Here is a 58,101-nt window from a genome sequence, read left to right on the forward strand (position 1 = left end):
CCAAATACATGAATTTGGGATAGACAAGTACCGTGCCACTTCTTATCTCAATATCTCAAAAATAAGAGAAAACACAAACGACTCAACGTTAAAATGCAACACACACATAAACGAACAATAATAAAACAATGGCCATCTTCCTGACTTGGTACAGGACACTTTTAAAGGGGAATAAAAAATTAATAACATACGTTCTAAATACGTTTTAAACGAATAGGTATACACTTTTAGTTTATCAATCTAGCCTTGTGTTTATTACTGCTTTGTGAGTAGGACACTCTTAACATTTATTGTTATTTTGAAAGTTCATTGAATTAGTTTATGTTAAGTTTTACGTAAGTTTGCTTTGCTGTAGGTTGTGTCGGCCATTACATTTTGAGTTGCTCAGTGTAATGTAACATATAAACGGCGCGTTATACATGTATGTAATCTACAGCTAATTGGTTGCGTTTTAAATGGGCAAGAATTTACAAAACAAAATACGTTTATTTTATATTTTATAGTTAACATTACTTTATCTATGCACACGTGTTTGAAGAAATTATTAACTTGATCCTTCAAATATAAGATTAAAATTTTCTTTGTATGAATGTTAATAATTTTAATTGTCGATGTTCATTTATTGGATATGCCATTGTAATTTTCAATGTTAATTCAAACAGTTAAATATAGGATGCCATTGTAATTGTCAATTTTCATTTAAATATAGGATGCCAAGACCAGCAAATAACCAAGCTGAGCCAGTGCGCAATTTCAGAAGGAGAGGGCCTCAATTGAATGAAAATAAACAACCTCCACAAAGACGTCGACACAATGACCAACATGTTGAAGTTGTACAAGATTTGAACATGCCTAATCCTGTTCAGCCTAACATTGACAATGACATTCAAATTGAAGCACCTCTACCCCAGCCAATAGGTGCGGTTGATGATACTATAGTATTTGATGAACCTAATATGTTGCCAAATATAAATGTAACTGACATTTTCATTAGCCAAACAGTTAAAGAAAAAAATTGACAATTTCAATAGATTGACTTTTCTAAAATGCATAAAAGCAATTTCAGTAGTCAATTTGATAAGCAAAGTTATCTAGGTTTAAATGAAGATGGTAGATTGATTAAACATACAAATCTTTCAAAAAAGAAAACAATCATTAATATTGAGACCTGGACAGACGCTTTTTTAGCTTATTCACAAGTTTTGATTCAGAGACATCCAATGAAAGCCAGTCAACTGTTTGGTTACATAGTTATAATAAGGGATGCAGCAGCTGATAGTACTATTGAAAAGTGGTACATGTATGATCAGCAGTTTAGATTAAGAGTTGAAACAAATCCTACAAAAAAATGGAATATAATTGATTCCCAATTATGGCTTCAAATAATGGCTATTGCTTCAATTAATACGCATGCTTCGCAACAGCCACGCAGTAACACATGCTATGACTTTAATTTCAAAGGAGTTTGTTCTCGTAATAATTGTTGGTTCAGTCATACATGTTTGAAATGCTCTTTGAATCACCCATCCATAAGTTGTAGAAAAAAATAGGTTTAGATAATAACAGCCTTGGGCGATGGGTAATGGTAACAGAACTTTTGAATCAAAAGTTCCAAATGGCAACAGACGTTTTCAGCAAAATTATTGAAATAGTTAAACCCAAAAATAATTGTTATCAACACTTTCCTTCATTTAAATGTCAGATTAAAAGAAATTTCAGTTTGACATATGACAAATTAACAATAAGGGTTCTCGCCCTTTAAAGTTGACATATTGGAAAATATGTTAACGGATTATCCAAATCTTTTTGATGCTTTGTTATTATTAGATGGTTTTAAACAAGGGTTTAAATTTAATTACACGGGCCTTAGATATTCAAAGGAATTTGATAGTTTAAAAGTACCTATTGTAAATGAAAAAAACAAAGGTCCAACAACCATTATTGAGTACCTTGGTTTAATAATTGATTCGCAGAATATGATGATAAAAATTTCCTTTTAACAAAATTACGAAGTTGTTGGAATTAATTGATTACTTTGCAAGTCAAAGGAAGGTTACGCTTAAGCACATGCAATATTTAACTGGTTGCTTAGCATTTGTACAAAAGCCTTGCCATCAGGAAGGGCATTTAGCAGACGTTTCTATAGTTTATTAATTCAAGTAAAAAAGCCACACAATTTTATTAGAGTTTCAAATGGCATGAAAAAAGATTTATTAGTTTGGAAATCTTTTTGACAACATATAATGGGCATACATATATTCAGGATTTTGATTGGGTTAATAGTCCTGATTTTGAATTGTTCACCGATAGCACAGGTGGAAAACAATTAGGCTGTGGAGCCTTTTTGAATGGATCATGTGCATGTTTCAAATGACCAAGCAACTGGGCAAAAGACATTCTCTCGGATATCACTTATTGTGAAATGATTCCTATAGCTTTAGCAATCTTGTAATGGGGGAGAATTTTACGAATAAAAATATTCTTTTCCATTGTAATAATTCTGCCGTAGTGTCAATTCTAAATTCAAAACCATCAAAATCTAAACGAGTAATGTAAATTGTGAGAACAATTGTTTTATGGACATTAAAATATAATTTTCAATTTAAAGCTATATATTGTCGTCAGTAACCAATATAATAGCTGATTCTTTATATCGTGGACAGTTAGAAAAATTCAAAAAGGCGGCCCCAGCAGCAGACGTAGAACCTACACCAGTGCAACAGGAATTTTATGATCTCTTGATTTAGAAGCGTCAAAACTCTTTAATGCGGCTTTTTAAAGTAGCACGAATAATGTTATGAACAGGCTGAAAAGTCTTTCTACAAATTTCTTTTAGAATACAAATTACCAATTATGTGCTCACCTAGTCTGGACTAAATGATGAAATACATAGCGTATTTGTCCAAAAATTATTATGCGTCATCAACTTGCAGTTCTTACATTTCTGGTTTGTCTTTTAAACTAAAAGCCGAAAATTTTGAAGAGATTACACAATCCTTTTCAATTAAAAAAATATTAACTGGGTTTGACAGATTGTATTCACGTCCTGACATCAGACAACCTATAACAGCTGAAATGATGACAAACATGCCTAATGCGATATTGAGATTTCGTTTTTCTAATTATGAAAGCTATTTATTTAGGGCAGCTTTTTCATTAGCATTTGGGGCATTTCTCAGAGTTGGGGAGATTACTATAAGATCTGTCAAGGACATGGGGTATGTTTTGCAAAAAGATGATGTTACAATGGATTTTAACAAAAATGTTATCTATGTTACTATTCGCTTTTCAAAAACAGACCAAAGAGGGTTGACAACTACATTGGCTTTAAAATCAAACAGTTGCCTAATGAGTGCTCTATCAAGTTACAATTCAGCAAGACCAAAACCAAAACGTTCCTTACTTTTGTCATTTGGATGGGAAGGCAATGACTAGATATCAATTTCATTCAATTATTACAAAAACATTACAATATCTTGATTAAGATATTAAGAGATTCAATACCCATTCATTTAGAATAGGTGCAGCAACGCATGCATTTTAAATGGAAAATCTGAAGAAGAAATAAAAAAACATGGGTCCATAGAGGTCCTCTTCATTCAAAAGATACATTCGTATAAATTAATTATAATCTTTAAGCAATGAGAGACATATGGATTATTGGCTCCTCCATTATAAAAAGGGCTTCTGACCAAATTGAAAACAGACCAACTTGAACTAATTTAGGCTTTGACAAAAAGGGATCCCGGGTGCGGGAATTTCTCGCTACATTGAAGACCTGTTGGTGACCTTCTGTTGTTGTTTTTTATTTGGTCGGGTTGTTGTCTCTTTGACACATTCCCCATTTCCATTATCAATTTTATACAACATTAATTGGCTTGTTTTGTCGGGAATGAAATGGTTTAATGTGGACAGAACGATTGATGCCACCTTAATTTGGAGAGGAGTACAATAAATTTTAAGTATTCATTGTAGTGGAAAAGATTTAGTCTATTGTTGTTATGGCGCCTTGTTGTTTCACATGAGAAGTACTTTTCATTATTTAAAATGCACGATGCCGAATACATTAATTATATGGTCGTTTATTGTGTCTCGTCTTCGTTTGAAAGGTGCTTTGAATAATAATAAGATTGAAAATTCTAGACGTCGAATAGATAGAGGAGTAAGATCGTACATCAGTAAAATAGGTTGTAAAACTATTAAACACTTGGATTTTGAAGACAAACATCAAGCCAGATTTGATGCTGATGGTGTTCTTCTTTCTTTTTTGGAAAATGATATTTTCATCTATACAATTCAAACTGCAATTGATCCTTTTATTGATAATTCATCAAGAACTTTGTATCCTGATGAGTTATAATACTGAATTTAATTTGAGACTGCATTCATTGGTTTAATTTACAAATATTGTTAAATTACTTGTTGATTTGTGCAACCAAACATTTGAAAAAAAATGCATTTGATTTATTGTCTAATTTGTTTATTGAATTGATATTTTAATTTAAAATTGAAAATTATTTGTCATTGGCTTTAATTTGTATAAATGTATCTGGCGATGTTAACAAATTTTGTTAACTTTGGCGGAATTTATCGATTTGTGGTGCTGGAAGCCCAGTTGTCACCTCGACAGTACTGGTTGCCCTTTACTGAACCAAGGACAAACATTAATTATATTGTCATTGAATGATTAGTTCCTTGGCCTTTTGTAAACTAGTTGTTGTTATGATTTTGTTGAAAAATTAAAGCCATGAAAAAATTCGCCAATTCTAAAATAGTGTTGTTTTTATTCATGAGTCAAATAATAGAATCTAGAGACACAGGAACTGTTTGAATATCATAAGAATTCACCATTTTGCTATATGTCGGTTTGGTAGTTTGATATCATATACAATAATGAAATTTAATCAATATGAATTAAATTATTTATTGAATTGATAAGACTTGGATTTGTCTCCCTTTTATGTTTTGATTGTTGCAAGCGAAACTAAAACCGGTTCTGTAATACAGTTTTTTCTGTTCATAAGCGATACGCAATTATCTCGTGCATTTATAGGCGGGAAGTTCAATATAAAACCAGTTGTTTCGGTATTATTATTTCATTCTTTAACAAACTGTAGACGAGTGCAAGGACAAAAACCCTCAACACCCTACCCCAATTTAATATTTGTTTGCTGCCGTTATGATTTATAATTACAGATTTTGTTATGCGGTCTTTACCAATCGTCATAGCTTTCAAACATGTTGACATTTGATGGTTGATGATGTCATCTACCAAAGCTGAACATTACAAGCAATGTGTATGGCGGAATTTATCGATTTGTGGTGCTGGAAGCCCAGTTGTAACCTCGTCAGTACTGGTTGCCCTTTACTAAATCAAGGGAAAACATTAACTATATTGTCATTGAATGATTTATTCCTTGGCATTTTGAAAAACTAGTTGTTGTTATGATTTTGTTGAAAAATTAAAGCCATGACAAAATTCGCCAAATCTAAAATAGTGTCGTTTTTATTCATGAGTCAAATAATAGAATCTAGAGACACAGGAACTCTTTGATTGTCATAGGAATTCACCATTTTTCTATATGTCGGTTTGGTAATTTGATAGCATATACAATAAATACTGAAAACATTAACCCGTTACTAAAAGAAAGTTATACATTAAGTAAACACCTTGATTCACAAGGAGTTTATACTTGGTCCACTTTTATAAAAGATTCAACACAAGAAATGAATATTGATATACAAAAAGTAATGTCCTGTCAAAACATGGAACAAATTAACAAATCAAAGACTTTGATTAAGAATATTACAAGTAAATTTACTCGAAAATAAAATAAATAGTTTGAACGATAATAACAAACTTTTTCTTTACAAAAATATTAAAGTCAAACAAGACCAAGAATTTTATCTTAAATATCAAAATTTTGAAACTAGACGTTTATTTACAAAAAAAATGAATTAGTGACCATAATTTCCTCAATGAGAAGGGCAGATATCTTAAAATACCTCGAGACAATAGAACATGCCCAACTTGTAAAACCTTAGAAGATGAAAATCACTTTCTCCTCCACTGTCAAATTAATAACGTTTTACGTATAAAACCTTTTAATAACATGGCAATACATAAGCCTATGTTTTCATATCTATCTGATACACAAAAACTAGTAGTCCTACTAAATCCTTTTAATATAAACCAAGTGAAAAAAAACAGGTTCCTTTATAAAACAGTCTTTAGAGCTGAGGACAGGGGACTCTAAGTTAGTTTTACTTGTATATATGTATAGATATGTGTTATTCAACACATTTATTTTATTGTTGTTATTACTTTTGTTTATGTCACAAGTATACTGTTACTTATATGACAAATGAAGATTATTATTATTAATTTAAAGATTTATTTTTTTAAACAGAGTGAATACAGTAGAACGCTTATACCCATACCTTATAATCTCAAGAAATTAATTTTCAGTACTAGTTAATCAAAATATAACATAACGGACATAGACTTGTCAAATAATAAGTTAGAAACTGTTGACCTGAGCAACAATATTTTGACACGCTGGATTGGTCCCTTAAGAAATGTTAAGAGTTTGAGATACCTAGACCTATCTTCAAATATGTGCTCGAACGTGTCAACATTTTTTTTTAGTCCAGACTTCAACTTGTTGAAAGAGTTGTTATTAAGTAATAATCTACTAGGACTGGCTTTACCATCTGATAGTCATGGAAACACATTCCAACACTTGCAAAGTTTAATGACACTTGATTTATCTCAAAACAGAATATCCAAAATACCTAAACTGATTTTTAAGTCTCAAAGAAAAATGGAATTTCTGGACCTTAGTGACGATTTTATCGAAAACATTGACTTTCAATTATCACATTTTATAAAGCTGTCATACCTAAACTTAAAAAATAACTTTATAACATTTTTCGATACCCATACTATTGTCGAGGTTATTTTTCTAGTTGACAAGGTGAACAATCTGTCTATAAACATGTTGGAGAATAAACTGGTATGCACATGAAATTCCAAAAGTTTAATAGATTGGATAGGAACTACAAGTGTAGATATTGTTGATAAAAATCATTACTTTTGACAATTATTGACAGGAAAACGTGTTCCATGGAAAATATTCCCGAACTCTACAAAAAATTGGAAAAAGATTGTACATCTTATGAAAAGCTTACTTATGGACTAGTTGTAACAATCCTACTTTTTATAATGTTTATGATCATAGGTATATGCTATCGATTTCGATGGAAGCTTAGGTATTTGTATTATATGGTGAAAATAAGATATCGAAGTCAAATACCACAAATTGACAAATATACAAATGAGTATATGTATGACGCCTTCGTGTCTTATGCAGACGAGGATCCATTATTTATTCACACACAGTTACTTCAGACACTTGAAAAAGAAAATAATATTCGCTTATGCTTACATAAGAGAACCTTTTTATCCGGAAATGATATCGCGACTAACATTACTTCCGCTATTCACAATGCAATAGTCGAAAAACTGTTGTCGTTATGACCTACCATTACTTAAAGTCATACTGGTGTATGTTTGAGTAAAATATGGCGCGAATGGAGATTATCTACGAACGCAATAACGAAAATGTACTTTTCCTTGTGGTCTTTGAGCAAATATCTGCTTGTGATTTTCCTTTGCAAGTCTTGGAGGTCGTTCAATCCCAATCGAACATATAATTCCCAAACGACGTGCAAGGGGGGATGTAGTATTTTGGCGGCAACTTGTTACGGCATTAGAATAACATTGTACCGAAACATTTCAAAACATCAAAATATCATTTTGTAACAGAGTAAAAAAGCGTTAGTTCGCCTTCTTTCGGAGGTACAGAAATATATCTCATATCTAAATTCCACGCAAAGACTTACGCGAAAAGAGTAGTAAGTTTATGTTACGTTTTTCAGTGACAGCATTTTGTAAATGATAAATGAATACCAATCATTTGATTTGATTTGTTGTAATTGTGAATTGTGACCATTGGGATTAACCCTATTAGTTTTAGACGCCAATCTGAAGACCATCTTCGATGCAAAAATAACTGTTTTATATATGCTCCTTTTAGTTTGTTTATAAGCTTTTACAGTACTTCAGGCATACTTCATAAAAATACTTTAATATATTTCTTGTTTAATCGTTGCCAATAAAAATCAATAGTGTCGTTCGATATAAAAAGAGTTGTTTGTGAGACCAAATGTAAATTATCACCTGGCGTGTACGAATGTTTTTCTATCCATTGCGTGTATATAATTCGATTGCATTCAATTTACATACAAGAATGAATACATGTTTTATATTAACTGTTCATCGAAAAAAACACTTAGTTTTTCTAAAATAGGAAACATGTCATTATCTTATATTTTCCAAATGCAATAACACTTTTAGCAGATGTTTTGTGGTTATAAATAGGAATGCAATCTAAATTGCTTCTATTATTTGTCATCAAATATGAATCGTTGTACATGTACTACCATGTCATTTGCCTGGGTTTTATTTGCTAAATTGTCTTGGTAAATGATATCACTTATATGCAAGTATTAGATACATCTAGTCGCACATAATAGTCCAATGCGGTGTATCTTATATACTCTCAGATATTAATATCAATGCAAAAGTTTAGTTTTAAATAATTTAGTAGGATCCTGTCAAGGATTTACCATATGTTGTTGATAAGCATGATATATGCAGGAGATTGAATTTCATTTTTTTTTTATAATCACTGAACAGTCCAAACATCTGTAAATAATACAGAGGGCATGATTTGTAGTAAATTATCTGTTGGATCATAATTTTGATGAAGTAGAACCATTTCCTTTTCATTTTTTCTTGACATCCATGGATTGTTCGTGTCGTAAATACGCGCAAGGTAATTAATTTAGTAAGGAAGAATACGTTTTTTTATAGGAAAAACTTATTTTTCTAAAACTACCCCCATAACTAAAAGCATATCTCACTGACCGATACATTTTACGTCCTGCTAATACCTGTGGAGAGCGATCAATAAGAAAATGTTTAATTGGACGCGTTTTCTCTTTTAAAACATTTAATCTCAATTTTGTGAAATTTCGCAGTATCTATATCAATAATATCCATACATGTACCTTCACGAATTGGTTGACAGTTATTGAATAACCGTTTCAAAAATGATATCGGAAATGTTTCTTACGTCGTAACTACAATCCCATTCCCTTTCATGAATGTGACCTACCGATTTAGACTATTTACCGGATTTGTTATCACATAAGCAACACGACGGGTGCCACATGTGGAACAGGATCTGTTTACCCTTCCGAAGCACATGAGATCACCCGTAGTTTTTGATGGGGTTCGTTTTGTTTATTCTTTAGTTTTCTATGTTGTGTCATGTGTAATATTGTTTGTCTTTTTGTCTTTTTCATTTTTAGCCATGGCGTTGTCAGTTTATTTTAGATTTAAGAGTTTGACTGTCCCTTTGGTATCTTTCGTCCCTCTTTTTCAATCTAAAAAAGTTTTCAACAACCAACAATGATAAGAATACCAGAAGAATCAACAAATTATTAACAATATTTTGACAGTCAAATACCATGCAGTGAAACATTTATCTTATCGAACATCTGGGAGGGTTTTGAATATCCACTTTATATACACAAATAAAGTGAAACAAATATTAACGGACACGCGTAATCAGCTTGTTTTTATTTCTCGATTAAATATGATGCAAATTGTACAAATTGACATGTGAAATAAGAAAAATCGATTTGATCATATGTCACTCGGAAGCAGTGACCCAATTAAGTCAAAAAAACACAGCTTCAAACGGACGCTTTACTTGACGCTTTTCCTACGTGTACCATTGTGTTACCTATATTTTGTAGCACTGTTCATATTTTGGTTAAAGTCTTCATGTACCGATGAAAATTAGCTACACAAAGCAAAAGCAAAACCGAAACTTTGAATTATAAGATATGGTACATTACAAACATTTAAAGTATATACGTTTTTGACGTTTAAAGCCACTTTTAAGGTAGATCATCAGTAAATGTTTTTTGAGACAGAATTTTTTTTATAATTTACCAAAATGAAGTTTTTACTATGCTTTTATCAAGAATATAATAAAAAGTTTGGGTCACCGTGCTATTTTTCAAGCTGTGGGTCATTGAAAATTGCCTTAATTTGGTTAGTTTGTTCATGAAAAAACACATTAGTGTGCATAGAAAAAAAACTATGAGACAGATTGTTGAAATAAATTGTGAGAAGATAGGTTTCATAATAAGTTTTAAGAAAATAAAAAGAAAACACGGTGTCACCGAACTTGTTTTATTGCCTTAAGTAAAAATATAAAATTTCCCTATTAGCCCAGCATAAATTTTGTACTAAAAGAGTTATCTTCCCTTAAATGGCTCATTTGATAAAAATGATTTTAGAACCCAAAAAACTGATATTTTTTTAAATCCTTTGAATAATACAATTAATTAACAAGTTTTCTTTATATATAGAAAAACAGTCTAATCATTGAATTGCAAATCTTTCTCCAAATTTGCAGATTTAGGCAAATAACTAGACCGATTTTATCGACATTCGATAGGAAAACTGACAATCCTAGTCAAGTCAGATTGTAGTCGAATGCAACCACATGAACGGGTGTTTCACGATTTTCATTTCGTCCTGTAATGTGTATATGGTATATTTTCAATCGATAACATTTCTGACAATATTTTTTTAGTAAAAAAATCGGTGATAAGACTTATTTGGTTATTCACATCAAGGAACAGAGGGGAAAACAATAGAAAAATCCGTCGTCATATACAAAACACACATTTAAATGTACAAGTCATGAGACTACCCATAGTCCTCTAGATTCGGAGAAGGCAATCGCTAAAGTGACGACGCCCCTAATCGTACGAATGATGTTCAATCAAACCAAAGTTTTTGACGGAAATGCAACGAACTCGAAATTTGGCTATAGTTGGATTATAGTTGCTTACCAAATAATGATGTAACTGTGTAGTTTAGAATTCAATGGAAAAAATATGGACGACTACATGTAGATCTTTTAATTTTGACCTCCATAATTATTCCGGAACAACCTTGATATCACATTTTGACCATTTTGAAAATACATCAATAAAATTGACCAATGTTTTGAAAATACATCAATAAAATTGACCAATGTTTTGAAAATAGAACTGAAAACGTTATCAGTAGTAAAAACACAAGGGTATAAAACTATAAATGACTTACGACGTCCTATCACTTATTATTAATACAAAGTTAAGTAATCATCTTGACTGTTTTTATCCAGAATCACATGAATTAAGGGATACCACAGAAACGGCTTCTTCTGATTCATATTTTGACTTAACAACTGACAATGGGGTGCAGTGGGAAACTAAACTTTAAGAAAAAATAGTTTAGTTTTCTTTTTGCAAACTTCGTGTTTCCGAAAGGTTGACTGCCGACATGGAAGCAAGGAAATTGTGGTTAAGTCAAAGTCTTGGTCGCAATGGTATAATCTGTTTACAAATACCTCTGAGCCAACTTGTGTGATAAAGGATAGTACTATTGGGACTAGTTGCATAACTTTGTATCTTGAACTTTTCTGCAATATTGAGCCTATTAACTATGGATATATATTGACTTCTCTTTCATAATTACGACCCATCGTATAGTGTGAACAAAACACTTTAAATTTTTGAAAGACTAATGCTTTTCTACCTCGGGCATAGATTACCTTAGCTGTTTTTGGCAAAACTTTTAGGAATTTTGGTCCTGAATGCTCTTCAACTTCGTACTTTATTTGGCCTTTTTAACTTTTTTGGATTCGAGCGTCACTGATGAGTCTTTTATAGACTAAACGCGCGTCTGGCGTATACCTAATTTAGTCCTGGTATCTTTGATGATAAAATTGAGAATGGAAAAGGGGAATGTGTCAAAGAGACAACAACCTGACCATAGAAAAAAACAACAGCAGGTCACCAACAGGTCTTCAATGTAGCGAGAAATTTCCGCACCCGGAGGCGTCCTTCAGCTGGCCCCTAAACAAATATATACTAGTTCAGTGATAATGAACGTCATACTAATTTTCAAATTCTACACAAGAAACTAAAATTAAAATAATACAAGACTAACAAAGGCCAGAGGCTCCTGACTTGGGACAGGCGCAAAAATGCGGCGGGGTTAAACATGTTTGTGAGATCTCAACCCTCCCACTATACCTCTAACCAATGTAGAAAAGTAAAGTTTATTTACACTCATGAGTTTTTAAGCTTAACAGGAATGTGCTCCTTACACAACGACTACTTTAAAAAAAGAAAAAAACGACTGAACACTACATAAGATAAGTTTTCTGGTCATCATTACGACTATATTGACTGTGATGGTATGTTTCTGTCTCAACTCACTAACAACATGCTTGTTCCATCTTAAATATTAGAATAGTTGTTTAATCTGTAGTTTTACATTTTGAGTGTGAATTTACATTGCAGAGAATGTAGATGAGGAAAAGCTTCCGGTATAGGCGCACTTGTTCTCGCCTCTATTTGGATTTTATGAAATTCCCTCACATTTATGATACTCTGATGTGTCATCGTAATCGATTTCTGAGATTCGAAAATGAGAGACTATAATGGCTCAATTTGCTATATCTATGTTCAACTAAGTACCTTCTTTGTTTTAATAAGAGTAATTCAGTACGTAGTTCTCTTATGATATAGTTTTTCATCAGTTGAACCATTTCTAGCAGACAGTACTGAAAACTGCAAAAAATATAAGGAACTCAAAACAAGAAGGAAGGAACTATGGCCAATTTAGAGACAATCATACCCGATTTTTCAAATCTCATAAAGCTTTTAATAAGAGAAATCCAGGTAACACATACCAATTTTAGGAATAGTATAAATTTAAAAGGAGCAAGTTATGTGCATATTCTGAGATACTTATTCTACAATCAGGCCTCGAAGGCATAAAACTTTGCTCAGTGCTCGGAGCAAAAAATTCATGCTCGAAACATGAAATCCAGCAATTTGATTGTGATCGTGATGCCTGGGGTTTTATTAATTCGGCATAGATTTTTATATGATAACATATTAATAAATTAAATGTTCGTCTTTCAATAAATAAAAGATCAACATGTGTATAATAAATTAAACACCTACTGTAAATATATAAACAGTATAAACATATAAATGACAACCCGGATGCCATTTTACCTGTCGTAGTAATGTATATAAATGTACATATATCGGAACTGTTAAGTGTCCAAAAATCTCTATAGATCAGTGGAAATGCTGCTAGAATGTTGAATGTTGACGAATAAAATGGTAGTGGTGTTTACATTCTTGTAAACTGATTTACGGATTTAGAAAGAAAACGTGAGTGAATAATATCTGTCTTTAACAAATTGTTAAACATTCTAAAGCGTTGCTAAGGTATTCCCCATAATAATTGTAAGCAACTTTCCTTTTTTCAACTTGTGTGGTTCTTTCAATTCAGTATTTTATTAAATTGGTACCTTTACATGTCCTCAGCATGTTGTAGTTAATAGATTTTGCGTTACCCAACTGAGGATTGTAACTGGGAGAAATTGTCTCTATTTTCAGATGCGAATACAAAATTTCTGATTTTCATCATATTTTTATTGTGTAAACAACAGTTAAATACTGTTAGATCTGTAAAATACGGAAGCAAATATTTGTTCTTTTCTGACCGGGATTCGAACTCATGCAGCTGAGATATCGTGAATCAAATCGCCTTGCACTATTCCCGGTGCGCTAGAGGACTCGACCCCCTATGCTCGACAAAAATTAAGCTTTCAGTCAGCTGAGATATCTATAATAGAGGATCTTACAAATTAATGTAAAATGTAGTCACAGAATTGATATTATATGAACATCTGAACCCGTGACAATTCTACGAGAGATTTTATCCATCGGATCACAAGTGATACAAGTATAAATGATCGGAACACATTCTGTATATATTATTCGCCTAAAATATATATATGAGATGCTGCAAATTACACCTAACAGTGTTAAAATGAGATTTTTATGCTGACAACTTTTCGGCTCTCGACGGGTATCGAACTTCCAACTTTGTTACACTTCAACACAAATGGCTTAGCATATATGTATAAACGTGTCTTATAATTGTCTACATAATAGCTGTATCTTTTTTTCGTATCGTTCTAAAATTCATAAAAGGCGCATTGAATTTGTTGAGGCTTTAAACAACTATTGAATCGATATAATCAAAATATAGATCTGTGATTTTGTTATTCTACATATGAGCTCATTTGAATTACATTAAATTGCATATATTTACACGAAGGACAAGTAATTAAAGAATTATATTTTTCTTTTTGGTATTTCCAAAGGGAACATTTGATATGGGTTTTATCCATTTTTGAATGCATTGGAGATCTTTCATTGTTCCAATGTTTGCTCTTTATCTTAAATGGGTAAATAATATGTATTATTCCTATACATGTAACATCCAGTTATCTTTTAACTGAAGTATGTGTTTTTTGTATATGTATGCTGTTCTTTGTGTACTTGTTAGTTCTGTCTTTTTTTATATACTTTGCTACTTTTTTTTTAAATTTGTATAAAAAGCGCTTACTGTTTGTAGCTGTGCCCATTGGTTTATGTCTGTAATTTTTGGTTCATGTCTGAGCTCATTGGTTTATATGAGATGCAAGTTATGTTTACAATTCAAATTAACAAATCTGATATTGTTGAACATACATTTTTATTCGTCCTTTAATGAATTTCAAGTAATTGTCATAAGATTTGATACTTTTATATATGAAGACTTAAAGACATGATGATTCGTGTTCCAGTGTTTAGGGAAAGGTTTACTATTAAACCATAGCATGCAAGACCTTTCACTGTAAGTATATACTTCCCCTTCAAAATTTGAATGCTTGACATGAGTCGGGTTGAAAATTTCAGCAATCAAAAGTTTTGTATTGAACCATTACCAAAGAGAGGATAAGCTAAAACAAAATATTTGTCTTAAAATTTGTTTTGATTAAAAGAGTAGAGATATGAGCAGTACCAATGATCAAATCTCTTAAAAAATGACAACAAAACGTTAAAAATGTCATGCGTACGCTGCACTTTTCTGGTTTTACCTTCATCAGGACGGTCAATACCAACTATTTCAAAATTGATCATAAATAAGAATCGAAACAGTTGAAGAGTTATTCGACTAATAAAGACCTACCAAAGAAGAACAAAACTAGATTTTCCGTATTTAACGTACGATTTTACCAGATATTAAGTTCCAATGATATCGACAACTGTATTACATGTAGCAACTGATTTGAAAGTATTTGCACACTTCACAACCAGGTTTATCAATGCCGTTTCATGTTTTTATTTTTACGGAAATAAATCATTTCTGTTCAAAATCGAATCAGACAACTGTTTCAGTGGTGAGACACCACACTCGAACAATCGGGTTTATATCATTTTCTGGACAAATTTATGCTATCACAACTGCTCGTGTCGATGCGCAAAATTCATCAATTTCATCCTGTAATATCGAGAAGAGATGATTGACATTCGGTTAATAATAGTTTTTATATCTAAATTTTAAATGTAGATACATCGATTTTATCCGCAAACCAAGATACTTTTGTATTTAAGTGTTAACAGCATGACGAAATGTTTTTTATTTATATTTCAACATATTATCGCGTGCATCGTAAATTATATTTCAATTTGTTATTTGAACGGTAATATAAAAACCTCAAAGCCTGAATTCTTTACGATAAACTTAGCTTAGACTGGTAATATAAGCAGTGTCACCTTACTTGGCATCACTATTATATGCAATTGTCAAATTGTTTATCAACGGAGTTAATCAAAACCTTTGGTTAAGGTTTGAAGCCAATTCAAATGTCAACAATGTGTTGTATGAGAATATTTAATACGCTTTATTATCTCATGCAAACGATCTTTCAAGATTAAACATTCAATCATTTAACTACCAAATTATTACTACTGAATTAATTTAAAATCCTAAGTATGATTAAATATTGAAATATCGGATGCCTTAAGAAACGATCAACAATGTATAAATTCGTAATGCAAAATCAGCATTTGGTCAGTATTTAAAACTGTTCACGATGAAACATTTAAAAGTTCATACGGCTGTCCATCGGGATGACCTCTGAAGACTTCCGATAGTAAATCATAAGTATAAATATATACAAATATTATATTTCGTTGGGTTTTTTGGAGGGTTTTATTTGTTAAATATTTTAATTCGTGGGTCAGGTCTTCACACGATATTCAAGTAAATTGTTTTTTAACAAATAGAACTTTTCAGTTGTAGGAAATTAAATCTGCATTTCATCATCGATTGTTTTAATTTTTGAATATTTCAAAGCTCAACTGTTTTGTTCCAAAAATATTTGTAGTATTACCTATATACAAACGTAAAGATACAAAGTTTGTATCATATTGCAATTTGCATAAACAAATGACTCTTTGTCTTTCTGACGAAAACGATTCTGAGAATATTTTTTTATTAATTTTATCATTCATCAATCAGTGTATTTTTATGTTGTTTTTTTTCCTTTGACAATATCGTTCATGCTTTTTCCTCATTTTGAGGTATTGAATATCTAAGCAGCTATCGTTGATAAAATTTTTCTGATCTTTACATAATCAGGAGGAACAGCAGTTTCTTCTCAACTTCTGGCATCAGTTGTTGTGCAAAAACTCTTTCAAATCATCTAAATCTTCAAAATAGTTGGTAATCTTCTCATAGTTTTAACAAATACTAATTACTAAACGGTCTGACAGTTAAAAAAAAGCAAGGTAAAATGTGATATCGAAATACTTTATACAATTTCTTTCTTATTTCTCTGCAGCGGTACTCCATAAGTACAGCAATGATATCTCCAGACTATAAGTATGTCGTTGCAATTGATCTTGGAACTACGTCGTCAGCATATGCGTACGCCAAAAAAGAGGACATCAATTTAGACAAAAATCAAATAAACGTTTTGTGCAATCAAGCTTGGGGTGTTGGAAAACACAACTATATGAAAATAAAAACTCCCACCAGTATTTTACTAGATGAAAACGGAGAACTGGATTCATTTGGATATAAAGCAGAGTACAACTATGACAAACGTGTAAAAGACGGAGTCAACGATTTTTATTTCTTCAGAAATTTTAAAATGGCTTTATATAAAAATGTAAGTACATAATTAAGGATATTTGTTTGATTGATAAAAATCTGCTTTGTTAAAGGGGCACTCACTAGCTGAGAGATATATAAAAGCTCTAGAGAATGATGTATTTTGTCCATCATTTATTAAAGTAAAATAGTAAAATGATAATTCACTTTCAGTATGGTTAAATGTTGTCAAATTATGTCAAGTACTACTGATGCTGAATTTTGCACTTGCAAGTAGATAATCCGACCTCATTAAATCCTAACTAATGTAAACTTCAATCTAACCCCTCAAGTAGAGATGAATAACGTATGTATTGTGCGTGGTGGTTAAGTTTTATTTAAAGGAAAAAATGTTAACATTTGAAAGGATGATGATGACTGACAACTCATTAAAACAGTCTACTTCAACATTAAGCAGAAAAAAATGAATATAACAGTACAAACCGTCATAAAAACAACGGACAATCTCCTCTACTCCGGTAAAGACCTAGAGATAGTTATGGTCTGGTAATCTCTTATCGATTGATATTTCTGACGTATAAAACATGAGCATACATGGATTCAATTTGGTCTTTCAAAGGTTAATATCAGAAATTGAAACGTGTTCGCTTTTATAAGGGTCGATATGAATAGGTTATTTGAATAAAAGAAAGCAATGGTTTCTCATATTTGGTAATATAATGCTTGATTGAAAAGATCACGTTCTTATATTTTTACTCATCTCACATCATATCAACAGTAAACATAAATATAACATAACTATTACAAAGAGCATAATAACATTTTTGTTATAATATTTGTATTTAGAATCCTACATCGGAAATGGTCATATTTGATGTAAACGATAGGCGAATGATGGTGCAGACTGTATTTTCAAAAGTAATTTCAGCGTTTATGAAAGAATTTATAGAATCAATCACTAACAGTGGCAATACTATAAGCAGTGAAGAAGTCCGGTGGGTGGTCACAGTTCCTTCAATATGGTCAGAAGCTGCAAAACAGATCATGAAAAAATGTGCTCATTTGGTAAACATTGTGTATATCAAACATCTGCTTACCTTTTAATCAACTTGTGCGTATATTGTTTGACTTTTATCAGTATCATGGAGAAAATCTAAAGAAGTTTGAAATTGTAAAATAGTAATGTACCGTCGTAAGACCAACCGATCTGTTTTAAATTTACTGGGTGGTTGTTGTATGTATCATTTTTTCTCAATTTAAAAAAAGAAGATGTGGTATGATTGCCAATAAGACAACTGTACGAGAGACCAAAATGACACAGAAATTAACAACTATAGGTCACCATACACCCTTCAAAAATGCACAAAGCCTATACCGCATAGTCAGCCAAAACAAAAAATGACTCGAAATAACAATGTGACCTAATTCAAAGGAGAAATCTACTGGCCTAATATATGTACACAAAATTAACGAAAAACAAATATGTAACACACAAACAAACGACAACCACTGAATTACAAGCTTCTGGCTTGGAATAAGCACATTCATACATAATGTGGCGGGTTTAAACATGTTAGCGGGATACCAACTCTCCTGTTATCTTGGACAGTGGTATAACAGTACAACATAAGAACGAACAAAAATATCAGTTGAATGACTTGTATTTAATAACTAAATCAATCGGATCCCATTATATTGAAGATTGCGACTTCAACATCTTAAAGAGCTGTTAATCCACATTAAATGTTTCAAAAATACACATTCATCCGAGAGAAAAAATATAAATCACAAACTATGCTAATTGTGTGAAAATAAGATATTCAAATAAACGAATTCAGACGTTCTAATTTTTTTACCTTGCACCAAAATTTCTACCTTGGCTTTAAATTGTCAGTGTTATTCTCAATTAATTACATGGGGAGTCTTCGCTAGGCACAAATGGCCTGTACCAAATGAGGAGTATTGCCGTTTTTATCAACAATTCTCTTTCTATATATGTTTGGGTTTGTTTATGTTGTTCCATTGTTTTCTTTGTATAGTTGATGTGTTTTCTTCGGTTTTGGTTTATGACCCGTATTTGTTTTCGCCTAATCGATTTGTGACTATTGAACAGCTGTATAATGCTGTTGCCTTTACTTATTTCCTTCCTTGAAACCATATATTTTTGGAATCGGTGTATATACAACTATCATATGAGTTTGGAAGTGACATTTTCTGTGCCCAAAGTTGCATATGATCTCTTTCTCTTCAAGCAAAAGTAAAAAAATAAACAGTTCTTAAATATTGCGGAAAAATGTAACCACGCATTGGCGTTATAAAGGATGCATAAGATTTGAATACTGTACTTTATGGTCCTGAAAAACAAATCGTTACCCGGAAGTGTGATTAGATGATCCGCCCAATTTACAGATTTCCTATAAAATAATCCGAACAATACATATAACCGAATCATTACAGTTGTTTTATATTGCAGGCCGGGATTCCAGACAACCAATTGATTATTGCCTTAGAATCAGAGGCTGCATCAATTTACTGTCAATATTTACACAGTAGAGATATTGGTGATACTGCAATAAGCGTTTCAAAAAAAGTAACCCAGTACATGGTCGTTGATCTTGGTGGTAAGTAACAGATTAATATGCATTCATCATGCCTACATTTATAACAATAATAACAAAAAACTTCAAAAAGTCAATTTTCATACTGTTTCAAACGTTTTCGATCTACAATGAGTTTTCGCATCGTCATGTCAGTCAATTTTATATTTTAATAAACTCATCAAAGATACCGGGATATTAAATCTAAGTAACAATAAAAAGCGTCTTTCTAACAACTATTACATTGATTACAAAAAAAAAATCGAAATTAAATTGACCACATTTCAAGATATATAAACTGCAAGTATGAACATGATTGGGACGTTAGAGAACGATTGTCAGACTGAATCACGAGAGAATGAATTTAAATACGCTAGTCAGATTACAAGTACGAGTGAATGAGCTACAACAGATTTGAATGGACTAAAATTCGGTGGTCAGACTAAATTATAATGGCATTAACTTAAGAGCGATGGTCAAACGAATGTACGACGGTTGAATCTTCATAACAAGATATTATAAAGATAACACATACATAAGTTCTGGAATGCACAAAAGGTAACAATATTATAAGCTGAAAAGCTTATTAATTAGAAAGATTGAAACATTTGTCCCGATCATATATTTTAAATAATAAAAAGGAAACAAATGGTATACCGGTGTTATATAGTCATTCTTCCCCCATGCCAGTTTTTCCCCCGGGGAAAGACTGGCATGAGCCAATCTTTCCCCCGGGGAAATTTTGGATCATTGTCATTCTTCCCCCTGCGGAAAGTTGACAATACGTATACATATAGTAACTTTCCCCTCATGCCAATCTTTCCCCCATCATAGATTTCACTATGTTTATATAGAGTCTGGAAATTAAACCGAACAGTGTTAGAATTAGATTTATTTATGAATATACAAATTTGTTGTTCATTTACATTTACACAAATCTGTCTATGAGTCAACAAGTCTATCTTTCTGTTCAACAGTCTTTCTTTGTGTCCCCTAGTCTTTTTACATTTTTAAATGACTGTCTATATGTCCGCATGCAAGGAAAAAACTACTGACTGACCAGAAGTGGTTAAAGTAATTTTATTTATTTGAATGATACCAAGGGTCCACGAAAGAGAATGGATGTGATCAGAATGTGCTTCGTGTGAATAAATATATAACATGTATATAGATATAGGAAGATGTGATATGAGTGTCAATGAGACAACTCTCTATCCAAATAACAATTTATAAAAGTAAACCATAATAGGCCTTCAACACGGAGTCTTGGCTCATACTGAACAACAAGATATAAAGGGTCCCAAATTTACTAGTGTAAAACCATTCAAACGGGAAAACCAAATGTCTAAGTTATATATAAAAAAAAACGAGAAACGAGAAACACGTATAAATTACATAAACAAACGACAAGTACTGTTTATAAGATTTCTGACTTAGGACAGGTGCAAACATTTGCAGCGGGGTTAAACGTTTTAATGGTACAAAATCTTCTCCCTTTTTCTGAAACAATAGTATAACATCACAACATTGAAAAACACATATAAATACATATCAAATGTATATTCACACGATGAAGCTTTGGTAATTATAAGCTGAAAAAAAGTAACTATCATTTAAAAAATCTTATCGTGACGTCGCCGACGTTATATTACAAGGCAGAAAATTTAGCTTATTATGCTACTTACGGGGGGAAAATTGGCCTGATCCTAGTTTTCCCCTTATAACGTTGAGGGGGAAAAGTAGGATCATGCCAATTTTTCCGGGGGGAAATATTGGATCGATCCAGTATTTCCCCCCGGAAATTTTGGCATGGGGGAAGAATGGCTATAGGACACCGGGATGGCTACGATATCATTCCAAGTATCAGTATCGATGTTTGGACAAATATTTAAAATACAAACAGTGCCTTAAGTATCTGGAATACGTTATATGATTTGTCTTAAACGTACATTTTAATCATCTCATGAAATATGACTGAGAGAATTAAGACTTTTACCAATTTGGCGTGCCATTTTACATGTTCTAAAAATCAATTCGATTAACAGCCGTATAAATCTAGAGTGACACGGACATCATTTCTTGATTGTTATAATACATAGGTTTGTCGATAATCGGCACTCTGCATTTATGTGAAGGGAACAAAGTATTAGATATGTCTTACTTTATATAAGGAATATCACAATAGAAATGGACTCGCATGAAATACTGTTTTATTGGCAATTTGTATGGCTCTTTGTTGACTCTAAGAGACGCATAACTTCATTGTTAGGGTTCAGTACAGTTTTATAGTTAGAATAAGCTAGGTTTTTCGAGTTTGGCCATTTTTAGCAATTTGTATGGATAAGGGCTAGTGTTAGGGTACATGTCACTTAAGTATAGTCCTATATGGTTTGCATCCTCTATTGTTAACTTCTTGAATGCATAAATAAAATCTGGTATTACTTATAAATGGCGGAGAACGTCAATGACTTAACAGTATAGCAATACCATTATAAATCAAACCATCACTGTCGGGAACAGTCTTAAAGAATAGACTCAGTGATTACATTCTATTTTGGGAAATGCAATTGACATGTAATAAAGTCCAAATGTGGTTTCAATTTATTTAATTCATTTTAAAAAAAGAAATATACGTAGTAAGGCTTCAAGTGTCGTTGACTGTATTTACATCTGCAAGCATTTTTGAACAGAAGTTCTCACTGCATTGCCTGTTTAGTTCGTGTTATACATAGTTACATACCAATTACTGCAGCACTTCAGCAGTTATACCATGACACCTAACATTGTATATCAAGGTGTAATACTAGTAATTAATGTAGTCAGGCCTAATAAAAGAGGAACACAAATTACCAGAGGGACAGTCAGACTCATTAATCGAAAACTGACAACGCCATGGCTAAAAATGAAAAAAAAAACAGACAAACAAAGGTACATATGACACAACATAGAAACTAAAGAATAAGCAACAAACACCCTACACAAAAATAGGGGTGATCTCAGATGCTCCAGATGGGTAAGTGAATCCTGCTCTACATGTGGCACACGTCGTGTTTCTCATGTTATAGCATATCCGGTAAATAGTCTTATTCAATAGGTCACATTCATGAAAGAGAAGGGGATTTTAGTAACGACGTAAGGAACATATCCGATATCATATGTGGAACAGTTATAGAATAACGATCAACTTTCTCGTGATGTGTTCAGTAAAATTAACGAAAGAATGATTCCAACTTCACCATTTGGACCTAATGGTTTTATAGGTTCCTTGTGTGCAGCAACCCTCTATCAAGAAAATCATGATATAAAATACAAGCACGGGAATATCGTGTCAATCGTATGCAGGTGCGTCTGGAATGTGGCAACCTAGAAATGGGAAGTTCACAATTGGAAAGCTGAAATCATCTCTTTCGATTTAAAGTTTTGTATTCAACCGACCCTCATTGTCGATTTCTAAATGTAAGTCAAGATATGAGACCGACTTAACTGTTTCTGTTGTATCCTTATCTCTAATTCAATTGGACAGATGCGTTCAACATAGTCGTAAAATTTTGAATAATTTAGGGAGATCACATCATCTATATAGAAGAAAGTAAAGTTAATAGGTATTTCTAACTTCTTATCTTTCTTCCTAAGAAGTTCCTGTATGAAGTCAGCTTCATAATAATAAAGAATCAAGAGTGGCACAATTGGTTCCCATTGGAATGTCGACAGTCTGTTTAAAACCATGTCCTCCGAACGGCATAAATATGTTGTTAGTCAAGAAATCAAGCATCTTGATAATGTCAGATTCAGAGAATTGTTTGTTTGAATCAGAGTGATCCTTTCCAAAGTAGGATTTATCCCTCCCTAAGATAAGATACTTCATTTTGCACCGACCGTCAGTAAAATCAATCCCAGAGTAGCATGTCCGCTTCTTGTCCATTCAGAATGATTGATATTTGTAAGACTATTAATATAATGAAGTACTTTGGGTCTTTGTTGTCTAAGCTAACAATTGAATTATCTAAAGACCTTTAACCTCCGGGGCCCTCTTTCTCTGTTTATGGTATATTTTACACAATTTGAATAAGTTAACGAAGGTTTGCCTTTCTATTTTGTTTTGCCAAGAGACCTCAGTAAAAGACAATCGACAGGCATTCAAAGTTTCCTCTGCATGTACACAATTACATATCAGATATAAATCAATATGATTACAATTTTTTTCTCATTAATCCTGCTGATTGCATTAAATTTATTATTAATTGACTCATTTTGCAATAGAGATTCTTTCACGCATTTAACATTATTTCATTTTGGTTCAAATTCATAACATATTGCCGATTCAAGTGTTAGCTTAATCTTAATTTAATTCTTTTTAGGTGGGAAGGTTGATATTGCCGTTAATGAAACATTAGGAAATGGTTTATTGAGAGAAATTCATCGCCCAACAGGTGAAGACTGCGGGGGAAATTTGATTAATCAAAGTTTAGTTCAGGAATTGAGTCAAATCGTTGGTGCTTCCTTTTTAAAAGACATAAAGCGGAGATATCCTAAAGAATGCTTTATCATCCAAAGAGATTTCGAAGCAGCAATGAAATGTGTTGATCCATTTGAAGAAAATAAAATTTCGCTAAGAATACCATATGTTTTTCTTCATATTATACGTGAGGAAATAAATCAAGAACAAATGGAACAAATACTCCACTTAGGACCACATGGTGAAAAAATTACCATCGAAAACGATTGGGTGTACATAAGTTCAAACTTGATTAGAGAACGACTATTTAAGCCAATAACTGAGAAAATATGCAAACTCATCATGAACATACTATTTAAGATAAAAAATCCAAGGCTGACAAAAATTCTTCTAGTCGGAGGATTTGCAGATTCAAAATGTATACAAGAGGCCGTCCGAAAAGGATTTCCAAGTAACAAAGTTATTGTTCCACATGAGGCAGATCTGTGTATTATCAAAGGAGCGGTAATTTTGGGACATTCACCAGACTTAATTCAACACGGTGACAAGCACAACGAAAGGGCTGCACAAACCGCTGTCGTAAAACATCCATCACAAATATAAGAAGTATTTTGTTCTATCAGTATGTGCTTCCACGAAAAATAACCCAAAATACACAGAAAAAGTGTTTAAAAATGACATGACTTGGTATAAACAATAAAACACCAACTAAAATGAAAGACCAGTATTAAACACTGTCGTAGAAAATTCTAAATAGCTAAGTGAATTTTTTTTCTAAAACAATTGGAGAAAAATGTTATGCGTTTTTAATAATAAAATTATTTGCTTAACTTGATTATTTAAAAAACTATTTAAGCAATTGTATCACTGAGGCAATAACATTAATGAAACTTTTTTTTTTTTTTTTTTTTTTTTTTTTTTTTTTTTCCTTAAAACTAAGTTTTATTAACATATTTACATTTGTTAATATATACATCAAATACCGGTACCTTATCCCGGCCTCGTTAACATTAGTATAATACATCTAAAATTATGGTTAATTATGTTAGTACACAAATTTTCTTAAATCCGGCTATAATTCATGTCTTTGCCAGAATGATTTTCTAAACTAGTATCTTTGTTTACAAAGAAGGTAGATAACACGTGCAGTGCATACATGTATATATATGGAATATAAACTAATAAGTGCTTTTTATTCAAGGAAATGTTTCCAAAATATTTGTTTTGAAAGGATTATTGATGTGCCGTTATCTTTTTTTCTGTTGTGAATATTCGATTGATATGCATTTTGCCAAATATGACTACAGTAAAATCGGATACTATTTTATCAATTGAAGGTAATTGTCATTTATGTCAGATTATAGATTGTAACGTTATGACTTGGATAACGTTAAACTTGTGGGGGGTATGAGTGGATAACAACAACAACAAGAGACGAATAATACATAGTACAAGTAATAACCATGAAAACATAACAAATACATATAAAACAACAGCTGACTGTTGTGTGAAAATACAGTCAAATCTAAACTCACAATTTATAAACACTATAATTTGCATGCACATACATAACCAGGTAGTTAGTTATACATGTGCTGTGCTTGAAGAAAAATTACAGTATAATCTCAATATTTCAAATCAAATATTTACATGTATATACATAAACATAAACAGGTAATTATACCTTTGCCTTGTTTGAAGAAAATTACAGTATAATCTCTGTATTTGGGTGAATGAGTCAGACATTCAGTTCATTAAATTGCTTTAATAGTCTGTCAATTTTATATCCTAAAAAGTTTCTTATTTCAATAAAAGTTCTGATCTCTTGTCTTAATATTTTGAGTGGTTGTATAACTTTTATTTTTTTGTCCGACATATAGTATACTTTATATATTGTGTAACTAATAATAGTTAAAAGTAAATTGAGTCCATAGTACTCTTTATCATGTATTTTATATCCAAAAGCTATGCTTTTTAGATTGATAACATGTCTTCCAATATTTAGTTTCTTAAGAATTTGTTGTACTTTTTCCCAGAATAATTCAAAATATGAACATTTGAGGAAGAAGTGTTCATAATTCTCTATTTGTTTACAGTGTAAGCAGGTGTCTGTTTCTACTATATGCCATTGTTTTAATAGTTGATTACAGGGAAGTATATGATGAAGTAGTTTCCATCTAAATATTTTATATCTATTATCATCTAAAAATGTAAAGATAAATTTTAATGTTTCATATGCTAGATTAGTATTTTCTAGTGTAAAGTATGATTTCCATTTTAAAAAGCCAATAGGTGTTTGCATTTCCTTTGTTTCTAGTAAGAAGTTATAAATATCATGGTTATTTAGGGTTTGAAAAGGCTTTTTGTTCATGATGTTCAGATTTTCTTTTATATTTATATTGACTTGTGTATGTTTAGAAGGTGAATTTTTGATGATATTGGTCCACTGTTTTGGAATAGCTTTCTTCAGTTTTGTGAGCTCAGCTATCCAGTTTTCCTTATTTTTTAGTTTACTTAGTATGATATCTGAGGATATATTTCCATCTTTATCTAATAAGTCATTTATAACCAGAATGTTGCTTTGTATCCAGTTTTTAAACAGTAAACATTTATTGTTGATGTTAATATATTTATTGCCCCATATTATTTGTTTCCTTATTTCCCAAAACAATGTAGGCTTTTGTATAGTTTTTTCTTTTACTTTTATCCAGGTCTTTATTAACTGCATATAAAACTCTGGGATTTGTTTTATAATATTTTTTTCAATAATATTTATATTGGCTATATTCATCTTGAATATTAAAAAATTATCTCCTAACTTATTCAAAAAATATTTTGGAATTATCTTCCAATGTTGCTCATCATTTTCTTCAAACAATAATTGTTTTATCCATTTTAGTTGAATTGTTGAAATATAGGTATCTATACAAATCATTTTTAATCCCCCTTCCGTATAATTTTGCGACAAATTATCTCTTTTAATCATATCTCTTTTCCCATTCCATACATAGTTATATATCATAGTTTTGATGTTTTGTATAAAATCTTTTGGTAATATCATGTTGCTTGCTATATATGTTATATTTGGCAATATTAGAGACTTGACTACAGTTATTCTTCCTAGCATACTTAGCTTTCTTTTTGACCACCTGTTTATAATTTTTTCAATTTTATCAGCTTGTTTTTGACAATTAAGTTTTTTACAGTTTTCTTTATTATAGCCAAAATAAATGCCCAAACTTTTTATAGGTTCTTTCGTCCAATTGATTCTTTCGAATTTATCTTTAGTATGTTTAAGTCTGCCTAGCCAAATTCCTTCTGTTTTAGTTCTATTTAATTTTAGTCCTGAGAACGAGCCAAATGTTTCTATTAAGTTCATGACTAAAGATATTTCCTTTTTGGATTTTAAAAATAAGGTTGTGTCGTCAGCCAGTTGACATATTTTTATACTACAGTCTTTTCCATTTAATTTAATTTGGAACCCTTTGATATTTTTCTCAGATCTAATTCTGCAGGCTAATACCTCCACTGCTAGTACAAAAATCAAAGCGGACAACGGACATCCTTGTCGAATTCCGCGACAGATCTGAAAGGGGTTTGATATCCACCCATTATTTACAATGCACCCTGATATACCATTGTATATAGTCTCAACCCAGTGTATAAAATCTTTTTTAAATCCAAATTTTTTTAATGTTTGTATCATAAAAAACCATTCAATTGAATCAAAAGCTTTTGAAAAATCTAGAAATAAAATTGCTCCTTCAACATTGAAGTTTTCAGCATAGTCAATAACATCTTGTATTTGTCTTATATTAAAACCAATATATCTATTTTTTACATAGCCTTTCTGGTCTGCATTAATAATATTGGGTAAAACTTTTTTTAGTCTTTGTGCAAGTGCATAAGCAAGAATTTTAACATCTACATTTAGTAAAGTTATTGGCCTATAGTTATCCAGAGATTTTGGATCATTCTTTTTAAAGATCAATGAAATTGCCCCCTTTTTTTGCGAATTTGTTAAGCTTTTCTTTTTATATGACTCATTATATACTTTGGTTAATATCTTTTGAATTTGGGTCCAAAATTTTCTATAGAATTCTACATTAAGTCCATCTAAGCCTGGTGCTTTATTAAGTTTCATTTTAAACACTGCTTCTGTAATTTCTTCTGATGTCACAAGCCCTTCTAAGCTATTACTGTCTTTATCTGAGAGTTTTTTTTCTATTTTAGTATTTTGAATATACTCTTTAGTATGTAATTTATCTGGATTTGATGATTTATATAGTTTTTCATAATATTTTACTTCCTCTTTTAAAATTTCTGTTTGGTCTGTTATAGTATTGCCTTTATCATCATATAATTCTATTATACTTTTATTTATTTGTCTTGATTTTTCTAAATTCAAGAAAAAAGCAGTATTTTTTTCACCTTCTTCTATCCATTTTGCTCTTGACCTTATTTGAGCTCCTTTAGTTTTTTCAAGGTATAATTGATCTAATTGTTCAGATATATTATTTATCTGCAAAATTAATACAGAATTATTAGTACTTTCACTTTGGTCTAATTTAATATTTAACTTATTAAGGTCGTTTTCAAAAGTTTGAATTTTATCTCTTTTTTGTTTTGCTTTTCTTTTGCAAAAATCTAGACTAATGTCTCTTACTTCAGCTTTAAAGTTATCCCACAGTATACCTATATTTTCTGTCGTTTTTTCTTTGTTTTTGTAATATTTTATTAGTTTTTCTATATTACAACAGTAGTCTCTATCGTTTAGTATTGATGAGTTTAATTTCCAGTATCCTTTTCCTCTGTTTACTTTTTGAGTTCTGATTTTTAATGAAATACCGTTATGGTCTGTTGATTTTAAAATAATAGGCCTTATATCTGCTTTGACTATTTGTGCTTTACATTCCTTACTTACAAGGAAGAAGTCGATTCGAGTTGCTTCTAATCCTGATTTTCTACGCCATGTATATTGAATTTGTGTTGGGTTTTTATCTCTCCATATATCTATTAATTTGAAATATTTTATAAGCGTTTTAAGCCCGTGAACTGGTTTGTCAAATTTGTTTTTTGTTTTTTTATTTTTTGTATCATTAATTTTTAGAATGTCATTAAAATCTCCTCCCATTATAATTTGGCCTAAGCTATGTTCTTGAGTCCAGTCTTTTACTTTTTTAAAGAAAGCATTTCTTTTTTTTGCTATATTTGGTGCATATATATTTATAAGAGAATAGATATTATCTCCTAGTTCAACATTAATTAATAGATAACGTCCCTCCTGATCTTTAAATTCATTTATAATGTTATATTTTGTTTGTTTTGTGAACCAAATTGCTACACCCCTTGATGCGCTACTACCCCAACTATGAAAGATTTCTCCAGGTAAGTCATTATTTAAATTGTCATTCATACTTCTGGTAAAATGTGTTTCTTGCATCATTAAAATTTGACATTTTTGCTGTTTGCACCACTCAAATAATCTTTTCCTTTTTTCAGATTGCAGTAAACCTTGAGTGTTTACAGAACATATGTGAAGTGGTTTAGGAGCCATTTGTGTGTAAAGGTAAGTTTGTTTATTTTTTTATTTTCATTCATTATTTCATTTATTTGTTTGTTCTTTCTGTTTTTATTTTTTCCGCTAACGTACCTTTCGTTTATTGTTAACTATGTTCTTAATTTAAATGACCTAGTTTGTTGGACTTTATAATATCGCAAGTGTGTATTGACACAGTCACGTGATGAGTGTACATATAAACAATACCACGTGATATTGCTATCATGTGACGTTTGTAAATAAAAACAATACCATGTGTTTTCTATGTTAGTTGATTCAAGTTTGTTTATTGTAAAGGGGGTTTTACTTAGGTTCTGATTTTCCCTGTGTTTAAATACCATAACCAGTATGTATCTTGTAACAATATTTTTCATACTTGCATGCAACTTAGCAGCATTTAAATTTAAATGTATACACTTGTTTACCAACTTATTTTTGCATACAATACAAATAATGTGACATCCTTTTGTCGCATTGGTTTCATTAAACCACATGCAGACTAAATATTTTTGTATATTTTTTTTGTATAAACATAAGAACATTGTTAATACAATGAGATATTTACAATTTAAAAAATACATTGTTTATTTAATGTGTTTTTGTGTCATATTACTTTTCTTGCAGTTACTTTTTCTGCTTTTTTGAACAATTTTCTCTTTGATGTAATTCTTCTGGAGGTGTTACTGGCGACTTTTCAAATACGTTCAAAAGGCACTTCACATTTGTTGACTTGGGTGTTTTTGGTACTGTTTCACTAGTTGTATTTGATGTTTTAACAACATGTACATAGTCTGACATATTACTTTGTGTTTGATTCTGTTTTTTTGCTTTCTTTTTTTTACGTCGTTCGTCATTTCTACCGATATTGTCTTTTGGGATCTTTTGGGTTTCCTGTGGAATTGACTGATATGTATTTACAAATTCTGTGTCACTTAGGTTTTGTGTCGCACTCTGGTTTTCTTTATTATTTTGCTTTTCCTTGGATTCTGTTGTTTTACCATCAGTTTCATTTCCTTCTACATCTCCTGTTTGTGCGCTTGATGTTTCCTTCTCTTTCTCTTCCTCAGATTCTGAGCTTTCTGTATTGTCTTGTTCATCCTCTGTGAACAAACCTTCTGTGCATGCGTCTTGTTTGTGACCAGACTTCCCACACCCTTTACATTTCCAGTCGTTTGTACATTCACCAGCTATGTGTCCTTCTTCAAGACACTTTCTACAGATTATTTTCTGGTTGTTTCTTGGCTGTCCATAATGTATGATATTTGCAGCATACTTTCCTATTTTTAGAAATCTTGGAAGAGGGTTTTCAAATTTCAGGCAAATGATTATACGGTCTCCTGTCTGACAGTTTGTATTCAGATCTTTGTACCTTAACCGTTCTCTGTAGTGTGAAAGTATTTTGATGTTATATCTTTCAAAAACATATAGTATCTCTCCGTCGTCTGCGGATAGTGGTATATCTTTGACTCTGACTCTAATAGTTTCTTCTTTATCATATTCTGTGAAGCGAGGATTTCTGGTATAGATTGTCATGCTCTGACCTCTAATAGAAAGTCCTTTAATGAAACTAATTAATTTGCACCAGATGCTCATTGCGTCAACTACTGTTTCTTCAGAGATGCACTATTAGTTACACAGTGTGCAATTGTCCTAATACCAGAATTTATCGGGTCAATAAAATTCATATCGGGTGAGGCAAAACCAAACCCGATATGAATTTTATTGACCCGATAAATTCCGTATTAGGACAGTTGAACACTGTGTAACGAATTTATCCTGATTTTGTTATATAACATATTATTATATTCAAATTCAAAAATAGGACAATATCAACCAAATATATTTTAGATATCTAATCTAAAACGGTGAAAAATTTAAAATATTAAGACTATTTAAAGCAACCGAAATTATATATTTTTTATTAAGTCAGTGGTATAAGGGAGATAATTTCAATTGACCTAATAAATAAGGGAGATAATTCCAATTGACGTGTTAAAAAATTGTACTGAAATTTATTAGGATAATATAAGCCAATCAAATTGCGAGAAATTAATCTAAATCAGGATAAAAGTCAATACATATCTAAAACCGCAAAATGTAATGAAAAGATTGGAAGATAAGGAAACAAAAAAAAACCAAAAAAAAAACCCATTTAATATTTATGGCTCAGACGTCTGTTATCTGTTTCTCTATGATTTACCCGATCTAGACGAACATAGTGGTGCACTTTCTCTTTTTAAGAAAGATTGTTTTTGAAAATGTTCAAATTTAATTAACGAATAAATAGTATTTCATCTAAATTGCTTGACTTTGACAAACCTGCTATAGTAACACACATCACCGATCTTAATTAAGCACAAGTTGCACAAATTTATGAATACTGTACAAGAAAAGGAAAATTAATTGTTCTACCTGATATGTCCTATTTTTAATGCCATTGCAATAATAATTACAGTAATTGGATAATATCTTCATTCCAGCATTTTACCTTATCAAGAGTGATTAATTTATAGACTGTATATTAATTTAAATAATCCCAAAAAGAAATCTAATAGCATATAGTATAATTCAATTGTACGGATGTATTTAATAAAAATTGTCAACCACCAAAGCCGAAACGACTTCTCACTGTTTTCAATTTTGTTTCTGGTTTTTCGTAGTCATTTCGTCGAATGAACATGCGCGAATGCATATAAGTCAAGATTCGATACCGGTCTCAAAATTTGGATATTTTTAAAATAAATTGGCTTTTTATGTGGAAAAAAGACTGTTTTAAAGACAAATATAGAAAATACAAATATTTCATTAATTCGTCATATCACACATATTTCTGACTTTGTATGGTGTTAGAGGAGTTACAACTGAATGGAATCTGTCGCTTCCTTTAGTAGTTTATATACACTTCATTTCTGTCCATTCGCACATTCTTACTGAGAGGCACACTAAAGTGTTTTAGTACAAGGGGAAAATAAAGCGAATATGATTATTCTTATTAATCTATGAGGAAACCCAGTTTGAAGATTTGATATATTGAAAAACACAGTCACTTGATTAATTCAAATTAGCTTCATCAGATAAATCGTCATTACCTCCTATTGAAATTTAGCTCAGATAGGTAGGAAAAGATCAATAACTAGTATTCGATAGCTCGTGTAACAGTCGCAATAGTAAGTAAGTAATTAAGTAATTATTTATTATAGCGACATGTGTATCACAACATACATTTATACAATTATATACATAGCAATTTGATATTTAAACCCGGCCCATTGGACCTATATGTCACTTTTAGCAATATAATATCGTATCCGAAAACGTAAAAAATTACAAAATAAAAATACAGAATTAGACGTAAAGTTGTTTGAATAATTGAATAGTGCTGCGGCTACAAGCATATTTCAGATGAATTGTGCACATCCTGTTACAAGCATGAAATTTGGCATAGACCTTCCTCATCTATTACTCTTTTATTTCAGATAGGGAGGCATTTGAACAAAAAATGTCTCACTTCCGGTAAAATCCAAAATGGCGGGCGTCATACTTAAATCAGCCCAATATCGAAGGCTAGCGTGTAAAAATGTGTTATTATCATGCTACTATCATAATATTTGGTACAGACCTTTGTTTTTTAATACTTTTGGATAAATTAAATAGATGAAATGTCTTCAGAAACCCAACTTCCGGTTAAAATCCAATATGGCTGACATTTTACTTAAATAAGCTTATTTTTAGGGAGGGTAGTTGAAATGTGTTTTAACGTATTGCTACTAGCATTACATTGTGTTTGAACCTTTCTTTGGTGTTTCTGGTGGATACAATGCATAAGACATATGTCTTAAAAACCCTTTCTTCCGGTTATATCCAAAATGGCAGACATAGAAATATCCATTTTTTATTCAAATTTTCATTTTTTTCAAAATGTAAAGAAAATGATTTCATTTTGTGCTGGTCATTCAACTTTTAGCTTAAAGTTATCCTCAAAACCACTTATTCTAGCATGTTGTAAATATTTAGATATAACGTTGACACTTCCGGTAAAAATATGACGTAAATTTCAAAGATGAGTCCTCAATCTATTTCTTCGATGTAGAGTTTTGGATAGATTGATTAAGAAAAAAATCACTATAGTACTAAAAATTATTTTAAATTATTACTATTTGGCCAAGAATACATGTTTATTCACAGTCACCATGACATGCACACATCGCAGTGCACGGGATATCCGATTTTCCACACTAAAAATGACCGCGGTATCCTTTCTTCCATCCACAATGTATAAGCTTTTGACAAAATGATGAGGCCTCAAAAAGAGTTTTTCAAAAGTCATCCTCTTTGTCCCTGCCGGGAGTGAGTATACTTACCTAAGTATATTGCATGATTTACATGCTGGAAAAGACTAGACCAAGTTGAGGGAATAGCCTCAAAAAGCCGTCCCTGTTGCCCAAATAGTTATTTTCTTGCTTCGTTAACAATGTTATACCCATCTGTTAAGTTTGTGCGATCTTACAGTAAAACCCCGGTGATTTAGTCTGATTAATCATCATTCTTTTGGTTAAAGTCACATCTTCAAATGCAATCAATGTCTCCCACATAGTCTTTTGCCCCCTTTCAAGCAAAGAGAGAACCATATCACAACAGGTAAAGACATGGATAACAATAAGTGTTTCAGATCACACAGATCACTCATTGCCTAGTGCATTTGAAAGGCCATTGATAGATATTAATCCAAAGTCTTTTGCCCTCCCAAACACAATCCATAGTTTGTCTACCCCTATGTCACGGAATAGCGAAACAGTAGTGACAACATCATCATTAACGACTGTTCGAACCATGATTTTAGTGTCTGCCTCTAAATGTGAACTTGGCGCTGAACTTGAAATACATTACGTGGTGGATAAGATAGAATATCCTGACCATTTGTTGCTATAACTACCATACGCATCCAAGACTTCATCCACTCGTATTTCAGTTTCAAGGTATTTTATTTAGGTAAGGACATAATACCCAATCAGCATACTCAGTAGGCCGCAATTCACAATCGGAGAGCTGATTTCCAACATTTACAAAGACTGTGGTATTGTTTCTCACATCCATAAATTCTGCAAAAACACAAATTTTCTTGCCTTGTTAACCTAATCTGGTTTTTTTTATCTTCCAACAAAACCACGTATCGTTTTCAATGACATTAAACATCAAATCCATATGGTGATGTTGGCTGGTCAATCATCATTCTAAATGCTATAGTCACATTTTCAAACTCCATTAATGTCACCAACGCAGTTCCTTTTCAAGCAAACGTGTTATCTGTTAGTGCCTAGTGCATTTGAAAGGTCATTGATTGATATATATCTTATACTTTTCCCCTTCCAAATGCAAACCAAAGTTTGTCTGCCCCCATGTCATGGAATAGCGAAACAGCAATGACATTAGTATCGACTGTTTGAGTCATATCTCAGTCAAGTCTATGTTTCACTGCATCAGACACATCTATCTTGATTCTAGTGTCAGTCTCTTCGTGTAAACATGGTGCTAAACTTGAAACATCATCAAGTGGTGGATAACACTGAACATCCTGAGCATTTGTTGCTTCAACTACCTTGTACTCAAAATTGTATTGAGCAAGCTTCTGTGAATGAAAACTTAAAAGTTCTTTCTTACTGTCGTCAGCTCTCAGAAAGTTTTCCCAATTTTGAGGATGTTTTTAATCCTGGGTTCGTCTGTGTATTCCCTTTCCCCTAAATGTTGCCCTTGCTTCTTTTAGCAGCTTTCAAACTACCAGTATTGTCTATGTTCACATCCAACACTACATCCACTGTTGTTACAGTTTCAAGGTGTTTCCTAACGAGTAAGATGATTGGGTATTATGTCCTTACCTTAATAAAATACCTTGAGACTGTAACAAGAGTGGATGAAGTCTTTGATAAGTATGGTAGTTGTAGCAACAAATGCTCAGGATATTCTATCTTATTCACCACGTGATGTATTTTAAGTGTAGCACCATGTTCACATAAAGAGACTGACACTTAAATCTTGGTGCATGTGTCTGATGCAGTGACACACGCACTTAAACAAGTCATGATTAACAGTCACTGATGATGCTGTCAATAATTTTTCGCTATTCCGTGACATAGGGGCAGACGAACTATGTATTGTATTTGGGGAGGCAAAAATCTTTGGATTAATATCTATCAATGGCCTTTCAAATGCAGAAGCCAATGAGTGATCACACACTTTTATTTCTAACCCATACCTTATGACGGGTTTTGATACTGTTCTCTCTTTGCTTGAAAAGGAAGAAAATACTGCATGGGAGACATTGATGGTATTTGAAGATGTGACTTTAACATAAAGAATGATGATTGATCAGCTTAAATCACCGGGGTTGTACTGAAAGATCGCACTAACTTATTAGATCTAACATGATTAACGAAGCAAGAAAGTCATCTTTTGCACGAAAGTGAAAACTCATTTTAAGTGAGGCTATTCCCACGACTTGCTCTAGTCTTTACAAGCATGTAAAACGTGTAATATACTAATGCAGGTGTTTAGTGAGACGAGCTTTGGATTGACTCTTATGCTATCTAGTCGTGTCACTAATGGATTGCAAAGGGACAAAAAGGGTCCCTTTTAAAAAAAAAACTCTTTCTGAGACCTCATCATTTTTTCAGAAGCCTGTACATTATGGATGTAAGAAAAGATACCGCGGTTATTTTTTATGTGTAAAATCGGGTCTCCCGTGCACTGCCTTGTGTGTATGTGGTGGTGACTGTGAATAAGCAAGTATTCTTGGACAAATAGTAGTAATTTTAAATATTTTTTAGTACTATAGTGATTTTATTTTGTTTAAATCAATCTATCCAAAACTCTACGTCGAAGAAATAGATTGAGGACTCATCTTTGAAATTTATGTCATATTTTTACCGGAAGTGTCAACTTTATATCTTAGCATTTACAACATGCTAGAATAAGTGGTTTTGGGGATAACTTAAAGCCAAAAGTTTTATGACCAGCACAAAATAAAATCATTTTCTTTACATTTTGAAAAAAGTTGAAAATTTGAATAAAAAAATGATATTTCTCTGTCCACCATTTTCGATACTTCCGGGAGTCAGGGTTTTAAAGACATAAGTCTAATACATTGTCTCCATCAGAAGCACCAAAGAAAGGTTCATGCACAATGTAATTACAGTAGCAATACGTTAAAACACATTTCAATTACCCTCTCTAAAAATAAGCTTATTTAAGTACAATGTCCGCCATATTGGATTTTAACCAGAAGTGGGGTTTCTGAAGACATATTATCTATTTAATTTATCAAAAAGTAGTAAAACACAAAGGTCTGTACCAAATATTATGATAGTAGCATGATAATAGGACATTTTTACACGCTGGCCTTCGATATTGGGCTGGTTTAAGTATGACGTCCGCCATTTTGAATTTTACCGGAAGTGAGACATTTTTTTCAAATGCCTCCCTATCTGAAATAAGAGAGTAATAGTTGAGGAAGGTCTATGCCAAATTTCATGCTTGTAACAGGATGTGCACAATTTTTCACAAAGCCGAGTTTGCAACACCTTCAATACGGTTACCTGGGCATAAATCTTAAATATGTTCATATAGTTTAGCTGACAAGCTATTCCAGTCTCTTAATCGCAGCTAGAAAAAAGGCATTGCAGTATGCTACTGGTTTTTTTTTAACTGATAGGTATCATGTTGTATGGCGTCTTAAGCTGTAGTTTTCAATGTTATGATTGAATAATGGATGAAAGTCTAATAAAGTAACATGTTTTGTGAGCCTGTTTGCTCAGGTCGATATAAATAATGCATCATCTCTGTACATGTTCATATTTTGCAGATACAGCGCCAGAACAGTTCTCATATATAACATCTGAATAGTGTAGTAATGATCGAAGAAATGTTTTACATAATACTTCAATGCAAAATCTAGCTAATAAATAACGACTTTATATCTACATTATCTAAGACCAAAAGAGGCCGTGGGGTATAATTGTCTGTACGAAATTATATGATATTCATTTGTCTGGCATGGAAATGACACAGGTTTATCGCTAGAATTGGCTATCAGGAGGTTAATATAGGACTCAAATATTTTTCGCCTAAAATTAATAATCTTAAATACAAAAATTATATTCACACTCGGGATGTCTATTGCACATCACAACGAGAAGAAAATAAATATCACACAATTGTTTGACAAAACAAATCATTGATTGGACATGAAGCAGAGATGCTGCGTAAGGAAATAAAGGCACATGCATGTACAAATATCATTAAAAAACAAAGAAGAAATAACATGTACGTTACAACAAATCGAGAACACACATGACATATAAACATTATAAAACAGTTACGGCATTCCATACTATTGAGCTAAAACTATTACTGTACACTCAGTTAAATGGAAAAAAAATTACAAGAAGTAAAATTGTTTTTATAATTTCTTAAGAGTTTTTTAAACTCCGAAAGATGAACAAATGTCGTTATTACGATTGCTATCTAACAAATTAAGAAATTAAAAGCGAGGTCTTTAATTGTAATAATGCAACCTGTTACATAGATCATACTGATAAGTTTACGACTACTTGCTGGCCAAGGAAGCCGAGATGAAAAGATATTTGATTTCTAGTATCACGACAACTTTTGGTGTGCTTTTGTGCAACCGGTTCGCTTTTGACAGTTTACTGAGGATGTACATGATTGCATTTTTTAGACTTTCCTCTTCGTCTTTTTTAAGACACTGTTGATAGATTGAAATGTAGGTGGTATGCAAAACAAACTTCTGCACGATAGTCTATTTATAAACCGATTCCAATCAAATTATTTATATTTGCAATTGCCCTTTACTTTTTGTCCATACATTAATTCACATATATAACAAACAACATTTGAACACATTTTTTGATAATCATTTTTTGTACATATCATTTTATATCAAGAATTTATTTGTAATATTTTGTTTTACAGTTTCTAGATCTTAAATATTATTGTTTTCCTACGGCCTACAAAATACAAGGACTCTAAATTAGCACATCCTATTTTATGCGGTTTAGATATGAAAACAATCCATTGAACAAATAAGACAGTCATATGCAACAATTACGATTTGAAGGATTTTAATGGTTTGTGCATTTAAACTGAAATAAACTTGATCTTGTATGATTTTTTTCAACCTATGCCAAATTTTAAAAATACATTCAGCCTTTGCCAAACTTAATTTGTATCACAATTAACCGTTATTTACAAATTGAATACAGTCAGTTTTATAATCTAATAAAAACGGTTGATATACCGTTTACTGAATACAAAAACCATGATGTTCATTGCTTTATTAATTAAATTCAAATGCAAAAGAGATAAGTAACACACCATTTAAAGTACCTTTATTTTCTTTATAGCATATAACAAAAGGCTGAATATATTTTCACGACAGCAATGATGATTTGTTTGAAACGTTTTAAATACCAAGTTCTCTCATGTGTATACATGCTACCATGCAGATGATAATTCTAAATAACGATATCTGCTTCTCGTATAGGTAATATACCCCGTTGCTAGTATTGCGACTAAACTGGTCCGCCGTGCTATCTATAGCTTCGCACGGTCAGTGTAGTGATACGTGAACACACCAGGGATCCAGTTTAGTATTGCGACTAACAATCATAGGTCAATGGTGCGAAACGCTGTTGGAAACCATTTACATAGTAACCCAGGCATTAAAAGTGGACATTTTGTATGATAAGATTTTATTGAATGAAAATGGACTTAATGTCGGTTATTAACTATTTCTTACTGTATTTGACCTTTAATGAAATTATACGTATTTTGAGTGTTTGTCAGCAAAATGTGAGCAATGCAGACTCTTTTGATCCTTTTGTTAGGTTATTAGTATGCTACTTAGTTTTCTCATAATCAGTGTAGCTTATCACTTAGTTGTTGATAATCGCTGGGGCGTACTAGAACTATTTTTCTTTTTATTTCTTCTTATATTAAGCATGTCAAACAAGAAATTACAAAAAAAAAATCCCTTCAACAATTTAATTTTTTATATGTGTGGGCTTCAATATTTTTTTATTTTAATTACAGAGTATTGAAAAAAAAGTCTTGCTACAGAAATTCCTCATTCAATCCTGTTTTGTTTTGATCGTTTAATGTAGAGGTATGTGCAGATTTATTTATTCTGGGAACTTAAAGTTTTGAACATAAATTTATGGTTAAACCCAGTACAAAATCTGTCTGATTCCTTTCCACTGAAATTAGTTTAACGTAATGGTTCTTAATGACACAACGTTGACTATCAGTGACAAAAACAAATCTAATTTTCAAAACAAAACGGGAGCAACAGCAATTCATGCAATTTCTATTAAAGTCAATAAGCATTATTATACGTAAACGTATAAGCAGAAGATGTGCTCTTCAACTTTGTCCTGGTTTGGCCCTACAACTACTTTGATCTGAGCGTAACTGATGAGTCTTATGTGGACCAAACGCGCTTCTTGCGTATTAAATTATAATCCTGCTACCTATATTGACGGCTAATGAGACAGAAAAACACTTCGATACGGCACCGCACGGCCATTAAAAATGGACACAGCCCATACTACATACCTGTATATCGGAAGATAATAGCTTATGGTTACATATTTGTATAAGTTATTCGTAGCACCATTAACAAATGTATAATTAAGTTATTTTCTTTTTCTATAAGGAAAGACCTTACTGCATTTCTTCGGATTATTATTATTCTTTTCGCCAAGCTTTAAGGAAAACTCCTCAAAAAAGTACGCGACATGTTGGAATGATATTAGATATCTAGTATCGGTTGATCAAAAGCTATCTTGTGGTGAGGGCACGACCCCGTAACATTTTCTTTATAGCGGTTATCTTCCCTCACACCGAAAACCTTGTCATCACTTTAACTCCATAACCATAATAGGAAGGGGGAAAAAAGGTGGAATTTGTTCAGGGACGGACCCTGGTTCTTCGTTACATTTGAATCGAAAAGATTCAACAGCTCACTGGTAGGGTTAAGTCTCTTTGAAAATTCACCAATGTCTGTTGGTCACTAAAACTCAGAAAACCGTAAGTTGTAGCACCTAGGATCATCATCAATGATCATCATTCACGTGACCATAAAAATTGACCTTTGGTCAAAGGTCAAGGTCATGACATATATTTTGACCTTAGCGTGTTACCGGATTTTCTCAATAACCTTATAAGATGGCTGATAAAATGCAACAATTGACTTTTTAATGATAACCACTTTTTTAGCTCACCTGGCCTAAAAGGCAAAGTGAGCTTTTCCCATCACTCGGCGTCCGGCGTCCGGCGTCCGTCGTCGTTAACTTTTACAAAAATCTTCTCCTCTGACAGTACTGAGGCAAATTAAACCAAACTTGGCCACAATCATCATTGATATATCTAGTTTAAAGTTTGTGTTTCATTACCCGGCCAACCATCCAAGATGGCAGCCATGGCTAAAAATGGAACATAGGGGTAAAATGCAGTTTTCGGCTTATAACTCAAAAACCAAAGCATTTAGCGCAAATCTGACATGGGGTAAAATTGTTAATCAGGTCAAAATCTATCTGCCCTGAAATTTTGTCAGATGAATCAGACAACCCATTGTTGGGTTGCTGCCCGTAAATTGGTAATTTTAAGGAAATTTTACTGTTTTTGGTTATTATCTTGAATATTATTATAGGTGGAGATAAACTGTAAACAGCAATAATGTTCAGCAAAGTAAGATTTACAAATAAGTCAACATGACCAAAATGATCAGTTGGCCCCTTTAGGAGTTATTGCCTTTTATAGTCAATTTTTAACCATTTTTCGTAAATATCCATGATCTTTTACAAAAATCTTCTCCTCTAAAACTACCGGGCCAAATTAATCCAAACCTGGCCACAATCATTATTGATGTATCTAGTTTAAAAGTTGTGTTTTTTTTACCCGGCTAACCAACCAAGATGGCCGCCATGGCTAAAAATAGAACATGGAGGTTATTTGCAGTTTTGGTTATTACTCAAAAACCAAAGCATTTAGAGCAAATCTGACAGAGGGTAAAATTGTTTATCTGGTCAAGATCTATCTGCCCTGAAATTTTAAGATGAATGGGACAACTCGTTGTTAGGGTGCTGCCCCTAAATTGGTAATTTTAAGGAAATTTTGCTGTTTTCGGTTATTATCTTGAATATTATTATAGATGGAGATAAACTGTAACAGCAATAATGTGCAGTAATTTAAGATTCAAAAATAAGTCAAATGACCAACATGGTCAATTGACCCCCTAAGAAGTTATTGTCCTTTATAATCAATTTTTAACAATTTTCATAAAATTTGTAAATTTGTACTTACATTTTCCACTGAAACTACACGGACAAGTTCATTATAGATAGAAATAATTGTAAGCAGCAAGAATGTTCAGTAAAGTAAGATGTACAAACACATCACAATCACCTAAACACAATTTTGTCATGAACTGTCTGCTTCCTTTGTTTAATTCACATATACCATGGTGAGCGACACAGGCTCTAGTTTTTATTTTTCAAATTGTTGAGAGCATACGTAGTTTGCATAATGTATGTTGTGATGTTATGCTATTGTTTCAGAAAAAGGGAGAAGGTTTGGATCCATTAAAATGTTTAATCCCGCAGCAAATGTTTGCACCTGTCCTAAGTCAGGAATCTGATGTACAGTAGTTGTCGTTTGTTTATGCAATCTATACGTGTTTCTTGTTTCTCGTTTTGTTTATATAGATTAGACCGTTGGTTTTCCCGTTTAAATGGTTTTACACTAGTAATTTTGGGGCCCTTTATAGCTTGTTGTTCGGTGTGAGCCAAGGCTCCGTGTTGAAGACCGTACTTTAACCTAATATAATGGTTTACTTTTTAAATTGTTATTTGGATGGAGAGTTTTCTCATTGGCACTCACATCACATCTTCCTATATCTATCTACGAACAACCAGAAACAACAAGCGTCGGTTTCCAATCACTGGGTCGATGCCAATGCTGGTGGAATTTTTTAGGGTATCACCAACCCAGTATTCAGCACTTCTGTATTGGCATTAAGTACCATATAGATGATCATAATAATAAATTAACTGTTTACAAAACTCTACATTTTTAAAATACTCCGGCTTTTCTATCTCAGGAATAGATTACCTATGTTGTATTAGCGAAACTATATGGTCCTCAATGCTCTACAACACTTTTTGTCTTTTTGACGGTTTTTTTCAGGCGTGATTGATGAATCTTTAAATTCGAAACGCACGACAAAATTTCAATCCTGGTAGTTTATCTATGAGAAGTTTATTTGGTTATATTGACATACATGTAGCTTCTTATTCTTTAATAGTACATTATTTTATTAGCATTGGTTATTCTTATACATATTGAGAACACATGATTCGTCTATCAGCCAATTAAAGATCAACGTGTGTATGAATTGAACACCTACTGTAAATATATGCATATTTAAAACATCATACTGAGAGACAACCCCGATACGAATATTTCATGTCATAATATGTTTGTATATGTATATACATTAGTACTGATTAATTTTGAAAAATCGTTAATGATCGTCGCTTGTTTTGCTCAAACTAGAAACTTTGATTAATGTGATAGTATTTGTAGTATTTTCGTGTGAATGGATTAAAACAGGATTATAAAGGAAAACGTAAGTAAATAAATGTTTATATGTGATTGTACATTGTTACGTTCGTCTTATCCCTTTTATAACACATAAGGTAGAATGTCGGAAACAATAAATTGTAGAATTATGGTTCGCTTGCGGTGTAGACCAAATAACATAAGATCCCATCGATTATATGTAAGACTTAGAAGTGGACTGACTATATGAATTAGAGGCACATATGTGTTTAACTTGAATTTTTAAGTCAGGAACTGTGTCCTGTAAACATGGACAGTAATTATGATGTAAAAATCTTCTTGGTTAATATTCCACGACAACATCTAAATTAGTGGCATGCTTTTTTATAATCTGATATATATATCTTTTGGGTAGATGATGCAATAAGTTACAAACTGACAAATGGAAAGAAACAGTCGACATGCAGAGTCTTGTAAAATAGCTCTATATTTTATTCACAAGAGCGCTTTGTTCAAATTTAGATAGTGTGTACTCATAATGAAGATTGAAACTTGGAAATATGAAAATACATCTGTAGAAAACATCGTTTATGACATACAGTGTTATCAAAACATGACCATGCGATGACTTAGGCGCATATTTGTGGGAATCTCCTCTTTATTGAGGTTTTAGAATCAATTTATATTATCTTCAATGAAGCAGGTTTATCAACAAATCGGGACATATTGCACAGTATATAAAAAAGAAAATGTGGTATGATTGCCAATGGCAGTGTTAATTATAACATTAAAATGACAACATTACATGACAGAACTACAATACAAATAAATGGGAGAAAATACAGGACAGAAAAACAAATGAATAAAAGCCAACAAAAGATACCAAGTTAAAAATTATAATACACCAGACGCGCGCCACGTCAAAACAAGACTAACCAGCGACGCCTAGAGGAAAAGATTTGAAAGCAAAAACAAGTATAAAGTTGAAGATTACCGAGGATCAACAGTCCCAAAAAGCTGTGAAAAATACGGCCAAGGTTATACGCCTGGGACGGGAACATCCTTATTATCTATAATAATTCATACTCTTGAAAACAGTTTATAAAATGACTATATAATAGATATACATGATTAAACTTAATGACTTTAAATGTTAATATGAGAATTTAAAACATTATTTGTCAAGATTTAATCGGTATAAACTGGTAAGAAAAGACCTATAACATTTGTTGACATCATAATATGCAATTGTTTATGGTTTGTCCTTAGGCTTAATCAATTATTTGGTGAGGATTTTAAATCCATTGTTATGTCTTCAATTTGTATAATGATAATATATTAATGAATAATATTACTCTTGTACGAGTTTTCCCTCAGCGGAGCTATAGAAAAATAGTACATTAACGAATGTTACACGGACACCTTTTAGATGATACACGGACACTTCTTTTATGAATAAAATTACTCGAAAGTTCATGAACACTTTAAATTTCAATTAGACTTGAACATTTTGTTACACCGACATATCCTGTCTGTGATTAGAATATTAACGTTAGCATCATTTACTATATTTCGAACATTTCCCAGTAAAAGACTATTCATATCAGTACACTTAAGAATTGACCATCCATTAAAAAAAAAACGAGGGATATGGGGTTTTTTTCTATAAAAAATATTCTGATCCCCAATTTTATGAGAAAAAATATGTTGTGGTCATGAAGATGTCAAAATAATGGTCTGATTCGTGATTTTCCGTATACCGCATATCATAGTGCTAATTTCGAACAAAAATATAGTTGGGTGATAACGTTGAAAAAATAAATAATTGTATAACTAAGAAAAGAAGATACCCCCTTTTAAAGCTAAATGGTCGGTCCGTAAGCTTGTTTTCTCCTTCAATATATGGACATTAAGACAGTATTCTTTACAATGCTAAAAATAAAGAAATCCTGGTACCAACGTTTATATTTAAATATAAAAGACAGAAAATATATGGAAAAAAAAATCTGATCAAAAAATAAAATCACAATCACAATGTACGATTGATTCTATAAATAAAGTGTCCGTGTAATACATGTTCAAATATGCACCAAAATTACAACCACACAATTTGGAACTGCAATGAAATTAGTTTTTAAACAACATTTTATGGTGTCATCCTGGTTTGCCCACTTTTAATTACATGTATATGTAAACATAGAGGGAATTGTTGTTTTAACAATTATAGTTTATTTCTGAATTATAGTCATATTTTTTACCTTTTATTTTACCTGTAAATGTTCAAAAGAACATTATATTCTATTATTAAATCAAGGAAAGTGTGCAAAACTTTCTAAATTTTATATTTGTTTGGCAGGAAAATGTATTTTTATTCATACAAAAAATAGGAAAAATGTGCACTTGAAATAAAGTATTTTTCCAATTTATCAACAAATAGTTTTAATTATTGGTACATTCTGAAAAAAGGTAAAAAGTAAAAGAACGAAACTAAAGATTTATTAGAATAAATCTCATTGAATATCTTTAACTTTATTAAACTTATTTTTTTTAAATTTTAATAAAATACACTGTTCTGAAACTTAATATGAAAAATATCCAATTTATTCTAACAACTAGAATATAAATGCAACTGTTCAATAGCCAAGCTATAAATATAACACAATTTACACAGTAATCTGCATCCAAGCTAGCATTTTCTTTAAAAAAAAAAACAAATAACAACAATAAAATATTTTTCGATTAATAATCATGATTGCTAACAACAGTTAGAACTTCAACCAAAAAGGCTATTTACTGAATATGAAACAACAACCAACAACGCAGCACGAACAGTGTGGCCAGGGGTTAATGTGAAAGGCTGCTTCTTCCACTTCACCCAGTGTATTTGGCAATAGTCACAGAAATATGGAATACAGTCCTATTATAAAGAAAATGAAGACATCACTCAACTGCAACGACGAGCCGCAGTTCTACCTCTTGTTCCATCCCACCTTGATGGGGAAGTTTGGCTAAATACTAAAGATGACATTTGAGAAACCGAAAAATACTGGCTACAACTTCATTTACAGAATACAGGACAGAGTTCAGGATTGAAAGCTACCGTTTTCTATGGAATCACTATTACACAGAAGGACCCCCACCACGAATCACTTGGAAGGATGGCACAACAAACTTCAAAAGAGACTCAAACATGCCCACGCAAACATCTACGAGATCATTGAGCTACCGAAAAAGACACAGGCACTAACATAATGCAACATTATCCAGTATGCAGCAGGAGGAGCCCGCCCACCAAAAAGATGACAATACAGGGTATAAGAACCAAACTCCAACTACTGAAAGAAAGATTCCAACAAGGACTAGTCAGCGTGGTAGATTACTCTGACGCAGCCGATGATCGATCCCATCTTCTCCATTTGAACTGGACAATGAAGTGAAGATTTGTAAATATCATGTTTTGTGACTTTTGGTGTAAATATAAAAGTTTGTATTTATCCTCATTTTACATATCATATTTCCTTATGCAATGCCTTTATAAAATTGATTAATTTATTAAATTATGTTTGCAATAAAAGAGATCTTATTAATGTATTTTTATCATGAAAATCATTCAGAAACTAATGAATAATATAGACACTTTTGTAACTGAATATCTTTTTTTGTTATTTGTTGTGTACATGTAGGCTTGTTGAATGAATTTATATTAAAATAATGAGAAAAAATATTTAATTAAGATAAAGCGAAACCCAACATCCACGGCTTCCCTCTTCATCTTCACACAATTACTATCATTGTTTTCATAGAACATTGCATGGTTCATGTTGGGAACCATATCGAAATATATTGGTTTCACTAATGTCCTGCAATAATTATATCACATAATCTATAATTATGTTTATAAAGAGATAGATTCCTTCTGATAAGAAATTATTAAGTTTGTACTATGTATGCTATTTATAAATTTTATATGTTTGCAATCAATCCTACACTAATATAGCGTTTCGGCGGTATTTTTTATGATAAATAAAATATTGTTTTATAGGTCCGCCATCATCAGGGATTGTCCTATATATTTAAAAAAATATGATTTCTTTATCTTGGTCGATGTCAGAATATCTGATAAATTTCTGTGCCTTTTATAAGCAATTATCGGTGTTTTTGTGAATACTTCATTGCAAACCACATTATCTCTTATGAGATGCCAATGTTTTAAAAGGTGTTTTCTTAATTTGCTTATGCAAGGATTATATTTAGTAGCCATTACAAGAGGAACTTCCTTTTTACGTTTCCCTTCCTTAGTTGAAAACAAATGTTAGACATGATTTCAGTGTCAGTGTAACCCCTATTTATCAAATTATGTTTGAACTTTAAGAGAATTTCTCTAAGGTCATTATCATTGTTTGTTGATCTTCTGTAACGAATTATGAGAATTATGTCTTTTACCGTGGTGTATTATTATTCCATCATCCATGTATCTGGCATAATAAAATATGTTTGTCTTGTAAGGAAATGACGAAATAATTTCTTTCATTATTTGATATAATAAAATATTACAACATTCTGGTGCACAGCAGGCCCCAATTGCAGAACCTAGACATTGTTGATATAATCGATCATTAAATTCAAAGATATTATTTTGCAGAACATATCCCAAGAGGGAAACCAAATCATCTGTAGAAGGATATTTTATAGTGTAATGCGATTTATCAAATGCATCATATGCTGCTCTTACTGCTAAAAGAATTTCTTCAATTGGACAGTTGGTAAACATCTGACTTATGTCAAAACTACATAATAGGCAATTGTCTAATGGTTTGATTGTTTCTATTTTTTGTATAAAATCAGATGAATCTCTGATGAACGTATGGTGTTTCTTAACTATTGGCACAAGAAAATAATCAACATAACGACCTAAATTTCTCAAATTCACATATGACATTTCAGAATCTAACACAACATTTCTAGACGTTCATTTATTCAAGGGCAGAAGATGTGTAGCAGATAATATATTAGACATGAAAACCCACTTCAAACCTACGAATTCTTTTCTATATTTGCACAGAAATAGCTCTCATAAGGAGCACGTGTTTAAAGCATTTATCCGGGGAGAAGTAATTCGTTACAGAAGATCAACAAACAATGATAATGACCTTAGAGAAATTCTCTTAAAGTTCAAACATAATTTGATAAATAGGGGTTACACTGACACTGAAATCATGTCTAGCTTCAATGAGGCCTTAACCAAAGATAGAAAACATTTGTTTTCAACTAAGGAAGGGAAACGTAAAAAGGAAGTTCCTCTTGTAATGGCTACTAAATATAATCCTTGCATAAGCAAATTAAGAAAACACCTTTTAAAACATTGGCATCTCATAAGAGATAATGTGGTTTGCAATGAAGTATTCACAAAAACACCGATAATTGCTTATAAAAGGCACAGAAATTTATCAGATATTCTGACATCGACCAAGATAAAGAAATCATATTTTTTTAAATATATAGGACAATCCCTGATGATGGCGGACCTATAAAACAATATTTTATTTATCATAAAAAATACCGCCGAAACGCTATATTAGTGTAGGATTGATTGCAAACATATAAAATTTATAAATAGCATACATAGTACAAACTTAATAATTTCTTATCAGAAGGAATCTATCTCTGTATAAACATAATTATAGATTATGTGATATAATTATTGCAGGACATTAGTGAAACCAATATATTTCGATATGGTTCCCAACATGAACCATCCAATGTTCTATGAAAACAATGATAGTAATTGTGTGAAGATGAAGAGGGAAGCCGTGGATGTTGGGTTTCGCTTTATCTTAATTACATGTAGGCTTGTTGAATGAATTTATATTAAAATAATGAGAAAAAATATTTGATTTTTTTAACATTTTTTCTATACAAAAAAAACCCAAGCTGAATATGCAGAAAACACTTACTAACTATATACCTGACCATACCTAAGTTGGAACAGACTATACAATTGTATGCTCATTAAACCTTTTGTCTTTTTTGTTTTCTTTACTAATAGATAATTGGTAGACTTAAAAGTGGGCAAACCAGGAGTAAACCCATTTTATGAATTCAATTGTTTTAATGTATATTCATTATGATACATTTTATTATTCTAGACTTTGTCGTAAATTTAGGCATACGTGTTTTACATGGAGTATGTGTCGTAATCTTGGACATGTATCTTAAATGCATTTAGTCTATTCATTTAATTATAATTTATTCTCTGTGACAATTTGGAATATAATTTCAACGTGTCGGACACTAATTACACTTTTGAGTGGCCGTTCGTGTCATTGGCGATATGGACATACGGTATGAATTTTTCAACGCGTTGGTTTTTTACTTTCAACGCGTTGTTTTTATTATCAATGCTTTGGTTTTTACTTTTTAACGCGTTGGTTTCACCTTCAACGCGTTGGTTTTCACTTTCAATGCGTTGGTCTTCACTTTCAACGCTGTGTTTCGTAATTCATACGGTATGAAAAACCAACGCGTTGGTTATCAATTCCATACCGTCAGTTTTTAACTTCTGTCTACCAATCAACATCTTTGTAACAAAGTACAATCTTATCAACCGTTCGGACTAGTCCTATATCATATGACTTCGCATTCTTATTCACTTTTTAACGTTTTTATACTGATATTTTCATTTTTTTATTTTTTTTAATGATAGTAAAAAGAAAATATCAGAACAGCAAATAGAAATAGTGAATAATGCCCCCAAGCAGGCGCGGATCCAGAGGGGGGGTTCCGGGGGTTGGAACCCCCCCTTTTTTTTGGATGATCAATGCATTTGAATGGGGACATGTAATTGGAACCCCCCCTTTGTCCTGGGTTAGGAACCCCCCTTTTTAAAATGGCTGGATCCGCCCTGCCAAGGTCATATGTTATAGGACTACCATTCGAACGGACTCCAGATTGTTGTTAAGTTTGGTAGGAAAATATATTCTCCGTTGTTGAAGATACTTACTTGCTACATGGTTTCACGAAGAGGAGACTGAGAGCGATTTTTAGATCGATTCAAGGAAATGATGAATTATTGCAGCCGAATTATCACCTCAGATGCAATGGACGATGATACATCAGAAAATGTTCGAGGAATGTACACATGCTTGATATCTGTTTATGGTTAATAAAAAAACATATGATACTTCTTGATATTCTGAGTTCTCTTCAAAGCTCGCATTAAAAAAAAATAAAAAATGAAAATATCAGTATAAAAACGTTAAAAATTGAATAAGAATGCGAAGTCATATGTTATAGGACTATTCAGTGATAATGAACGCCATACTAATTTCCAAATTGTACACAAGAAACTTAAATTAAAAAAAAATACAAGACTAGCAAAGGACAGAGGCTCCTGACTTGGGACAGGCGCAAAAATGCGGCGGGATTAAACATGTTTATGAGATCTCAACCCTACCCCTATACATCTAGCCAATGTAGAAAAGTAAATGCATAACAATACGCACATTTAAAATTCAATTCAAGAAAAGTCCGAGTCTGATGTCAGGAGATAACCAAAGAAAATAAACAATATTTCTGTAGAAACTAAATATTGAATTGAAGCCAGAATATTTTGCAATATAGTTGCAATGAAGAAATAATTGTACCTATATATGGAACGCCACGACTGCCTTATGTTAATAATCAGCATTATACGCAGTGTTCACAGCATTATATGAAGTGATCACAGCATTATATGTAGTGCTCACAACATTATATGAAGTGATCACAGCATTATATGCAGTGCTCACAGCATTATGTGCAGTGTTCACAACATTATATGAAGTGCTCACAACATTATATTAAGTGCTCACAACATTATATTAAGTGCTCACAACATTATATTAAGTGCTCACAACATTATATTAAGTGTTCACAACATTATACGTCTTTTGTTGTATGATGAGGTTGATGTATGATGAGATTTATGAATGATGAGATCATTCGGTAAACTTCGTTTTTTAGTGGAAATTACCGAATCCATAATTGGTAAATTACGGTAATACCCAGCAAACAAAGGAGTAGGTCCGGTAAGGACCGATTTTGGCCTCAAATTTCAGTTTCATCTGACGAAAGATTTTGACCATTTTTTAGACAGTTAAGTATCTATTTCATTTGATTCAATTGTTTTTTGTGAAAGATTTGAATTCATTTCGTCATAAAAAACGATCCGATTTAAGCTAAAATATGAAAAATCTACCAAATATGAGAAAAAATGTCACTTTTCAGATGGTTTTTGTCAAAAATGAAAGTAGCGGCATCCGTGTTCATCCTTATGCTTTATATATGTTATGTATTATCATCAAATACAACTTCCATTTTAATATTTTGGATGAACACGAATGCGGCCACTTTCGTTTTACACGGAAACCGTCTAAAATAACTAAAATGCTTGAATTTTGATGATTTCAGTAATTTAGCATGACTTAATGGTGCTAGTACTCAATATATGTGCATTGTATTGCCAAAAAACAGCCAATATTTATGTAGCTGAACCATTCTACTATCCAATAAATAACTAAAAGTTTACATTTTAACAATTTTGTAAAACTGCTATATTTTGGGGCCAAAAAGGGCTCTTACCGGACCTACTCCTTTCAAAAGTTATTAAAATCATGTTATCATAAGGTAGCATGCAATATTTAAAACTGATTGAAATAAGTAAGGAAAAGATGAAACTGAGAGGTGAATGATTGAAGTAGTTCTGTTCGTCGTAAGAAATACGAATTGCAAAATGTAAGTTAAATAATAAAAGGTTTATTTAATGAAATATCGTAGGAAAATTTGTATGATATATTCTCGAGTTCATTTCCTACTGAAGAAATTTAGCAAGGTGCCACTTTAGAGTCCGTACTCAGTTTTAAAAAGCTTAATTACCTTTTAAATAAAACAGTCAGCTTTCTATAACACATAGGTGCCATATTACGCTAGCTTATATAGGTCATGATAGAGTCATTTTTGGCATCGATTTTCAGAATTTGGCATTTTTACACGAATAAGTATCTAACAGATATGGAAAATGCAGTTTAAAGCATTTCACTGTAGGTGTTAAACATAACTTTACATCAATTATTCCATTTTTTTACAAGCTTTTTAGCACGGCAAGTACTAAGATTGTCTTCTAAATATGATCAGCAGTCTTATATAGAAATTTAAACTTTCATAGAAAAATTTACCCTTTCAAGACCCTGTTTAACATTTTCATTTAAAGTTATCATCTCTTATGAAAATTGAGTTTGTGGGGATGAATAAAACATTTACTACGTTTGTTCGTCAGTTTGCACGCTACATACATGTATATAATATCATATAAAAGTGGTATGCTTGCCAATGAAACAACTTTCCACAAGAGACAAAATGACATCACAGAAATTTTAAACAGCTAAACGGCCACAGTACGACTTTCAACAATGAGGAAAGCCCATACCGGATAGTCAGCTATAGAAAGCCCCGAAATGATAAACGAAAAATATTCCTAATTTATCATAACAAACAAACGATCGAAAAACTAACATGTATATACATGTAACACATTAATTAACAAAAATTAATTAACCACTGAAATAAAGGCTCCTCCTGACTTGGGACGGCCACATATATGCAAAATGTGGCGGTTTTTAACATGTAAGCGGGATGTTGGTATCCTCCCTCTAACCTGGGACAGTGGCGTAACAGAACAACATAAGAACGAACTATGAAAATCAATTGTAAAAGGCTTGTTAGTTTTCTCGTTTGAATTGTTTTACATGGTCGTATCGGGGCCTTGTATAGCTGACTATGTGGTATGGGCTTTGCTCATTGTTGAAGGCCGTACAGTGACCTATAGTTGTTAATGTTTGTGTCATTTTGGTATTTTGTGGATAGTTGTCTCATTGGCAATCATACCACATCTTCTTTTTTATATTAACTCATTAGATGGGTACAAATATAAATACATATGATCTAACAAGAAAATAGAGTGAACGTGCATGTGGGCGGGTACTTGTATATCCCAACAATAATAAGACACTATAAGTACTGATCTGAGAGTATATATAACTAATATAGTACCATGCTGTTGATTAAAAATAACATCACTCCAGACCCTTTTGTTTTCCACATAATTATTATTGCCAATAATTAAGAAGTTCCGGGTCGACTCGATACCAATAAAATATTCACCTGTTAACTATTACATTATCTGTACGTTCCGCATCTGACAGGAGTACCACGAAACGCTGTATTTAATATTTTGCTATATACACGGGTCGTAATCACAGGGTTGAAACTACTACTTAATTCAATCATTGTCACATTGTTCCCGATTGTAGTACTTTATAATCAGTATGACTTTAATTTCTAAGATGAAAATACGAATAATAAAAATCTGGACTTAAAATAAGGCGTATAGGTACAGCATGTATAATTTTCAATTTGTTAGACGTAAAACAGCGAATCAAAGATTCAATTTTATTCATAACTCATAAAGGACAAAACTGTTGATTAAAAAATACTCCTTTCCAGAGACTTTTGTTTTCCAAACAAAATCAATAATACCAATATTAAATTGACAAGTTCCAGGTCGACGGGTTCAAACAGAAAGATGTTAAAAGCAGAGAACACTTCATCTTATAATCGGCATGACTTTATCAGATGACAATACCAATACTAAAATAAGGCTTACGCATAGTTATATTCTTTAATTCAGTCACAGACCCGCGATATCACGGATGTGTTCTAGTAAATATATATACATACTAAGTTGTGAATATGGTGAAACTAATCCTCAAAATAAGTTTAAAATGCCCTGGTGTAGAATAAACTTGGGTTAAATTGATCATACTTCTTAATTTACTTATTTCAATCCGTTTTAAATATTGTATACTGCCTTAATGATCACATATATAATTTTGTTTGCTGGGCATTAATTTACCGTAATTTACCAATTATGGATTCGGTAATTTCCGCTAAAAAACGAAGTTTACCGAATAATCTCATCATTCATATATCTCATCATACATCAATCTCATCATACAACAAAAAACGTATAATGTTGTGAACACTTAATATAATGTTGTGAGCACTTAATATAATGTTGTGAGCACTCAATATAATGTTGTGAGCACTGCATATAATGTTGTGAGCACTTCATATAATGTTGTGAGCACTTCATATAATGTTGTAAGCACTCAATATAATGTTGTGAACACTTAATATAATGTTGTGAGCACTCAATATAATGTTGTGAGCACTTAATATAATGGTGTGAACACTGCATATAGTGCTGTGAGCTCTGTATATAATGTTGTGAGCACTCAATATAATGTTGTAAGCACTGCATATAATGTTGTAAGCACTCAATATAATGTTGTGAACACTTAATATAATGTTGTGAGCACTCAATATAATGTTGTAAGCACTCAATATAATGTTGTGAACACTTAATATAATGGTGTGAACACTGCATATAGTGCTGTGAGCTCTGTATATAATGTTGTGAGCACTCAATATAATGTTGTAAGCACTCAATATAATGTTGTGAACACTTAATATAATGTTGTGAGCACTTAATATAATGTTGTGAGCACTCAATATAATGTTGTGAGCACTCAATATAATGTTGTAAGCACTCAATATAATGTTGTGAACACTTAATATAATGTTGTGAGCACTTAATATAATGTTGTGAGCACTCAATATAATGTTGTGAGCACTCAATATAATGTTGTGAGCACTCAATATAATGTTGTGAGCACTGCATATAGTGCTGTGAGCTCTGTATATAATGTTGTGAGCACTCAATATAATGTTGTGAGCACTCAATATAATGTTGTGAGCACTCAATATAATGTTGTAAGCACTCAATATAATGTTGTGAGCACTTAATATAATGGTGTGAACACTGCATATAGTGCTGTGAGCTCTGTATATAATGTTGTGAGCACTGCATATAATGTTGTGAGCACTTTATATAATGTTGTGAGCACTTCATATAATGCTGTGAACACTGCATATAATGCTGTGATCACTTCATATAATGTTGTGAGCACTACATATAATGCTGTGATCACTTCATATAATGCTGATTATTAACATAAGACAGTCGTGGCGTTCCATACTTATATGACAAAGAACTCTGCTCTAGTACTTATAAATACTCATTTGAAAATGAAACATGTATACTAATTGAATCTAAGTAAAACCTTGCATCATACAAAACAAAATGTTGATAAACCATTATAATTATATTTCTACGTTAATTATAATTTACTACCGTTTTAGTAAGGTTTTATGAATAATTGTTTTGTTTTTTTTTGTTTTTTTTGTATTGTAACCATAAGATGGATAGTAAGATACATTGATTGAATTTTTAAAGTTTAAACAGTCGTGAACAAAAATACTTGTGTGTTTTTAATTCCAAAACTTTAAAAGAGGTACTAGCTATGAGATATATAAAAAATCTAAAGTAAAAATGTTTTTGTTAAATCAATAATGAAAGTGAAATAGTGAAATAATAATTCGCTTTAAGCAGCCAAAATAGTTCAATGTTGTCACATTAAGCGAAGAAACATTGATATTTTCTATTTCTTTTGCAAGTGAATCAGTCGACCTCATTAAATCCGTATTAATGTGAACTTCAGTTTAACCCCTAGGTAGAGATTGACAACGCATGCATTGTACGTGTACTGGTTATTTTTAAAGAAAAAGAATGTCAACAATGAAAGCGAAACTACGGTAAACCATTTGATTACTTATTCGATCCATATAAAATCATTCTAATACGGTAAAAAACAATGAAAAACATATATGTTGAATCTATAAAATAAAATCAAACAGACCCATAAAAATCCAATAGCACGTGTTGGTTTAATCTTTTCATATCTTTATTTATGTTTACATCGCTTATATGGTCATCTGAGGTCAAATCGATAGTTAATTAAGGATGTCTGCTGCTCTAATTTAAAATAACAAGGATTTCATGTGGTTGCTTAAAATGAAAACAAATTTGATATTTAAACAAAATAAAGTAATAAAATCATTAGTCTCGTGTGTAGTTTTCAAAATACGAGACATTTAGAAAATGGCGGGAAAAGGGTTTTCTGCAGACTTTACTATTTGTTAACATTGGAATTGTTTTTTACCCTTTAAACCAAGAAAAAATAACAAGGATTTCATGCCGCCGGATCACTAAATCTGAAATGATCTATTGAACAGATTTATGAAGACAAAAGTGGGGTGTCGTGTAAAAAAAAAATTAATACATTTGGATGGATAAAACCTGTGAAAATCGAAAATATGACAAGAATTCAAAAACATGACCAGCAGACATCCTTAAGTGGCGTCTGGACTAAAATTCCGCAACACGAACCTACATATTATCTACCCCATGCTCTATAAACTGTTTCTTTTGGACTTTTTGTAGTTCGGATAAATGTTTCTTCATGGTATTGTTATATTAATAAATCAAATATGAGAATTTGAGTAAAATCGGTAACCATGAATTTGACAGCTAGTGCCCCTTTAAATCCTTGCTGCTCACAAAAAAACGTAATAATAGTTTTTATAGTCCCAGTAATAATTTATGATAATCATATTTTTTTTCATAAAGTATAAAACCGAATAATGTCAGTCTTTATATTCCGCTGATCTCCGATTTCTATTATTTTGTATTGTTTAATTATAGATTTATAAGTCTTTGCTTATATGATGTATTATAGTAATTTATTCACATCGTAGAACGTTGTATTTAAAAATAGATTCATTTGATTAATAAAATGTCCGTCTTTCAATACTTGACGTTTGTGTTTATTGATACTATATATATATCTTATTTTTTTTCGGGAATAAAATACTGACAGGAACGTATTATAATATACGGAAGCCGATAAGGGCCATTAAAAAAAAATAATTATGTCGTAATTACGACATAGCATGTCGTAATTTCGACATAACATGTCGTTATTACGACATCGCTATGTCGTAATTTCGACATAACATGTCATTATAACGACATTGCTATGTCGTAATAACGACATCGCTATGTCGTAATAACGACATCGCTATGTCGTCATAACGACATCGCTATATATAAAAGAATATGTATTATGATTGCCAAGAGACTAAATGACACTGATATTAACAACTATACGTCATCATAATGCCCCCAATAGTTAGAAAAGCCCCCGCATAGTCAGCTATAATAGAGGGAGGAAAGATACCAGAGGGAGAGTCCCCGAAATGCTGTGTTGCAGACAGTGTTATTATTCAATTATTAGCTCCCTTGGTAAAACTCCAAATTTCATATTTAATGCATTTTATTGTGTAATAATTTACATGAAGCTTAATAAGTATATATTTGTTAATTGCATAGCTTTTGCTATTTGAATTCATTGGTTAAAGATATTTATTTATATTGTAAAGTTTAATATTTGCATCGTAGCAAAATCTTTGGATACCTTCTTTGAATACCTTCAGTGAGAAACTTATATATTTTATAAAACATAGTTGAGGGTCATAAAGTATTAGTAACGTTTGACAAATGGCTAATCAGTAGATTAGGTAGATAATAGTATGATAATATGCGAGCCTAACTTTCCAGCTAAGCATCCCAACTTCCTCAAAATAAGCGCATACTACATGGCTTCCTGTAATAAGGGTGAATTAAAGTATCAATTGC

At 31.8% G+C, this 58,101-nt stretch overlaps 1 protein-coding gene across 1 annotated transcript; it reads left to right on the plus strand.

Annotated features, from left to right (window-relative positions):
* Positions 1-710: 710 nt before the first annotated feature.
* Positions 711-24,820, plus strand: LOC134684600 (heat shock 70 kDa protein 12B-like). Its single transcript, XM_063543899.1, has 5 exons — positions 711-974; positions 16,893-17,222; positions 18,011-18,229; positions 19,638-19,785; positions 24,120-24,820. The coding sequence occupies exons 1-5, from the start codon at positions 711-713 to the stop codon at positions 24,818-24,820; spliced, it is 1,662 nt and encodes a 553-aa protein (XP_063399969.1).
* The last annotated feature ends 33,281 nt before the right edge of the window (positions 24,821-58,101 follow it).

The sequence above is a fragment of the Mytilus trossulus genome, chromosome 9 (genome assembly GCF_036588685.1).
Source record: "Mytilus trossulus isolate FHL-02 chromosome 9, PNRI_Mtr1.1.1.hap1, whole genome shotgun sequence".
In the NCBI taxonomy this organism is placed as follows: domain Eukaryota; kingdom Metazoa; phylum Mollusca; class Bivalvia; order Mytilida; family Mytilidae; genus Mytilus; species Mytilus trossulus.

Excerpts from the sequence above, each read along its gene's own strand:
- LOC134684600 (XM_063543899.1), top strand. The coding sequence starts at position 711 with ATGCCAAGACCAGCAAATAACCAAGCTGAGCCAGTGCGCAATTTCAGA. Across the intron at positions 975-16,892 it reads ATATGTTGCCAAATATAAAT|CGGTACTCCATAAGTACAGC; the intron begins GTAACTGACATT and ends ATTTCTCTGCAG. Across the intron at positions 19,786-24,119 it reads CATGGTCGTTGATCTTGGTG|GTGGGAAGGTTGATATTGCC; the intron begins GTAAGTAACAGA and ends AATTCTTTTTAG.